The sequence below is a fragment of the Triticum urartu genome, chromosome 4A, assembly GCF_056163025.1.
Source record: "Triticum urartu cultivar PI428250 chromosome 4A, HENAU_Tu73, whole genome shotgun sequence".
Taxonomy (NCBI): domain Eukaryota; kingdom Viridiplantae; phylum Streptophyta; class Magnoliopsida; order Poales; family Poaceae; genus Triticum; species Triticum urartu.
This window is the reverse complement of record NC_141876.1, coordinates 538,860,032-538,928,983: the sequence shown is the minus strand read 5'-3', so window position 1 is coordinate 538,928,983 and position 68,952 is coordinate 538,860,032. Positions and strand designations below refer to the sequence as shown.

At 44.0% G+C, this 68,952-nt stretch overlaps 1 protein-coding gene, 1 long non-coding RNA gene, 24 other non-coding genes and 7 pseudogenes across 27 annotated transcripts; 1 reads left to right on the top strand and 32 right to left on the bottom strand.

The window, feature by feature from the left end:
- Nucleotides 1–25,783: 25,783 nt before the first annotated feature.
- LOC125555178 (small nucleolar RNA U36a) lies at nucleotides 25,784–25,868 on the bottom strand. The gene has a single exon (XR_007304610.1). It is a non-coding gene; the product is annotated as a small nucleolar RNA U36a (small nucleolar RNA).
- A 799-nt stretch (nucleotides 25,869–26,667) lies between these two features.
- LOC125555061 (small nucleolar RNA SNORD25) lies at nucleotides 26,668–26,763 on the bottom strand (annotated as a pseudogene).
- A 229-nt stretch (nucleotides 26,764–26,992) lies between these two features.
- On the bottom strand, nucleotides 26,993–27,113 carry LOC125555209 (small nucleolar RNA SNORD14). The gene has a single exon (XR_007304642.1). It is a non-coding gene; the product is annotated as a small nucleolar RNA SNORD14 (small nucleolar RNA).
- Nucleotides 27,114–28,122: 1,009 nt separating this feature from the next.
- On the bottom strand, nucleotides 28,123–28,226 carry LOC125555158 (small nucleolar RNA Z107/R87). The gene has a single exon (XR_007304587.1). It is a non-coding gene; the product is annotated as a small nucleolar RNA Z107/R87 (small nucleolar RNA).
- Nucleotides 28,227–28,314: 88 nt separating this feature from the next.
- Nucleotides 28,315–28,401, bottom strand: LOC125555170 (small nucleolar RNA U31b). Its single transcript, XR_007304601.1, has one exon. It is a non-coding gene; the product is annotated as a small nucleolar RNA U31b (small nucleolar RNA).
- A 323-nt stretch (nucleotides 28,402–28,724) lies between these two features.
- LOC125555143 (small nucleolar RNA Z43) lies at nucleotides 28,725–28,819 on the bottom strand. The gene has a single exon (XR_007304571.1). It is a non-coding gene; the product is annotated as a small nucleolar RNA Z43 (small nucleolar RNA).
- A 105-nt stretch (nucleotides 28,820–28,924) lies between these two features.
- On the bottom strand, nucleotides 28,925–29,019 carry LOC125555118 (small nucleolar RNA snR60/Z15/Z230/Z193/J17). The gene has a single exon (XR_007304559.1). It is a non-coding gene; the product is annotated as a small nucleolar RNA snR60/Z15/Z230/Z193/J17 (small nucleolar RNA).
- Nucleotides 29,020–29,435: 416 nt separating this feature from the next.
- On the bottom strand, nucleotides 29,436–29,521 carry LOC125555169 (small nucleolar RNA snoR8a). Its single transcript, XR_007304600.1, has one exon. It is a non-coding gene; the product is annotated as a small nucleolar RNA snoR8a (small nucleolar RNA).
- Nucleotides 29,522–29,689: 168 nt separating this feature from the next.
- Nucleotides 29,690–29,787, bottom strand: LOC125555153 (small nucleolar RNA Z101). The gene has a single exon (XR_007304582.1). It is a non-coding gene; the product is annotated as a small nucleolar RNA Z101 (small nucleolar RNA).
- A 371-nt stretch (nucleotides 29,788–30,158) lies between these two features.
- On the bottom strand, nucleotides 30,159–30,245 carry LOC125555156 (small nucleolar RNA Z102/R77). Its single transcript, XR_007304586.1, has one exon. It is a non-coding gene; the product is annotated as a small nucleolar RNA Z102/R77 (small nucleolar RNA).
- Nucleotides 30,246–30,290: 45 nt separating this feature from the next.
- On the bottom strand, nucleotides 30,291–30,384 carry LOC125555154 (small nucleolar RNA Z101). Its single transcript, XR_007304583.1, has one exon. It is a non-coding gene; the product is annotated as a small nucleolar RNA Z101 (small nucleolar RNA).
- Nucleotides 30,385–30,445: 61 nt separating this feature from the next.
- LOC125555157 (small nucleolar RNA Z102/R77) lies at nucleotides 30,446–30,526 on the bottom strand (annotated as a pseudogene).
- A 44-nt stretch (nucleotides 30,527–30,570) lies between these two features.
- Nucleotides 30,571–30,668, bottom strand: LOC125555155 (small nucleolar RNA Z101). Its single transcript, XR_007304584.1, has one exon. It is a non-coding gene; the product is annotated as a small nucleolar RNA Z101 (small nucleolar RNA).
- Nucleotides 30,669–31,009: 341 nt separating this feature from the next.
- On the bottom strand, nucleotides 31,010–31,124 carry LOC125555094 (small nucleolar RNA Z278). The gene has a single exon (XR_007304536.1). It is a non-coding gene; the product is annotated as a small nucleolar RNA Z278 (small nucleolar RNA).
- Nucleotides 31,125–31,261: 137 nt separating this feature from the next.
- On the bottom strand, nucleotides 31,262–31,356 carry LOC125555069 (small nucleolar RNA Z223). The gene has a single exon (XR_007304520.1). It is a non-coding gene; the product is annotated as a small nucleolar RNA Z223 (small nucleolar RNA).
- A 176-nt stretch (nucleotides 31,357–31,532) lies between these two features.
- On the bottom strand, nucleotides 31,533–31,628 carry LOC125555062 (small nucleolar RNA SNORD25; annotated as a pseudogene).
- On the bottom strand, nucleotides 31,535–37,139 carry LOC125552615 (uncharacterized). The gene is made up of 2 exons (XR_007303701.2): nucleotides 37,050–37,139; nucleotides 31,535–35,997 (listed from the first exon to the last, which is right to left on the bottom strand). It is a non-coding gene; the product is annotated as an uncharacterized LOC125552615 (long non-coding RNA).
- LOC125555091 (small nucleolar RNA Z103) lies at nucleotides 32,043–32,136 on the bottom strand (annotated as a pseudogene).
- On the bottom strand, nucleotides 32,332–32,424 carry LOC125555103 (small nucleolar RNA R64/Z200 family). Its single transcript, XR_007304545.1, has one exon. It is a non-coding gene; the product is annotated as a small nucleolar RNA R64/Z200 family (small nucleolar RNA).
- Nucleotides 32,851–32,942, bottom strand: LOC125555102 (small nucleolar RNA R64/Z200 family). Its single transcript, XR_007304544.1, has one exon. It is a non-coding gene; the product is annotated as a small nucleolar RNA R64/Z200 family (small nucleolar RNA).
- LOC125555093 (small nucleolar RNA Z199) lies at nucleotides 33,143–33,216 on the bottom strand (annotated as a pseudogene).
- On the bottom strand, nucleotides 33,415–33,509 carry LOC125555101 (small nucleolar RNA R64/Z200 family). Its single transcript, XR_007304543.1, has one exon. It is a non-coding gene; the product is annotated as a small nucleolar RNA R64/Z200 family (small nucleolar RNA).
- On the bottom strand, nucleotides 33,719–33,792 carry LOC125555092 (small nucleolar RNA Z199; annotated as a pseudogene).
- Nucleotides 34,112–34,207, bottom strand: LOC125555071 (small nucleolar RNA Z223). Its single transcript, XR_007304522.1, has one exon. It is a non-coding gene; the product is annotated as a small nucleolar RNA Z223 (small nucleolar RNA).
- LOC125555179 (small nucleolar RNA U36a) lies at nucleotides 34,260–34,343 on the bottom strand. Its single transcript, XR_007304611.1, has one exon. It is a non-coding gene; the product is annotated as a small nucleolar RNA U36a (small nucleolar RNA).
- LOC125555105 (small nucleolar RNA R16) lies at nucleotides 34,384–34,467 on the bottom strand. The gene has a single exon (XR_007304546.1). It is a non-coding gene; the product is annotated as a small nucleolar RNA R16 (small nucleolar RNA).
- On the bottom strand, nucleotides 35,024–35,119 carry LOC125555063 (small nucleolar RNA SNORD25; annotated as a pseudogene).
- LOC125555095 (small nucleolar RNA Z278) lies at nucleotides 35,845–35,959 on the bottom strand. The gene has a single exon (XR_007304537.1). It is a non-coding gene; the product is annotated as a small nucleolar RNA Z278 (small nucleolar RNA).
- Nucleotides 36,084–36,180, bottom strand: LOC125555070 (small nucleolar RNA Z223). Its single transcript, XR_007304521.1, has one exon. It is a non-coding gene; the product is annotated as a small nucleolar RNA Z223 (small nucleolar RNA).
- Nucleotides 36,225–36,309, bottom strand: LOC125555176 (small nucleolar RNA U36a). Its single transcript, XR_007304608.1, has one exon. It is a non-coding gene; the product is annotated as a small nucleolar RNA U36a (small nucleolar RNA).
- LOC125555106 (small nucleolar RNA R16) lies at nucleotides 36,381–36,464 on the bottom strand. Its single transcript, XR_007304547.1, has one exon. It is a non-coding gene; the product is annotated as a small nucleolar RNA R16 (small nucleolar RNA).
- On the bottom strand, nucleotides 36,536–36,623 carry LOC125555107 (small nucleolar RNA R16). Its single transcript, XR_007304548.1, has one exon. It is a non-coding gene; the product is annotated as a small nucleolar RNA R16 (small nucleolar RNA).
- Nucleotides 37,140–37,426: 287 nt separating the features above from the next.
- Nucleotides 37,427–42,906, top strand: LOC125552614 (uncharacterized). Of its 2 annotated transcripts, none has more exons than XR_007303700.2 (9): nucleotides 37,427–37,936; nucleotides 38,714–39,348; nucleotides 39,517–39,827; nucleotides 39,986–40,100; nucleotides 40,349–40,434; nucleotides 41,172–41,231; nucleotides 41,322–41,399; nucleotides 41,723–41,996; nucleotides 42,566–42,906. XR_007303700.2 is itself a non-coding variant. In XM_048716224.2 (9 exons), the coding sequence occupies exons 1-9, from the start codon at nucleotides 37,512–37,514 to the stop codon at nucleotides 42,602–42,604; spliced, it is 1,926 nt and encodes a 641-aa protein (XP_048572181.1). In that variant the 5' UTR covers nucleotides 37,427–37,511; the 3' UTR covers nucleotides 42,605–42,906. The 2 variants fall into 2 exon arrangements, 1 of the variants encoding a protein (XP_048572181.1); XM_048716224.2 differs by having other exon boundaries at nucleotides 41,723–41,899.
- Nucleotides 42,907–68,952: the final 26,046 nt, after the last annotated feature.

Here is a 68,952-nt window from a genome sequence, read left to right as displayed (position 1 = left end):
GGGGAGGGGGAGTACTGGAGGACGAGGCGTCGGGGGTGCCCTTGCCATTGCTGCTGCCGAAGAGGCCCATGGGCGCGCTAGGGTTTGCGGTCGCCGACGAGGAAGCAAAGGGAGTGGTGGGGGGGGGCAGATGTGGACGGGAGAAGTGGATGAGGCTGCCCCCCGCCGCACGCGTGGTTAAAAAAGGACGTTTCCACTAGCTGACGCGTGGGCCCGATGTCGATGTTCGTCATAAATAAGACGACCGGTGACGGTTGGGTGGCCTACAGGTGGGGACGCGACGGACGACGAGGAGACGCGCGGCGCGTCCGCTTCGCGTCCGTGTCAACGCATTCCAGGCGCAAATTTGGGCCGAAAATGGGTCGGCGCGGATGTCAGGCGGACACAATTTAAGTTTAGGTCGGTGTGCTGGGCCTTCATTTTTGTCCGCACCAGACGAGGATGGACGAAATGGGTCGCCCCATTGGAATTGCTTTAAGACTTCCTATTTCACGAGAAATGTCGAACAGTGAGGCGCACAAACACACACCATTGCAAACATATAACATACCAAAACTGATTTCATGGAGTTTAAGGGCTCCTTTGATTCAAAGGATTTTTATAGGAAATTGATCCTTAGTAATTTTTGGTTGTTTGATTCATAGGATGGGAATTTTTTAAAGACTTTTTGTACTTTTTCTTTTGAAAAGATGGAAGTCTTCGGCCTCTGCATCAATCGATGCATGCAACCATGTTATTAAAAAATAGCGTAACAAAGTCTTAGATCCATAAATAGCTCACAACCTGAACGCAAATAAGAGAACATATAAAAAAGATGCCACATCCGACGATAAAGAACATGCTATGATACCTATACACCTAGCCTATTATTAGTTCGACATCCAAATCGTTTGAAGATGGTCCGTGCTACCGTCTCCAACGTTGCACCCAATAACCAAAAAGTCCCTGGAGTCCGCACGAGTGAGTAACGACCACGTACGGAATCAACTTGTAGCTCTGTAGATAACCTACAGAAAATTAGTGAAGTTTGCCCCATTAAAAATCAAATCATTTCTAGTGTTCCATATAGCCCAAAATAGTGCACATATACCTATCCTAAAATGTTTCGCTATATGTGCGTCCACTCCATAAAGCCACATCCCAAATAACGTGTTTATGCTCATTGGGGGATGAACGTTAAAAGCTACTATGTATTGAGCGCCATAATAATTTTGCAATTGGACACTGGAGAAAGAAGTGTTTAATCGTTTCCTTTTGATCACAATAACAACATCTGGAATTACCAACCCAACTTCTTTTCACCAAGTTATTTTTTGTCAGTATGGCTCCTTTGTGTACAAACCACATGAAGATTTTAATTCGAAGCGGAACTTTAATCTTCCATATATGCAATGACCTTGACAATGGTCCGGAATCAATTAAGTCCAAATACATAGATTTCATTGAAAAGGATCCATTCGTAGCTACTTCCAGTGAATCGTATCAACATGGTCCGATAGTTAAACATCTATCAACCTGCAGACCAGGGGCAACCAAGCGTTCCAACGTTCCCCCACTAGAGATCTCCTAAATTGGATATTAAGCTATGCCAAATTTAATACTATGGCGACATAATCCTTCTTACGTTGCACAATAGTATTAGATTCGGCATAGCTTAAGCAAGCATCTATTCTTTACTTCTAAATTCTCGATCCCTAACCCACCTTGGTCCTTTGGTCTGCAAATAATATCCCATCTAGCCAATCTGCATTTCTTCTTAGCCTCATCACAGTGCCAAAATAAAACGGGATCGATAGAAGTCTAGTCTTTTTCGTACCCCCACCGGCACTTCAAAGAAAGATAAAAGAAACATCGGCAAGCTCGTCAAAACCGAATTTATCAAAACCAGCCGATCTGCGTAAGACATTAGCTTGCCCTTCCAGCAGCTTAGTCTTTTTTCAGATTTATCTTCTATACATTTCCACTCCTTGTTCGTTAATCGCCTATAATGAATTGGGATCCCTAGATAACTAAATGGCAAGGATCTCATTTCACATCCGAACAATTTTCTGTAATCATCTTGTTCCTCTTTCGCTCTCCCAAAGTAGAACAATTCACTTTTGTTAAAGTTGATTTGTAGTCCAGACAATTGCTCAAATAGGCATAACACAAACATCATATTCCGAGCTTTCGCGAGATCGTGTTCCATGAAAATAATAGTGTCATCCGCATATTGTAGAATGGAGACTCCCCCCTCTACAAGGTGGGGGGAAAAACCTCCTACTTGGCCAATCTCTTTAACCCGACCAATAAGGACTGCTAACATATCTGCTACTATGTTGAACAGCATGGGAGACATGGAGTCCCCCTGTCTTAACCCCTTATGTGTCTAGAAATAATGCACTATGTCATCATTTACTTTTATCCCAACACTGCCTTTCTGTATGAATGAGTCCACCTGAGACCTCCAAGACTCATTGAACCCCTTCATACGTAAGGCTTGCTGGAGGATGGTCCATTTGACCTTATCATACGCTTTCTCAAAATCCACTTTGAAGATAACACCATCTAGTTTCTTCGTATGGATTTCATGGAGAGCTTCATGTAGGACAACAGCCCCTTCTAGGATGTGTCGCCCTGGCATGAAAGCAGTTTGGGTTGGTTGAACTACCAAATGGGCTATCCGCGTCAACCTATTCATGCCAACCTTGGTGAAAATCTTAAAGTTTACGTTGAGAAGACAGATCGGCCAGAATCCACTCAAACCTTTTCCTACTTTTTTGTACTACTTTTCATAGGATTTCTAGCATCCACTCAACCCTTTTTAAGAGAATTCTTTATTTCTTCCATGATGCTCAAACAACCAAAACTCATGTCGCATTTGTGATGAGCATGCTATTCCAATCCTATATTTTCTATTCGTGCTTTCTTAGAATCCTGTGAATCAAAGAGGCCCTAGACTGAAAAAGGATCATGGACATCTATTCTTAACAAGTGATTCGTCTACTATCGACCGAGACGGACACACAAGACATCAAACCTCAAAATATAATTGATTGTATGGCTACTTCTGTTAACCGTGCAAGCCGTGCTTGGTTCTCTATTACTGTTAACTTTGAGAAGGAACCAACTCAATGTAACTATGTTCGAATCTTTTTGAATTGCGAGGATGAAAGAAAATTAATTTAAAAAACCCACTAAAACTTGGCAGAATGCAAGTATAATAAATTATAAGCAGTTGGTTGAATAGAGGGAAAACATGTAGCGTCTCAGCCTAAAAAATGTGTAAATAAAGTTACATTGCACATTGACATTTCTATGAAATTTAGGACACGTGAAGATAAACCATAGGAATTTTGCTAGGAGTGTATTTTTTCCCTCAGAAGACTAAATTCATAAGTAATAGTTAATGATTATAATCGAATAAAAATTTATGAGGCATGCCCTAAAGAAAGGTCTGCAAGGGTCTAATCAAATTTTACAACACGGAAAGGTCCATCCGCCGTAGTAGACTTGCTAACTTAATTAATGTTCGAATGGCATCCATGATGCAAATGTGGCTGTAAAACTTATGGCGTGGTGATTGATTTGATAGACTAGTTGCTACTCTCATGTGGAGATTATCTCTATGTTGTCTATTACTCCCTCCGTTACAAAAATAAGTGTCATGGTTTTGATACGGAGGGAGTTTTTTTTTAAGTTATCAGAGTTTTAAGCATTTCAATCAACATCCAATTATTATGATTTATCCCGTTCCATCGGTACCATTTATCAAAAAAGAATCACGGTGGAAAACTAAAAATAAAGAAAGAAACTAAAGATAAAAATCATAGATACTTGGATGGTAGTAACCTACCTAGAAAAAATATATTACAAGTTGCTAAACGGCTTTCCTAAATTACTACTCTTTCGTCCGGAAATACTTGTCGGAGAAATGGATATATCTAAACGTATTTTAGTTCTAGATACATCTATTTTTATACATTTCCCCGACAAGTATTTTCGGACGGAGGGTGTACATTTATCTGGAATGTAATTTTAGGCTCTACGATTTACAAGGATGCCACATAGCCGAGAAGTAACAAATCCCCCTTTAAGAAATAATTTATGGTTCTTTAGTTAATGAATACTATAGTTTGATAAAAAAATCACTTTATGTTGCAATTTGTAATGCGGTAAATCATGTTAAACTTGTCTAGTTAACCACTTTTTACATGTTTCATTGTATAGTTAACGATTTTTTGGTGCAATTGGAACAACAAATAGTATGGACACCCCATCCAGGTTAACATGGAAATAGAAAAGATATATCCATCCTTGTGGTCAACGTATTTTCTAAGAAATGCTAGATTATAAACCATTTTTCACAACAATAGCTATTTTTGTCAGCAATTTAAGAAGAAAACAATCACCGCAAACATAGCCCAACAACAATAAGGTAAATCATAATTGAAAACCATCCAACATAGATACTTGAAAATTTAGGATTAATGTTTCTTTCGTGCGAAAGGTTGCACTATAAGCTAAAGTAATGTTGGAAAAGAACATTGTGGATGTGACTGTGGGAATGTAAAACTTATGGCATCGTAACTAAAGTCAAAACTATTGTGTATCGGGTTTGTATCTGTTTGGCATCAACATATTGAATGTCGGATATCGGGTGAACATCAGGCGATATGTAGATATATGGGGGAAAATATATCTGTATTTTTAAAATATTTTTGTTCAAAAAAATATTTTAGTAAAAATGAAATGTATGATGCCAATGCTCTAGCATAACATATTTAGATTCCAAATTTATGAACTATTTGAGACAGATTCACAAAATCCTTACTCTAGGATTAGAAAAAATATATGTTATATATGTGTATCCACAAAATATTATGCATGACTTTAATAATACAATGAAGTTCTAAATATTTAATCTTTTTTCATTGCTTTCGCATAAAAAATTGTGTTCACCGAAGTACCGCCTATAATGGCGGGCTGACTGGGTCACATATCAGCCATATCAGTTGATATTTTGGGCCATAACCGATGATATGGGCGAAAATGATATTTACAATAATATATTATATTTATGTCGGCAGAGCCCCAGAACTCATATATTGGCCTATATATCCGTCGTATCATCCTAGATTTGAAAGCTTGGTCATGATAGATTTGATTGAATAGTTGCTAGTTTCATCTGGGCCCTAGTTCTAAGTTGTCTACTTTTCTTATTTGAAAATTAAGTGATCATAGTTGAAAGCATTTCAATCAACATCCAATCGTTATCATTTATCCCGTCCCTTCAACACTATTTTTCAAAACAAAATCCATGGTAGAAACTAAAAAGACGAGGTGAAATGAAAGTTATAGGATGATGGATACTTGGAGGGTATGAACCTACCTAGAAACACATATATGCCATAAATTCCTAACTGGTTTTGTTAAAGTTACTACTTCATTCTTCCCAAAATATAAGGTGTGGTTGACTTTTCATGGTATTTAATGCACAACTTTGACCATTAGTAGATACCAAAGTGCATTGATTGAACATGTATAAATGGCAAAGTCATATTTGCCTTGCAAAATAATTTTGGTTCATGGTCAAGTTGTGTGATGAATATCGGAAAAAATTGCCCCACGAACACCCACAAACAATATGAAGATGCATAAAGGGTTTGGATCAATGATCGTTACCGACTCTGGAGTGCAGCGGAAGTAGATGAGTCGGTGTAGATCGTGCTTGGAGTCCCGCGAACCGTCCTCAAATAATCCCTCGAATAAAAGAGCAAATGCATGGCCTCTCTACTTGGTTGCAAGCATACGGTCTTCACGATCTAACAACGCTTCGTCGTCCATGGCTAATTATCGTCGGAGAATTAGAGGGAGGAGATTAGAACTGCACTGGTGAAAGGATCGATATGGTTGACTAGAGGGGGGGTGAATAGGCAACTAACAATTTTTAGCTTTTCTTTAGCAATTTAAACTTTGCATCAAAGTAGGTTGTCTAGATATGCAACTAGATGAGCAACCTATATGATGCAACACGAATAGGAACACAAGCAAGCAAGATATATGAAACAGATAAGCTACACAAGTAAAGGCAAGAGATAACCAAGAGTGGAGACGGTGGAGACGAGGATGTGTTGCCGAAGTTCCTTCCCTTTGAGAGGAAGTACATCTCCGTTGGAGCGGTGTGGAGGCACAATGCTCCCCAAGAAGCCACTAGGGCCACCGTAATCTCCTCACGCCCTCACACAATGCGAGATGCCGTGATTCCACTATTGGTGCCCTTGGAGGCGACGACTGAACCTTTACAAACGAGGTTGGGGCAATCTCCACAACTCAATTGGAGGCTCCCAACGACACCATGAAGCTTCACCACAATGGACTATGGCTTCGCGGTGACCTCAACCGTCTAGGATGCTCAAACACCCAAGAGTAACAAGATCCGCAAGGGATTAGTAGGGGGAATCAAATATCTCTTGGTGAAAGTGTAGATCGGGGCCTTCTCAACCACTCCCGAGTAAATCAACAAGTTTGGTTGGCTAGGGAGTGAGATCGGGTGAAAATGGAGCTTGGAGCAATAATGGAGCTTTAATGGTGGAAGAGGTAAGTCAACGGGGAAGAAGGAGACCCCTTATATAGCGTGTGGAAAAGATCCAACCGTTACCCACCAACCAGCCCGCGGCCAGCGGTACTACCGCGCCTGGCCAGCGGTACTACCGCAAGGCCGCGTGGTACTACTGCTTGCAACCAAGCGGTACTACCGCACGGCTGTGCGGTACTACCGTACCGACCCACGGTACTGCCGTGACCCCGGCATAGAAACAGACGCACAGAAGCTGGGGGCGGTACTTCCGCACGCGCGGTACTACTGCGCCCCCCATGCGGTACTACCGCAAGGCAAAAGTCCCAGCCAGGGGGAAGGGAAACTTCCGTGCCTACTTCCATAAAAAAACGGAAGTAGCAAAAACCCGACACAGTAGTACTGCCGAGGGGCGGTACTACTGCCTGACCGCATAGCGCGGTACTACCGCACGGCGAAAACGGTACTACCGCGGCAGGTGCGGATGTAAAAAATTACATCCGCTCCTACTACCGCAAAGGGGCGGCACTAGCCTGGTGGGCAGCGGTAGTGCGGCTCCAGGGGAGCGGTACTACCGTGGGCACCAGCGGTACTACCACGCCACCGCGCGGTACTACCGTGGATGCCTACGGTACTACCGTTGATCCAGGAGCAGTACTACCGCAACCAGAACAGCAGCCAGTCACAGGAGGCAGGAAAACGGAGGAAGCTCCAAGGAAGAAGGAGGGGATAAAAGGAGACGTGTACGTGATGATTCCACCCAAACCTTTCCAACGCGGACCCCCTCTTAATAGTACGGCTTTCCTATGACTCAAATCCACCAAAAAGAAACATAGAAAAGACGCCGTCTTCGTTAGTCTTCGAGGGGCACCCAATCGTCTTGTGCCTAGCAAAGAAGTGTCTGGAATACTCATGGCACACGATTAGTCCGTAAATGTGTTGTCATCAATCACCAAAACACTTAGGGATAAATATGTCCTTCCAATCTCCCCCTTTTTGGTGGATTGATGACAAAACGGGATTTGCACAAAGAAAATACTATTAAGTAAATGCAAACCCCTCCTCTCTATAATATAGATGGGCTCCCCCTAAATGTGTGCCACCTAGATGAGCACGAATACTAGGAACAGAGCTCCCCCTATATTATAGAGACAAGGCATATCTATCACTAGACAAGATAGTATAAACATAAGATAACTAAGATAGATAGAGTGCATATGTCTTACACCATATGAAGGATAGGACTCGAAGGCACAAACCAAACAAAAGCAAACGAGGCAAACGAGGTCCAAACGACAAAGCAAACAAACACACCAAGCACGACACAACGCAAATCCCTACTCTCTCTCCCCCTTTGGCATCGAGACGCCAAAAAGGCAGAGAGGACACCTACACACACAGGGTGGCTCAGGCAGAGAAGTCGTCCCACTGCTCCTCATGCTCCTCGTCAGACTCAGCGGCGGGGATAGTCTCCTCGAGGTCATCCTCTGAACTGGTCCACTTGTAGCCCTGCTTTGACATCCAGGCAGCCTCAGGTGTGACGACATCCTCAGACCCGCCAGACACATCCTCTCAAAGAGCCTCATCACCTTCTTGTCACAGCGGCGACTCTCCTTGTCAGCCACGTGAGCCCTGTACTGTCCCTTCGTCTGCATGCAGAAGAGAGTCTTCATCTTGTCCTTCAGCTTCTTGGCCCATGACGGCTCAGAGGAAGAAGTGGTAGACCGAGCAGCACGGTCCTCAGCAACAGTCTCAGCAGCAGCAGCCTCCCCCTCACCAGCAGCCCTCCTAGCAGAAGATGCCTCAGCACGGGTAGTGGTGTTGGCCCAGTTGGGCTTGACGCGGAGGCTGATGGACTCATGGCGAATCCAGTCTGGAGCAAGGAACTCATCACCTAGATACGTCTTCTCCCAAGTGGTGGAGAGCAGTAGAAACAGGTACGGTCCATAGATAGGTACCTTGCGAGTGAACACCGTAAACCGAAGCTCACACCACATGATGTGTGAGACATCAAGTGGCTGAGTCTGAGAAGAACGTGCCTCTGCACACAAGAGCAACATGTCCACTAGATATGCATGTACCCTGTCCTTGTCGCCAATGCGTGGGAACAGAGTGTTGCGGAAGATGCGATGCATGATATCCAGAAAGGAGTTTAACACCCAAGATGACTTGCCATTGGGGAGTACCTTCTCAACAAGGAAGGGCTGAAGCTGGTTCTTGTTGGTAGACTCAGAGTTGGCATGGGGGCGAACGCCAACGGGGGTGTGAAGCCCGTCATCAGGAATGTGCAGCAGATCCATGAACTCTTTCCATGTCGCAGACAGCTGACGGCCATTGGTCATCCAAGTCATCCTCCGCTCCTCCCCGGGATGAAACTACACTGAGGCGAAGAACTGACAGATGAGCTCAGGGTCATAGTCAAGGTGAAAAGAGATCACCGGCTCAATAGCAAACTGCTCCACCAAGTCCAGAGCCTCTCCAAAATAGTCACGAAACTTGTCCTTCCGCAGGTGATGCATGTCTATCCACTTGACATCCACAAAGGTATTCTGCTTGTTCTTGATCACATCCAGATAGATGAGAGCCTGTTGCTTGGTCCAGAACAACTCGTTGCCTCTGAGGATAGCCCGAGGATTCACATAGGGATTGATCTTCCGGCGCTCGACATACTCAGTGATTGAAATCTCGTCCATGCCCTTAGCAGGTTCCTTTTGCTTGCTGGCAATGGTCTTGACATTGCGCTTGGGGGCATTGGATCCCTCTGGGGCTTCATCTTGGGGGTTGCGCAGATGCTTGGAGCCAGTGTCAGGACTGGGATTGGAACGGCGAGAGCCACCACCTGAGACACACAACGCAAAAACACCCACAACGGCCAAGAGAGATTAATGCAAAGACCACAACCAAGCAAGTGAAACAAGCAGAAAGCACACATGATAAATGCCTAGAGAGAGATTTGATCCCTACGGTAGTACTGCCAAGAGCTACGGAGCTAAGATAGTAGTACGGCTCTTAGACGCGGTAGTACCGTGCAAGAGCACGGTAGTACCGGGTGTAGGAGCGGTAGTACGACCTTAGCGCCGCGGCCGGCGCGGTAGTACCGCGTCTGCAGAGCGGTAGTACTGCACGGTACGGTAGTACCGCACCTGACGGGTGGTAGTACCGCAAGAGCGGTAGTACCGCACATCGGGCACGGTAGTACCGCACCGCGTCAGATCTGAACTGGTTCAAATCTGAAAAAGCCCGCGAAACCACGGCGGTACTACGGTTGGACAAAGCTACCACAAGACAGCATATCAAGTATGTTTCCTACGCATCACGACTCTCCTACATCCTACTCTTGCATAGATTTGGCCTAAAATCTCAAGAACGACAAGTTTCTCCCCAAAAACCTAGAAGCAAGAGAACAGCCAAGAAAAAGAGGGATTTGGGGAAAAACCTTGGTCCATGGTAAGAGGAAGTGGTGGGGAACGATCCCACCGGTCGGAATCCGAGGAGAGTGGCCGGAGACGGAGATCCGGCAAGGGCCTCCGGCACCGTTCTTGAGAGGGAGAGACATGGAGAGAGAGACAATGAATGGGTATGGGGAGTTGGAACTCCCCTGCCCGAGTCATAACCCCCACGCGCCCTTGACGGCGTGGTAGTACCGTGCCCAGACACGGTAGTACCGCCCGGTGCGGTACTTCCAAAGTACCGCACCAGAGCGGTAGTACCGTGCTGTGGCGCGGTAGTACCGTGCCTCCCAAAGCGGTAGTACCGCACCCAGACGCGGTAGTACCGTGGGCTCAAGAAGATGCACGTTTCGAGCGCGAAAAACTGGATCTTTGCACAAACCACTCCGAGCCAACACGACACCACAAGACCACGCAACACACAAAACCAGAAAGGCACACGACAAACGAACCAACCACGAGACACCACCTCTCCAAAAGAGAGGGCGGTGGCCGTAGCCACCTATATTTGAGTCAATTGGTATGGCACCGCGAAGAATTATCCTTGGGTCCATGACCAAAACTCGTCTTTGAAGCACAAGTACCATCAAACATGGCTAATGTGAAAGACTTGATTGATTTATGCATAATGGGGGGAGGGAGAGTTCATTGAGAGAACATCACTCCCCCTATGTCCATGCCTACATCTAAATAGGACAACACGTTGAGTATGGTGGGGTGTGCAAGGGTTCAAGCAACATTGCTCGAATCGATGATATTTAGCTCATGCCTTAACTCGCGAAATATTGCTTCATCCAAGGGCTTCATGAAGATATCTGCAAGGTTATCATGAGTGTTGACGTAGTTGAGCTCGATCTCTCCTCGCCTAATGTGATCCCGGATGAAGTGATACCGGATCTCAATATGCTTCATCTTGAAGTGTTGCACCGGGTTGAGAAAGATCTTGATGGCACTTTCATTGTCACACCAAAGAGGCACTTTGTCACAAGTGACACCGTAATCCTTTAAAGTTTGCCTCATCCATAAGAGTTGTGCACAACAACTACCGGCCGCCACATACTCTGCTTCGGTGGACGAGAGAGACACACAACTTTACTTTTTAGAAGACCAACTTACCAACGAGCAACCAAGGAATTGGCACCCTCCGGAAGTGGACTTCCTATCCACTTGATCAGAATCCGAGTACCCTACAAGCTTGAAGTTTGACCCTCTTGGGTACCATAAGCCAAAGTTCGGGGTATGAGCCAAATATCGAAAGATTTGTTTGACCGCCACATAGTGACTTTCCTTAGGTGCGGCTTGAAATCATGCACAAATTCCCACACTCAACATGATGTCCGGTCTAGATGCACAAAGGTAAAGCAAGGATCCAATCATGAAACGATATACCTTTTGATCCACCACTTTACCATTGGGATCTAAGTCAAGTTGGCACTTGGTGGGCATTGGAGTGGAAGCCGGCTTGACGTCACTTAGCTTGAATCTCTTGAGCATGTCTTGAGTGTATTTGGATTGATTGATGAAGGTTCCTTCTCTTCTTTGCTTCACTTCGAACCCTAGAAATAACTTCAACTCTCCCATGGAGGACATCTCGAACTTTGAGGTCATGAGAGCGGCAAATTCCTCATTGAAAGCTTTGTTAGGAGAACCAAAGATAATATCATCAACATATAATTGGCACACAAACAACTCCCCTTTAACCTTCTTAGTAAAAAGAGTGGGGTCGATTAGCCCAACTTCAAAACCACGGTCTTGTAACAACTCGGTAAGGTGGTCATACCACGCACGTGGGGCTTGTTTAAGGCCATAGAGTGCCTTATCGAGTTGATACACATGATCGGGAAAGTAGGGATCCTCGAACCCAAGGGGTTGCTTGACGTAAACCAATTCATTAATGGGACCATTAAGAAAAGCACTCTTCACATCCATTTGTTGTAACTTAAAGTTATGATGAGAAGCATATGCAATCAACATGCGAATGGATTCAAGACGAGCAACGGGAGCAAAGGTTTCACCGTAGTCGATACCCTCGACTTGGGAGTAGCCTTGTGCTACCAAACGAGCCTTGTTGCGAATGATGATCCCATGGGCATCTTGCTTGTTCTTAAATATCCACTTGGTTCCTATGACATTGTGATTTCCGGTCGGTCTTGGCACCAATCTCCACACTTTGTTGCGCTCGAAGTTGTTGAGTTCTTCATGCATGGCATTGAGCCAATCCGGATCTTCTAGCGCCTCATAGACCTTGTGGGGTTCCACACAAGAGACAAACGCGTGATGCTCACAATAATTTGCTAATTGTCTACGAGTGCTTACCCCCTTTCTTAAGCTTCCAAGCACATTCGTCATGAGATGATCCTTGGTGGAGAGCTTGGAAGCAACCTTGGTGGCACGACACTCTAATTCCTCCTCGGTGGTGAGTTGAGGAGCTGTTACTTGATCATCTTGAGCGCCGTCATGAACTTGTTCTTGATCTTGAACTTGCTCGGGGGAGAGAACTTGACCTTGGGAATCACTTGGTGTGTCCACACCGTCTTGAGTATGATCATGCCCTTGGTGTTGTTCATGAGGTTGAGGGCCTTCACTTTGTTCTTCGGAAGCGTGTGGGCCTTGGGTTGGTGATGGCTCCACTTGAGTGGAGCATTGTCCTTCTCCTTCGGCCACAAGGGGTTCCTCAATGGGTAGGATAAAACCAACACCCATTCTTCTTATGGCTTGAGGAGGAATTTCATCACCTACATCACAAGTGCCGCTTTGCTCCACTTGGGAGCCGTTATTCTCATCAAACTCCACGTTACACGTCTCCTCAATAAGTCCCTGGATTTATTGAGGACACGGTAAGCATGAGAGTTTGTAGCATAACCAACAAATATGCCCTCATAAGCTCTAGCCTCAAATTTAGACAACCGAACACCTTTCTTGAGAATGAAACACTTACACCCGAATACCCGGAAGTACTTGAGGTTGGGCTTGTTACCGGTGAGTATCTCATATGGAGTCTTGTTCAAGCCCTTGCGGAGGTAGAGCCGATTTGATGCATGACAAGCGGTGTTGATGGCTTCGGCCCAAAAGTTGTACGGAGACTTGAACTCCGCCATCATGGTCCTTGCCGCATCCATCAACGTCCGATTCTTCCTCTCCGCAACACCGTTTTGTTGAGGGGCGTAGGGTGCGGAATATTGATGCTTGATTCCCTCGTCACTAAGAAACTCATCCAAGGTGTAGTTCTTGAACTCGGTGCCGTTGTCACTTCTTATTGTCAAGATCTTTGCATTGTGTTGACGTTGTGCTTCATTTGCAAAGTCAATGACGGTTTGTTGGGTCTCGCTCTTCCTCTTGAAGAAATACACCCACGTGTACCTTGAGTAGTCATCCACAATCACCAAGAAATACTTCCTACCTCCAAGACTATTGAAGGATGGAGGCCCAAAGAGATCCATGTGAAGGAGCTCCAAAGGCCTCTTTGAATAAATGATAGTCATGGGAGGGTGAGCCTTCTCATGTAGCTTTCCTTCGATACAGGCACTGCAAGCACGATCTTTAGCAAAACTAACATTCGTTAGTCCACGGACATGGTCCCCCTTGAGGAGACTTTGCAAAGATCTCATATTGACATGGGCTAAACGGCGATGCCAAAGCCATCCCACATCAACTTTAGCCATTAGGCATGTCGCGGTCTTAGTGGGTCGCTCCGAAAAGTTAATCACATATAGACCGTTCTCGACATGCCCAACAAACGCTACTTTAAGAGTCTTGCTCCACAAGAGGGCCACGGTATCGATATCAAAGAAAGTGGCAAAGCTCATGATAGCAAGTTGACGAACGGAAAGTAAATTGTATGCAAGGGACTCAACAAGCATGACCTTCTCGATCGTGAGATCATGAGAGATGACCACCTTGCCAAGTCCCAATACCTTAGAAGATGAGGCGTCACCCCACTCGACATTGGTGGGCATAGATGGAACCTTGTGCACGTCCACCACCAAGTCCTTGCTTCCGGTCATATGATTTATAACTCCGCTATCGAGCAACCATGATCCCCCACCGGAAGCAAACACCTACAAGAGATCAATGCTTGGTTTTAGGTACCCATTTTGTAATGGGTCCTTTGATGTTAGTAACAAGGGTTTTTGGAACCCAAATAGACCATTCAATGTATTCATGAAGAGAACCAACAAATTTGGCATAAACATGCCCATCACTAGCATGGCATAACACATAAGAAGGGTTAAAATCGCCGGCTTTGTTGAGAGGGGTGGCATTGCCCTTCTTGACATTGTTCTTCTTCTTCTCCTCGGGGGTACTCTCTCCCTCCCTCACAAAGGTTTGCATGAGGGGAGGAGGTCGTTTGGTCTTGTCATTCTTCTTCTTGTTCTTGGAATCGGGCACGTACCCAACCCCTTCCTTGGCCACACCTCCCTTTTGGTTGATCAAGAGATCGTTGAGGTTCTTCTTGCCTTGTATGCAAGTCGCAAGACCTCTCTCAAGTTGCTCCTTCAACTTCGCATTTTCCACAACAAGATGTATATGCTCACAACACGGGTTAGTAGCATTTGCATTATCAATTAAAACCATATGAGGAAAAGTTGCTTTCTCCTTAGTTAGCTTCACTTGGAGTTGATCATGAGACTCCTTGAGACTAGCGTGAATACCCTTCAAGGACTTGTGGGCCTTGTCAAGTATATCAAACTCCTCTTTGAGTCTAGCAAGATCAACCCCGAGTTTGGCCTTCTCGGAATTTAGCACACGAGAAACAATGAGGACATGATCATAATCTTTCTTTAACTTAGCATGATCAACGTTGTGTGACTCCTCAAGAGCCAAACGAAGACCACGCTCTTCCTCAAGAGTATTGGAAAGATCCGAAATCTCATTGACATAGTCACGACTATACCCTTCCATCTTAGAGATGGTGTCTTCGTGAGCCTCGATCATGTCATTGGCTTCACCAAGTTGTTCCAAGAGAGCAACAAAGTGCTTCTTGGATTTTCCCTTGAGTTTGCCCATAAAGGCCTCAAACTCGTTAGCCTCCACATTAGCTCCCTCAAGTTCATTAATGCTATCCGTCGGGGAAGGATAATTAATGATGGTAGTTTTGATGTTGGAGGTTACCTTGTTGGTGGCTTTAGCCATGAGGCACTTGGTGGTGATGCTCTCATTGGGTGAGTCGAAGAGAGACACCCGTGACGTTGTTGCAATGGCAACGGAGGCCATGGCAACCGACTCACCATCTTCATCATCGTCATCATCCTCATTGTACTCTTCTTGCACAACCAAAGCCTTGGGAGGAGTCTTCTTGGTGAAGTTGTTCTTGTTGGGGAACGACTTGGCCTTGTCCTTTCGGATGAGCTTGCCACCATTGTCTTCCCTCTTCTCATACAGGCATTCCGCAACGAAATGATTCACGTTGCCGCAATTGTAGCAAGTCCTTACACGTTGCTTGCCCCTTGTGCCACTCGAGTTGCTTTTGCTAAAGTTTGGCCTCGAGTTTTTCTTGCTCCAAAATTGCCTTGAAGCAAGTGCCATGTGTTCATGATATGCATACTTCATATCTTCGGGGTTGCTCTCCTCTTCTTCCTCTTCTTCTTCTTCCACGGTGAGCTTGGCCTTCAATGCTAGGTTAGGCTTCTTTGCCCGTTGAGAACGGAGCACCGCATTGTCGGCGGTCTTGTCCAAAATGTTCATGGCCACAAACTCATCCAACACTTCGCTTGAGGTCAAAGTGTGGAAGTCCGGTCTTTGACGAATGACGGAGGACATGGCCTTGTGATAGGGCATCATTGCCTTGAGGAATTTGTGCTTGATCCAATTGTCATCCGTGTCCTTGCTCCCGTGATCTTGTAGTGAGACTGCGAGTTTGGTTACTCTCCGATAAAGCTCACGAGGTTCTTCATCTTCTTTCATTGCAAACTCATCGGCCTCATCTTGTACCACTTCATAATTGGAGCGTTGAATGCTTGGGCTTCCCCGATAGAGAGAGACAACACAACGCCATGCATCTTTGGCCAAGGCAAAGGGACGAAGATGAGGTAGGTCTTCGGGTGGAATTGCATCTTGAATGATGAAGAGAGCATTCTCATTGAATTGATTATCCGCGGCTTCTCGAGGAGTGAAGTTGCTTGGATCATGCGGATAAAAACCTTCTTCAATGATTCTCCAAAGGTTAGTGTTCACATGATTTAAATGACATTTAAAGCGGTAAACCCAAGAATCAAAGTCCTCATTTTTCACAATCTTGGGAGGAGGACCGGCATGATTCAAATGAGTGGAAGGAATCGGTCCACCATAAACAAGTGGTGGTTCCACATGGGCAAAGATGCCGGTGCCATTCTTACCACTAGAAGAAGGAGCCTTTTCACTACTAGCTTCCCCCTTGTCGGGGATAGCATCTGTCACCTTGTTGGCGGGATCACCCACTTTCAACGGTGCGGTGGATAGTTTAAGCCCCTCAAGAAATTCAGTAAACATGCTCTCAACTTTGGTCGTCATGGAGGTTTTCAATGTCTCCAAGGCCACATTGAACTCCTCACGAGAGACCGAGGTTCCCCCATCGCCGTAGACGAGATAGGATTCACACCGGAGTGTTCCTCCGCACCGTCTACGGTATCAACCATACTCTTTGGACGGTAAAGTCCTTAATAAAGAGACGAGGCTCTGATACCAATTGAAAGGATCGATATGGTTGACTAGAGGGGGGTGAATAGGCAACTAACAATTTTTAGCTTTTCTTTAGCAATTTAAACTTTGCATCAAAGTAGGTTGTCTAGATATGCAACTAGATGAGCAACCTATATGATGCAACACAAATAGGAACATAAGCAAGCAAGATATATGAAACAAATAAGCTACACAAGTAAAGGCAAGAGATAACCAAGAGTGGAGACGGTGGAGACGAGGATGTGTTGCCGAAGTTCCTTCCCTTTGAGAGGAAGTACGTCTCGGTTGGAGTGGTGTGGAGGCACAATGCTCCCCAAGAAGCCACTAGGGCCACCGTAATCTCCTCACGCCCTCACACAATGCGAGATGCCATGATTCCACTATTGGTGCCCTTGGAGGCAGCGACCGAACCTTTACAAACGAGGTTGGGGCAATCTCCACAACTCAATTGGAGGCTCCCAACGACACCACGAAGCTTCACCACAATGGACTATGGCTTCGCGGTGACCTCAACCGTCTAGGATGCTCAAACACCCAAGAGTAACAAGATCCGCAAGGGATTAGTAGGGGGGAATCAAATATCTCTTGGTGAAAGTGTAGATCGAGGCCTTCTCAACCACTCCCGAGTAAATCAACAAGTTTGGTTGGCTAGGGAGTGAGATCAGGCGAAAATGGAGCTTGGAGCAATAATGGAGCTTTAATGGTGGAAGAGGTAAGTCAACGGGGAAGAAGGAGACCCCTTATATAGCGTGTGGAAAAGATCCAACCGTTACCCACCAACCAGCCCGCGGCCAGCGGTACTACCGCAAGGCCGCGCGGTACTACTGCTTGCAACCAAGCGGTACTACCGCACGGCTGTGCGGTACTACCGTACCGACCCACGGTACTGCCGCGACCCCAGCACAGAAACAGACGCACAGAAGCTGGGGGCGGTACTTCCGCACGCACGGTACTACCGCAAGGCAAAAGTCCCAGCCAGGGGGAAGGGAAACTTCCGTGACTACTTCCGCAAAAAACGGAAGTAGCAAAAACCCGACACAGTAGTACTGCTGAGGGGCGGTACTACTGCCTGACCGCATAGCGCGGTACTACCGCACGGCGAAAACGGTACTACCGCGGCAGGTGCGGATGTAAAAAATTACATCCGCTCCTACTACCGCAAAGGGGCGGCACTAGCCTGGTGGGCAGCGGTAGTGCGGCTCTAGGGGAGCGGTACTACCGTGGATGCCTACGGTACTACCGTTGATCCAGGAGCAGTACTACCGCAACCAGAACAGCAGCCAGTCACAGGTGGCAGGAAAACGGAGGAAGCTCCAAGGAAGAAGGAGGGGATAAAAGGAGACGTGTACGTGATGATTCCACCCAAACCTTTCCAACGCGGACCCCCTCTTAATAGTACGGCTTTCCTACGACTCAAATCCACCAAAAAGAAACGTAGAAAAGACGCCGTCTTCGTCAGTCTTCGAGGGGCACCCAATCGTCTTGTGCCTAGCAAAGAAGTGTCTGGAATACTCATGGCACACGATTAGTCCGCAAATGCGTTGTCATCAATCACCAAAACACTTAGGGATAAATATGTCCTTACAACTGGGCTTCTAACTATGATGATTAGAGGAACTAGGTCTAGCTCTAATTAGTCAACTAGCACCGAATAGAGGAGGCTCCTAAACTTGTCTGTTCAATTGTGGTCAATGCCTCAAGTATATATAGGTTAGATGGGGAGGGAGAAGCAGCCACCAAGGAGGGAAATTCCCTCCTTTGGGCGCCGGACAAGAGGGGAAGAGTTGGACTCCTCCCCTAGTAGGATTTCCCTCCACACACACACACAAGGAAGGGGGGGGGGGGGCGCCACCTCCACTTGGGGCCCTTGTGACCCAAGTTGTCTTTCACCTCTTGGCCTTTTAAGACCCGTTGATATTTAATTAAATATAAAGCCTTCTAATAATTATTAGACCATTTTATATATAGTTTAACATCGCCGGAGACATTTTCCACCTATATATTAATTATCAGGAATACCTGGTATTGCCTGATAAACTCTGAAACCTTTCCGTTGACCCCGAACCGCTTCCGGTTCATCTCGGAACTATTCCAAATATTAACGAAACTATTTGACAAAAAAGTCCTCAATACTCTCATCCTACTAACACTCAGCAAATCGTGATTACCTGAAGTTTGTGACCCCGTAGGTTCGGTAAATCATAGACATGAACAAAAACCCTTCGTTCAATGACCTATAGTGGAATCGTGGATGTCCATATCGATCCTAGGATTACACGAATGACATACGAGTGAACCTTTGGTTATCATGTGATACTCCCTTTGCTTTGAGATACTTTACAAAACCCATGATGCATCAGTATCCTCCTGAGTCATGCACATGCTCACTATACCGTTGATCTCGTTGTCGGTTTTGTTCTTCTTTCTCGTTGAAGTGTTCTGGCATCCCCATGACGTAGTCACATGTGTCTGGCCAGACGATGATGGATGTCATCATACCAGGAGGGCCCTAAGAATATCTCTCCATCGTTGGAGGAGGAAATCCCACTCTTGAGCTATCTAGTCTCTTGTCAAACTTTCCGATAAATCCGTAAGTTGTCGTTATGATCACCGTGTTACTGGTGACGTTTGAGCAACCCCAAAGTCCACTGTATGGTAGGAAGTGACTATGATACTCTCATGGCCCGAGGAACTAAATCACATGCTAACACTCCGTGTTATAACAATTGATTTTAGACAATATTATCTCAAAGTATAACAAACAAGATTGGGTTGATTCAGTATGATCGTTCTTCTAACGTCATACTCTCAATGTTGTTTTAGGACTATCGTTACACTTAACGACATCCTAAGATCCATAAAATATGATCACCAATAAGACTTGAGCCAATCTCAGAGGCAAGACAAGGGATCTATTCTTTTACCATTTATCATTTCACACGTGCATATGAGTTTTTCATTGAAACGCATATTCCAGTATCACACCAGTTATAGCATGAAACATAAACTCTTAGTATGAATATGGAAATATAATAATACAATATTATTGCCTGTAGAGCATATTTCCAACAATGAACCTACCCAAAAAGTAGAAACATGTGCATATAACTTTTTTTTCTAAAGCTCTAGATTGTAGTGTGCCCTTGCAAGTTTGGACCAAACTAACCTCAAATCAAATTGCTGGAGGAGTTACTCCCGCGATAGCATGCACATGGGGCGTGGGTCACATGCGATGGAGGTTGGGCTTTCTCGTCCAAAGTACAACGACTAGCACATCCATTGGTATTAGAGCCATAGTCTATGCGCATTATAATAAGGAACGGAGGGAGTACACAACTTTCACCATTAACATATAGCAAAGTGCATCGATTGAACTTGTATAAATGACATTGTCATATTTGTCTTGCAAAATAATTCTAGTTCATATGACTTAATACTAATTTTGTAGGTATGCAATAAGTAGAAATAATAGTCAAAGTTGTGTGATGAAGACCGAAAAAAGTCAAGCACGCCTTATATTTTGAGAAGGAGGGAGTGTATTTATTTAGAATGCAATTTTAGGCTCGAAGCTACAATTTACAAGGACGCCACGCAATTGGAAATAACAAAGCCCCTTTAAGAAATAATTTCCAATTCTTTAGCTAATGAATACTAGCTTGATAAAAAGTAACTTTATGTTGCAGTTTGTAATGCAGTAAATGGTTTTAATCTCGTCTTGTTAAACCCACATAAGTTCACCACAAAAAATAATCCACCAACAACAAACTAAACCAAAATTAACAACCATCCAACAAAAATATTTAAGTTTCTAGGATTTATGTTACTTTGCGCGAAAGGTTGCACTATAATTCTCAATTGCGGTGTTGAAAACGACAAATTGGCAATGGCCTGAACCCTAATATTTGGAAGGAAATGTGACTTTGCATGTCACCACAATTTTATTATATTCGTGCCAAATAATCCACCCTTCAATTTCACCATGCCAATAACTCTCTCTCAGAAAAAAAACATGGTTAAGGCAAGTTTGACTTTTTAATCTGTTGGTACTGATGTAACCACAGTTTGATCCCACCATTCAACATTTAGCACATTGCGAATTGCAACATTAAGGAAAAAAAACAGAAGAGTGGCTGCCGAGGAGGCGGGAATGCAAGCTGCAGAACTGACGCAGACACGCCCTAATTAAAAACTTAGTTGGCGTGCCGAAGCGTTTCATTTGTCTTGTTATTACCTGTGGCGCAGAGAATCTGGCGCACGTGATGCCCTCCGCAGTTCCATGCTTCCTTTCAGCTGGATTCATGCAAAGGCAGCTTGCATTGCATTGCATTCCCTAGTGCCACCAGTCGCACCGGCTTATCCATAGCCGGTCGTGTGGTTTGGTCTTCGGCGATCGGCTGACTGAGTCATCAACTGACAGGGAGCACAATTTCGTGTGTTTCCAAGTCCAAACTGAAGCCTTCGCCGCACTAGAGGTGACGAGCTTCCCTGCGAGACATCGTTTGAGGCTGGTCCATCGACCATCTGCTCCATGCAGCTTACTCGCATTCAGTGAATTGTGATAATGGTACCTCCCATCTCTGCCTCGCCGTGGTTAATAGTGGTACCTACCACCACGATCCGGATTGCCTCGCCGGCAAATCGTCAACATCCCCGCAGGCGATTTTCGAAACCCAAAGGGCTCCCGCGCCAATGGCCATTCAACCCCTTGCATTCACCGCACGTACTGTACGTACTGGTTTGCTACTTCAATCGTGTCCTGGATCTTGCTCCGTAGCTGTACCGAAAGATGGGATCCGGCAAATGGGTGGACAAAATTCCGACCCGAACACACACATGGCTGCGCAGACGTCTCACGGTGAAAACAATGGGGCCGGTCGATCATTGATGCACGAGTGCGTCGTAGAGTGGTGCACGCAAGTCCGGGAGATGAGATTGCTTCCTGCAGCGCAACAGGCGCGGCGTCTGCATCTGCACGCATGTCCCGGGGCCCGGGCAGTAGAGCGAGTGGCCATGGCCCGGCGTGGCGCGAGCGTAGTACTCCTCTACGTGCGGGCAGCGCGGCTGCGGGTCTGCGACGGATGGATTTGATCGGAGCAGGTGGCAGCGGCGCCCGTGCGCGCGCGCGCGCTGACGCCCGCCCATGACCTGTCCCGGGGCGCTTGTCCGCGCTCGCTTGTCGCGCGCGGGCGGTGCTCCAAGTGGACGCGGCGGGGGAGAGGACAGCTTCCGGCCGGGCCAGTGGGTGGGTCACCCCCGGGCCCTGGGGTTGGTTCGTGACGATGGTACGCCGGGTGACCGGGTCACCGTCCGGAGCTCCGGATTCCGAGTCCAGGCTGCCGCGGGAGAACCGCCGTGCGTTTGCATGAACCGCACTGCACAAATGCTTTCTCTATTGTGGCGTAGTATGCCTGAGAAATTTAGAATTTCGCGCGCAGCTGTCGAGTACCGGTCGAGATCAGTCCTCGGGTCAACTTGCAAGCAGGGGAGCTGGGAAGTGGATCCTCTAACATTTTGGAGGAAAATCACCTAAGCTACAATATAATCTAGTGCAAAACAAAGAAGGAAAGTCAGAGGCATTGTAGCAAATAATGTAATTATCTACTGTAGCAGGTTATGTGCGTGGTTACTGTTCATGTAAATAAATTTAAAATTAATTTTATTGCATCATAATTTTGTTTATATGTATTTTTTGTAAATGTATACCATAGATTTGTAATTTGCAAATTAATTTAAGTCATTTTAGCTTTAATCATATGAATGTGAAGGAGGAAAGTTAGAGAATTGTAGCTTAGGTGACTTCTTTTCTTGATGTTAGAGGATCCACTTGGGTGACCAAACCAACTATAGTGACAAGCTATTATTCTGGGAAAGGGGGGGTGGTGGTTTTTTGGACATGATATGATTATTTTTGCCAAGTTTTATGTACCGGGTTCCATGTACCTAGGTATTGAGAGAGCAACTAGTTAACGAGCGCTCCTTCGGGAGCCTCGCAACGATCAGCACCATTTGACGCACTCTCATCCATTCAGCACGTGCCGTGCTCTGGACGCTCCCTTCAGATTTTATTTTTAAAATTTTTTCGCACGCGTTTTTGGCTTTTTAACGGGTTTTTTCGACGTTTTGGTTTTCCCTTGGTCTTCCTTAGCTTTTCGATAAAAAAAATTTTAAAAAAATTTTTACGCAAAGAAACGCGTTTTCTTTTTTTTCTTTCGTGAAAAGTCACGGTTTTTCTTCTGCGAGAGACATTGTTGTGCTTTAGCGAGAGTCACGGCCGTGCCTTTCGGAAACGAAAAAACGCGTTTTTTCTTTTTTTTTTCTTTCTTACGCGAGAGTCACGGTTGTGCTTTCGTGAGAGTCACGGCCGTGCCTCTCGGAAAGGGAAAAACAAAACGCGTTTTCTATATTTTTCGCGAGAGTCACGGTTTTGCTTCTGTGAGAGGCATGGTTTTGCTTTCGCGAGAGTCACGGCCGTGCCTCTCGGAAAGGAAAAAAAACGCGTTTTCTGTTTTTTTCTTCCGCGAGAGTCACGGCCGTGCCTCTTGGAAAGGGAAAAAAATACGCGTTTTCTGTTTTTTTCCTTCCGCGAGAGTCACGGTATTGCTTTCGCGAGAGGCACGTGCGTGCCTCTTTCGCAAAGGGAAAAAACACGTTTTCTGTTTATTTTTTTCTTTCACGAGAGTTACGGTTTTGTTTCCACGAGAGGCACGGTTGTGATTTCGCGAGAGGCACGGGCGTGCCTCTTTCGAAAAGGGAAAAAAAACGTGCTCCTGGATTCGTTTTTTTGCCTGGTTTTAAAAAAAACGTGCTCCTGGATTCCTTTTTTTTGCCTGGTTTTTTTGCCTGAAAAAATGTTCGTTAAAACCTATCAACACTGTATTTAGTTTTGAAGATCTCGATGCGAGGAATCCAATGGTAAAAACGGTTTGAGATTTGGACGCATGGTTTAAAAAATAAAACGTTTTGAATAAACAGATCTACGAAAAAAGAGAAAACTTCCAGGCTGCGATAAGTGGCACGCTGCATGTGCGCCACTTGTCGTGACCTAAGAAGGTGGAGTGTTCTTTGCGACGAATAATCCTTAATTAATGATTTTGAGGTATTGATCTTGACATGTTTTTTTTGGCCAAATAATAATATCATGTCTGTTGAACCTTCAAAAAAAATGTCTATGTGTTGAAAAACCAGAAAACAATCATGCGCATAGGTGTTGGTTAGAAATTTACTCATGCGAGTTTTCATAAAATAACATGACCATTTATGACCTGAGTAAAAGAGGAGAGAAGATAATAGCGTAGCTTTACATGTTAAAACTTAAATAGTAGCATTCTCAGTGTATTAGTTTCAAACAACTTGCAGGTCATCATATTAGAGCATGTCCACCTCGCTCGGATAGAGAAAAGCAATCCAATGAGACCGCGCATATTCAACCCAAACGTCTGGGCTAACCAGCAACCCCCCTCCCCCCACCCCCAATACTCAATCCACACGTAGAGCGGATATGAGGAGGCCTGAATGTGTCCACCACGTTGGACTGAGCACAGGAGACCGCGCCTAATATCTCGAAGACATCCCAACCTTACTCAACCTGCTCTCTTCCTTTTCCCTTTTCTGCCTCGTCGAACAACCACCATCGACCACCGCTAGCGTCCCCAACCAACAACGCCGCCACCGGAGGCTCGAACCCACAATGTCGTTGACCGTGCCGCCCTGGTACATGCAGCTCTCCAGTTGAGTGAACAAACACACCCATTTCAAAGAAAAATTAGCACATTTTATAATTCGAAACAAAGGGAGTACATTTTAACTTTATTTTGTGCACATCACATAATGTCTTCTAAAGAAACCTTTCCAATTGTCTTAGTGATTGTACCCATGTATATATTCGATAATGGAGAGTTTGGAAGAAGTATATAAAGAGAATCAAAGGGAGGAAAAAAATTCATGTAAGATTCATCACATGTTTATTTTTAGGAATAGATTCATCATAAGAGCATCTTCAACAATTACCCTATTTTGAGGACGAAAAAGTGTTTGAAGTAAAAAAATATAGGAAGTGTGTTTTTAGGGCATGGCAAAATGAGCGTCTCCAACATCTTCCCTAAAATAGGGCAACAAAAACATCAAAACTCCTTATTTCTAAAACAAATATGCATTGCATACTTTGATTCAAACTTAAAGATGCAAGGTTTAAACAAACAACGAGCTAAATATCCAAACATTACATAGATTAAACAGACATCCAAACTACTAGATCACCCTAAACATTACTACGATTGACTCCTACGAACACCCTAGTTGTGCCAGTCAATCTCATCGGACTCGTCACTCTCCTTACCATCACTCTCACACGCAAGGTCATCCCAGCCAATCTCAAAAACCTCGTCACCGGACTCCACCTTCACCACCTGTTAAGGCCTTGCTCGTCCTCCTTGATCTCTGCCTTATTATTCTCGAGGACAAAGCGACGGGACATAATGGTCACCTTCGGCCCGATGAACTTCACTAGTACTGCCGTCTGTCAACTTGAAATTCAATGCCACAGCCAAACGCCACGGTAGACAGACAGTACCTTCACGCGTTTTCGACGCTATCTGATGGTGCGGCACGACAATGCGGAGGAAATCAACTGCGGCACATCTACAGAATGTTTGGTTTGCAGGACTGGATTTTTTGTTTTTGAGAACAACCCTCAAGACATCTCCAACGCTAGCCCACAAACTGGCTTCGACATCCATGCGGACATGAGGGACCAATCCGCTAACACTGATGATACAATGCATATCCGACTAGTGATCAACAAAACTATGCATATCCAACTAGTAATCAACAAAACTATGCATACCCGACCAAATGAACTTACTTGCTCGGTGATTTATGCATCACTAGTCCACCATGCGATGAGATGAAGTGATCGCAAATACTTCAAGACAGCCTCTTGGATGGTGTACCATCGATTGTTGAGAGTAGGGCACGAAATGCTTGTGTTTATGAAACCATGTGTGAATGTTGGCCCAAAATGCTGTGCTCTTTTGCTCAGTGCAGATCGGATCGAGGCTAGTGGTGCATTAATAAAATCACCGTCATATCAAACCAGAAGATAAAATAAAATCTTCAGTTTGTATGGCCCATATTAAGAAATTCAATCATGTTTTCCCTTGTACGTAATGAATTAATCAGATGCACGGGTAAGATTCAAACCACCGCCATAAATCAAATAGAAACCACGGAAGAGTCAAACAAACACATGGCATTGTACAACGGTTGCGCAGATAAGCACTTAAAAAAACTGGATTTAAAGCTAGAACTGATGGGGAATCAGATTATAAGCAGAGTTTTGTAAACATACCAAACTTCAAAGGGAACCAGCTACTTCATATTTTACATCATTTGACACCTTTGCGCAGCAAGATTAATGAATTCACGAGGGAAAAAAAAGGAGACACGGAATTTTTCATTGAGCGTCCCCGTCAGACCTCAGTCGAGCAAAAAACTGGAGATACAAGGATCACTCCTCCCTCTACTATCACCACAGCATCAGCCTCTGGACCTTCCTTCTCTGCCACCACGGTCGATCCATGCTTAGACTACAAGGACTGGCTCTATTTTTCCGAACCTACCTTGTAAAGAGGCGTGGTTTCCTGGTTTCATAAATCAAACTTCCATATCCTTGTTGCGCTTCTCCAGAGTTGTGGTTTGAATTGTTGCGTTTGTCAATTATAACAACTTGGAATGAGAAATAGAAGCTAAGCAATACAGTTCCTTCATCGTATTGCATTTACATGCTTTTAACATCCCATCCCATCGTATTGCATTTTTGTTGTTATGAGTCAGTCAAATTCATCAAAAGAGAAAGCAATACAGTTCCTTCATCTATTCACGTCAGAAGTTCTGCGCTGGACTGCGGTTGCTTTCTGCTTACTATCTTCTCATTGCCCGGGAACCATAGATATTAGTTTACAGGCTTGAATACCATTAATACAAGACAGCAAAGATCCAAAATACAAAGACAACTCAGTCCCTTAGATGTTCTTTGACCATGCGATCATTTCCGCACGAGTCATTACAGGTCTGTAACTGTAAAATTGGCTCATCACAGTTATCAAAATCAGAGCACCAAGTATCAATGTTTTTAAGAAAATTTCAACATTGAAGGCTTCTCTTGTTGTTGGTTCTTAAGAGATTCAAAGGAAGGATCTAGCAATATTAGCTCTCAAATATGGTAGGGCAAAAACTTTTGGCAGCAACTGTCAACATTTGCGCAATGCAAAAAAACAAGGAATTTAGACAACAAACCAAAATAGAAACAATGATAACAATGGGGATGTTAACAAGGCTCAGACATCCAAGGAAGGAATTAGCAGCATTAGCTCTCAAGCCTGGCTGGGCGAAAGCTCTTAGGCGGCAACTGCAAATGTTTTGAGAAACAAGCCTTAAATTTATCATCAGTGCCATATCATTTCCCCAGTTGATGAAATCATATTGCATAATAAGCATGAAACAAAGACATCAACCGATCAATCAAAGGTCAAAAGGAATCCCCTCAGGGACCAACTTAAATAACACAATAACCTGAATCAAACCACATGCAAACAGAGATTCCAGTAAAGAGCAAACCCAGAGGAGGACACTATCAGTAATGATTAGTGGCTGCAGTTTACAACATAGAAAAGCAAAAGACCTGAGCTGTTTTAAACCTCAGAAAGCAGCAAAAATATCATCATCTGGATATAACGGTAATTGCATTCTGTATCCAATTTGGAAGACAAGATTGGCCAACGGTTGTTGTGGTTAAAAAATTCAAGGTCTATCATCAGAATGTAAATGCTTTCACAGGAGAAATAAGCACTGTGGCAGAAAGTGTCCAAAGATTGTATTCAAGGTTTCATCCACGGACACTTAACGAAATAAACAAAAAGCTGATGGGTTCAGATGCCAAGATTCAAGGTTTCATCCACGGACAACTACTACCTCCGCCCGGGTTTATTAGGCCCCCTTTCATTTTGGGTTCAACTTTGACCATGTATTTAACTAAAAATATATAAAGTTTATGCTACAAAAAGTATATTATTGAATTTGTATTTGAAAGAGGTTTCATATGGTATACTTTTTGTGACATGTATTTTATATTTTATTAGTTAAAATTCATGGTCAAACTTTGGCTCAAAATGAAAGGGGGCCTAATAAACCCGGCCGGAGGGAGTACCAAGATTAGAACTATGCATCAATAACTCCTAACAATGCAAACAGATACTGTAGACTGGAAGGTAAGAAGAAGCAAATGATCAATAACAGCCAAGAGAGATTGTTCGAAGATACAGAGTTGTCGTCAATGCTTTCAGAAGAGGGAGCTTATTATCCTCATCGCAACTACATCCCCCAAAAGAAAAAAAGAAAATCAAACACAAAAGATACATTGAGAGAAAAGAACAATGAACCACAGAAAAAGAAAATCAGGTATCAGATGGCTCGGTTCAGCGGGGTAATCAGCATACAAATCAACTCCAGAGAGAAAATCTGTGATTAGGTCTGTTGAGCTTGAATATTTGCAAATCGTCACTGCCATCACCAAAGAAAAAGAACCAACTCTGCAAAGAAAAATCAACCAACTAGAGAAGATGACTAACAGAGCGCATATATGATATCACCATCTACAAGTCAGATTCAGAAGTATGTCAATCAGCACAGATACAGCAATGCAGACCCTAAGACTGGGGCGACAAATATGAAATCATCATCCTCAAACTGGTTTGGAAAATCATTGCAAGCATCAAAGTATCTGTTGTGCATTCGCAATCAAAGTTTAAAGTGATATGAAGAAACTAATCCCAAAAAGATAATTTAGAAAATTAGTGAACAGATCACAACAACAAGAGAAGATATCTCAAAAGCAAACAAATAGGAACTCATTAAAAACGTGGCAACTGTTAATCACATCTGGAAGATCATATTTATTGTACAAAAATTCAACATATTTAATAAGCAGATAAAATTGCTTCTCTATTTAGTTTAGTTTAATCATCATAAGCTAAATACAAAAAAATTTAACATGAAAACCCAAGATAGTACTCAGAATATGGGTGGTGATATAGCAGGATGGTCGGCAAGGCAAATAAATGCCATTTACAAGAACGAGACCAAATATCAATCTTCACCGTCCTCTAAGGAATCTATACATCTACACCATAATAATGTAGGGTTCTACATGTAAATGCAAAAAAGACGAAAAAACTATTGTTTGATTCTCCTGAAAAGGGTGAGGATGAAAGGTCATCAGATAGGAGCGAAAGACTATTTTTTGTTCAAGTAATCATGATTTGATCATATGAACTATGCACTTGTGATCATCATTCGACCTGGGCAAACCACTGAATCAACAGGCAAACCAAAACGAATTAACAGAAAAAAACACAGAAGAATTCCACGATTCATGATGCCTAAGAAGGAAGTCAGTAGGTTATGTAATCATTAGTGATTTCATTGAGAAAAGTTCACGCTAATCATTAGCAGCATCACACAACATCAGAACACATCAAATAACACTGCAGATAAAAAAATGAATAAGATTGGCCTCATAGAGAAGATTAGATCGCTCCACATGACAAGAATTCAGACATATGCTTGTCTATAAATTAGTTTAATCCTCGGCACAGACAAACAAAAAGACTATGGAATCAGAGTATGGTGGTGATATATGACAGAATTCTTATAAACATTTGTTTGGAGTCCAAGCACAAAACAATCTCAGGACAAAGAATCTAATGAAACCATATTGTTGGTGCTCTGATTCTATGGGTGTATAGGAGTCGTTCACAGGGATCTCCCATCAGTATGAGGAATGTTTTATAATCACTGCACCAGCAAAGGTTCAACTTAAATCAGTACCACAAGAACTTGAATTAAACTAGATAAAAAGGCATCACAAATTACAGAAGCACATAGGATAAACTGGAATTTGGGGGCAAGCATAACCCAAGATCGATCTAGACAAATAAAGGAAACACAAAGGAAGAACACAGCGCAAGGGAGCTTGATGCATCAGATCTCCAAGGTGAAAAGGGTGTGACATCACAGAAATGCCTCAGACGCAAATTACCCATAAAACTTGTGTCTCATCATTTGCATCAATAATACTCCTCCCAGAAACAGCAAACAACTTGATAAAACAAGATTTCAAAAGAACATCAAGAAAAGAAAGAGATGATGATCATACTCGGTTCAGTATTTAGGCCATCATGCAGGCCAATCAAGAAATTAATCATTCATCATCTCACTTCCACAGATTGAATTAGAAAATTAATAGATGATATTACTCTACATAGAACAAACAACCGCAAATATGACAAGGCAAGGCAACAGAGCTCCAAAAATTGAGTATTAAGTGGGACAAACAACGGGCAAACTTTTTTTAAAGGGAAGGGAGAGGTAGACTGTCCCTTTCGTTTCATTTTGAAGGCAAGTGACTTCGCAAACTGCTCGATTTTTTCTAGGAAGCAAGAAGATGATCAGATTCGGTTCAGTACTTTAGGACATCATATCAGCCAATCAAACCAATAGGGAAATTAATCTCATTCATCATCTCATCTCATTAAAACAAAAAACAAATATTATTTTGAACGCAAAAGGGAGGCAGGATGCATCAGATCTCCAAGGTGAAAGAGTGACATCAAAGAAATGCCTCAGACACAAATTACCCATAAACTCGTGTTTCCACATTTGCATCAACAACAGGCGTTCAAACAACAAAGAAGAAATTCTTAAAATTGAAAGAACAAAACTCAGTAGAGAATGATCAGATAGAGCTAATACATGATTCAATGGACATCATACCGTTCATCAATAAAATTATTTAATCCTCATTTCACCCACGAGAATCAAATTAGGGAAAAACAAAGGGTGAGAATATTATACAGGATGCATCAGAGCTCCAAGGTGAAAAGAGTGTAACATCACAGAGATGCCTCAGACACAAATTACCCATAAAACTTCTGTCTGATCATTTGCATCAACAATGCTCACCGAAGAATGACAGATGGGCAAAGAATGACAGCTCTTGCAACACAGCTCAGGGTAGCTAAACTCAGCCTCAGAGATAGCTAAACGCAATCACATCTACATTTACATTTTACAAGAAGCTACATCACCGCAATGGCACAAAACAAGTCAATATGAGAAAACATCTAAGAAGACAATTACAAGAAACTACATCAGAGATACTAGGCATATAGACTCAGCAAATCAGACAAACTTGTGAGAGGATAGTTAAACTCAGCAATGATGTTAGTTTTATCAGTTAAAAAACAGAGGTCAACTTGAAAACCGCAAGAAAAGTTCGATGTGATCATCAAGAACCTCAGACTTGCCCGTGGATGTCATGTGGATACAGCGCCTCCAGGTAGGTTCATCCTGTAAACAGGATCCTGGAGCCATATGCACCTCTAAATGTTGGGCATAACATCATCGGGATTTCAGACAATTTTAAGAACAAATTACAAGCTCCTAATTTAGATCAAGAACACATGGAAGATACACAGGTTTAACAGAAACATTAATCATGATTTTCCAGGTATCACCACTGGGAAGACACAGCTTTTGTCAATTGCAATGGCTCAGATCAATATAACAGGTTTTTCAGTCATGAATTCTCAGAAGCAGAACTGGCATGTTTGCTGAAAGTGTTTATCACCACCACCATATCAAACCAGAAAATACGGAGATTAGTTTACAGGCACAAAAATTGTTAAGAGAAGCAATCAAAACAAACACAGCAATATCTAAACTACTGGCAGGAAAGATGCCTGGTGCATGTAGCTCCCGCTTGCAGGGTCGGGGGGGGGGGGGGGGGGGGGGGCAGCAAAGATTCAAAATAAAAAGACAACTCAGCCCCTTAGATGTTCTTTGACCATGCGATCATTTCCGCAGGAGTCATTACAGGTCTGTAACTGTAAAATGGGCTCATCACGGTTGTCACAATCAAAACGCCAAGAGAGTATCAACAGGGATTTTGTGTGTGTGACATGTACATGTATGTAAAAGCCGCCAGTGCCCGGGGAGAGAACTCGGAGGGCACACAAGAGGGGCGAACTCAGGATACAACAGGGTGATGTTGCTTCAAGGGAACGAGTCCATTGGGAACCGATCAGACTCAAGAGACTGATCATCCCAATGACCAGATGACGAAGCACAAACAAATCGCAAGTTGAGACCAGATGACGAAGCACCCAAAATTCAGAGTAAATGTAACCCTATAATTCAAATGCCTTGGAACCCTCTGGTGTATTACATGGGCGCCCAGTAGTCAAATTTGGGGGAAAGGATCCCCATTCAACTTCTAAGAAATGAAAATCCAAAAAGGAATATTAAATAGAATGAAACAAAGCAAGGTGGATCATACTTTTGGATTTGAATCCTCTTAACAAAAATTACAGTTGCACACAGTATATAGTCCATAATTTGGGAAAGGGACCTCACATCCAAAAAATTTCTGAGGAGCAGTGCTACATGTAGCTTCATATATGTGAAACAATAATATGTACATCAATTTTTTGTTATTTTCGTCAATTGTGCAAACTCTACTTTATTGCAGGGCGTATGAAAGTCCTTCCATCAATACAAATTGCAAAAGCAACCACAGTAGCAAGGACACAGTAACAAAACATTACAGATGGTATTTAATTGCTGAGTCATATGATATGACTTCTCATTGAAGCCAGAGGCATCTCTGAAGTCTGACATGCGAAAATTCATAATTAATCACAGCAATGCCACAAAACTAGGCAAATACAAGAAAACATCTAAAAAGACAATTACAAGAAAAATGGATGAACAAAGATGCACTTGCAGAGGGATAAGAAGGAAATTAAAGATGGTTATCAGTCACTGGACATCAGAAACACGGACCAACTTTTCTTCATCATATCCCACAAAGATATACTTTTGCACACAAAACACAACAGAGAGAAAAAAGAAATTTGGCAAAAGTAATCATCAGAGACTTAAATACTCCCTCCATTCGAAATACAAGTCTTTCTAGAGATTCCAATATGGACTAAATACGGCAAAATATGTCTATATACATCCGTATGTAGTCCATTTTGTAATCCCTTAAAAGACTTATATTTAGGAACAGAGGGAGTACTAAGAATCATGGTTGCAAGGGTGAGGCAGTCCCGAAACATTACAAATGGTATTTCATTGCTCAGTCATATGAAATTACTCTCATTGACACCAAAGGCATCTCTGAAGTCTGACATGCGAAAATTCATAATTCATCAATGCAATGCAACAAAACTAGGCAAATACAAGAAAACATCTAAAAAGACAATTACAAGAAAAATGGATGAACGAAGATGCACTTGCACGAGGAATCAGAAGTTAATTAAAGATGGTTATCGGTCACTGGACATCAGAAACACAGAACAACTTTTCTTCATCACACCCAATGAAGAAAAACAACAGAGAAAATAAGAAAATTTGGCGAAGTGATCATCAGAGACTTAAATACTAAGAATCAGATCATGGATCATATTGTTGCAGTATTCTCTCATCATTTGGTACACAAAGACTTAGTATTATCAGAAACACGGGCCAACTTTTCATCACATCCGACAAAAGATGCACTTTTGGAAAGAAAACACGAGACAAAAAAAAACACAACTTTGGCAAAGTGATCATCAGAGACTTAAATACTAAGAATCACGGTTGCAAGGAACAAGGACAAGGGTAAGGCAGTCCTGAAACATTACAGATGGTATTTCATTGCTCAGTAATATGAAATGACTTTTCTCATTGACGCCAGAGGCATCTCTGAAGTCTGACATGCGAAAATTCACAGTTCATCAACGCAATGCCACAAAACTAGGCAAATACAAGAAAACATCTAAAAAGACAATAAAAAAAATGGATGAACAAAGATGCACTTGCACGAGGGATCAGAAGGAAATTAAAGATGGTTATCAGTCACAGGACATCAGAAACACGGACCAACTTTTCTTCATCACACCCCATGAGGATCAACTTTTAGAAAAAAGAACAAGAGAGATTTTTTTTTTGGCAAAGTGATCATCAGAGACTTAAATACTAAGAATCAGATCATGGATCATATTGTTGCAGTATTCTCTCATCATTTGATACACAGAGGCTTAATTTTATCACTTAAAAAGAATAAGTCGTCACTGGGATAGTACACAGGATCCTGGAGCCATCTGCACCTCCAGATGTTGGGCATAGCATCACTGGCATTTCAGAAAAAAATTAGGATCAACAAGAACACATGCAAGATACAAAGGTTTAACAGCTATATTAATCATGAATTTCTAGATAACAAACTGGGATAGTGCACATCAAAATTGTTTTTGTAAACCATCTCTCTGATTAGGTTCAAATAACTTCCCAAAACAACTGCACCATTAGAATGTTCCAGTTATTTCCGTACACAGCTTTTATCAATTGCAATGGGTCAAGATCAATATAACAGGTTTGTCAGTCATGAATTCTCAGAAGCAGAACTGGCATGTTTGCTGAAAGTGTTTTTCATCACCACCATATCAAACCAGAAAACACAAATCTAAAGAGCACAAAAATAAGAATTAACATTCTTATGGCTCATATTAAGAAATTCAACCATATTTCCCCTTGTACTTCATGAATTAATCAGAAACACAGGTATGATGGCATCAACGCAGCTAACCTCTTCAAAAACTGGGTTGAAAGTTGAAACTGATGGGTGGCATCAGATAATAAGCGGAGTTTTGTAAACATATCAAAGATTCAGTGTTTAGCATACCATATTTCACATCATTTGCCACCCTTGATTTGCACAGGAAGATAAATAAATTCACAAGGGGAAAAAAGAAGAGAAGAGGCCAGCAGTATGGCTCAATTTTTTTGAGAAAACATCTGAAACAGGAAATTTTGGTTAGACCATTTGACTACAGAGCAACGGGAAACAGTGCAGAGGGTTGGTAAGTAAACCACCCCACCCTCCATTATCACCACACCTCTTTCCTCTGGACCTTCCTCCACCACCACCATGTAGTCCATTCTCTGGATAGGCTGCTTTTGTCAAACGCTTTGTTTGTCGTTCCAATTTATATCTGTTGAGGTTGTTCGAATTGGAAGACAATACAAAGTTCAATCAAATTCATCAAAAGAGATATCAATATAATTCCTCAACGTTCAATCACATCACAAGAAATTCCACACTGGATAGCGAGAGGATCGTTTGCTTTCTGCTCAACATTTTCTCATTGTCCAAGAACCATATGGATTAGTTTACATACAAGCACAAATACGGTGAAGAAAAGCAGATAAAAAATAAGGCAGCAACATCTAAACTGCTGACAGCAAAGATCCAAAATTCAAAGACAACTCAGTCCCTTAGATGTTCTTTGACCATGCGATCATTTCCACAGGAGTCATTACAGGTCTGTAACTGTAAAATTGGCTCATCACGGTTGTCAAAATCAAAATACCAAGAAAGTATGTTGACGGGCATATGTGCATGTATGTAAGAGCCGCTGTTGCCCTGGGAGAAAAAACTCAGAGGGCACACAAGAGGGGCGAACCAAGGATACAACAGGATACTTTTGCTTCAAGGGAACGAGTCCAGTGGGAACCGATCAGACTCAAGAGACTGATCATCCCAAAGACCAGATGATGAAGCACAAACAGATCGCAAGTTCATGATCTATTGGTGATTTCCTGGGTGTTGGGAGAAATCAATGCCTGAAGGCACCCCAATAGAGGTTCTTGTATTCAGCATGTTAGGAGATATGCTAACCATAGGTGGATCATTTATCATTGTTGTGATCCAACTTAGCTTTACCACAAATGATGATAGAGCTGCTAAATCTAAATATTACGAAGTAAAATTAAAATAAATCGTTGAGTGTTTAAAATTTTGTTGAAGGCAAACAAGACTGATATTCTGAACAGACAAACGTCAGAGTTTGTTTCTTCAGATATCTTGCAGCAGGTTCTGCTGCCAAGATGATTAAGGCAGGGAATGTATGAGCAGATCCCGTGCCATTATTTAACTCCCGTCTAATAGAATCAAGAGACAAAGCTGATTTCAGCCTCTTCCGCAAACCAGAGATATTTGTGAGAGGATAGTTAAACTCAACTTGTTTTCAGTTCAAAAATAGCAGAACTCAAATTGAGAACAGCAACAAAAGTCTCATCTGAAACTCAGACTTTCCCATCAATGTCACGTGGATACAGCGCCTCCAGGTAGGTTCATCCTGTAAACAGGATCCTAGAGCCATCTGCACCTCCAAATGTTGGGCACAGCATCATCGGCAATTCAGATGTTTCACAACAAATCACATGCCACTAATCCTGATTCAGAATGCAAGGAACAGGCCAAGGTAATCAATCATTAATTTTCAGTTATCAACAATAGGAAAACAAAAACAATTGAACTGCAACGGCTCAGATATTGTATTAACAGGTTTTTCAGTCATGAATTGTCAGAAGCAGAACTGGCATGTTTGCTGAAAGTGTTTATCATCACAGCCATGTTCAAACCAGAAAACACAAATCTAAAGAAGGACTTTATATTTTTATGGCTCATATTAAGAAATTCAACCATGTTTTCCCTTGTACTTCATGAATTAATCAGAAGCGCGGGTAAGATTCAAATCACTGCCATCAATCAAACAAAATTCACAACAGAGTTAAACAAAAACACAGCAGTTTTGTAAAGTGGGTTCAAACTGATGGGTGGCATCAGATAATAAGCGGAGTTTTGTAAACATATCAAAGATTCAGTGTTTAGCATATCATGTTTTACATCACTTGCCACCCTTGATTTGCACACAAAGATTGGTAAATTTGCAAGGAAAAAAACTAAGGTGACAAATACAGCGTTTTAATGCAAGGCATCAGATAATAAGCGGAGATTATTAGTCCACACGTGGAATTTTCCATTGAGAGTGTAGGATATCTGTTCATCACTTGCCAGCACGGAGAAACAAAAGAACTCGAAAACTATGCTTAAACAAAAAATCTCGGTTAGTCTATTTGACCCAAGAGCAATGGCAAACGCTGCTAAGGGTTGGTAAGTAAACCATCTCACTATCCGCGCCGGCTCCGCCCCCATTAGATCCGAGCCCAGTAAAAAACTGAACTCCGTCTAAGAGGATGAATATGAGCCGAGCGCAAGCATGAACAGAAGAAAAAAAAAAGATCAGAACCCTAGTGTTTTCTCTCGGATGCCAACCACAAGGGCTGGCACGGATGACGCAGACACATCAACATGGCATCAGTTCAGACCGCCCGTCTGCTTGTACTCTCGTCATCGAGAAAGATTTCGGAACAGAGACCATCTGATCTGATGATTCTAATCCATCAAATCCCACGACAAAAACTCAGAAGCAACACGAACGTACCACATCTATCTACAGAGAAGAAACGAGGAGGAAGCGCAGAGAGGAGCGGCTCCGCCCTTCGATGGGAGGCGGCGGGGGCGGGGGCGGGGGCTGTCCGGCTGGGAGGAAAGCGGCTATATAGAGGAGGAGGGAGGTTAGGTTTCGGTGGCAACGGAAATAAACCTTAATATGGGCCTTCGGCCGAAACTTCATTAACTGGGCTGGGAGGTAAGAGAAGCCCATCGCCAGAACTGGGCCGATCGCGACCCGCCAGCCCGCGAAAACGACGCGAGTGAAATCTCAGGCGGCCGTCGCAACGGACAACCCAGTCCGGCCCACCGACGCCGACGTGGAGGGTCCGACGTCCGAGCGAGCGAAAACCGCAGCCATGCGAAGCTCCCAGTCCCAGCGACGCTCCCCGCCACAAACCCCCGCCACCTGCTCGGCCGCTCCCCGCTGCCACACCCGCACGCGTCCGTCGCCATGGCCGGCGCCCCGCGCAGGTCCGACGTCGACTTCGCCGACGTCTTCGGCGGCCCGCCCCGCCGCTCGTCGGGGAGCGACCGCGGGCGCCGCTCCTCGCTCGACTCGCCCTCCGGCTCCGGCGCCGCGTCCAGGGCGCGGAGCGGGGCCGAGGAGAGGCCCGCCTTCGGGGACCGCACCAGCTCCGGCTTCGCGTCGAGGGAGCGGCGGAGCGGCGGCGAGAGCGGGCCCGGGGAGAGGCCCGTCTTCGGGGACCGCACCAGCTCCGAGCGGAGGCAGCTCGGCCAGGAGTTCTACAAGGATATCTTCCCGGGGGCCGAGCCGCCGGCGTCGCCCAGGCCGGGCGGCGCCTCCGGCGATCGGGACGTGTTCGGCGCGCCCACGTCGCCCGGCGGGTCCACCAGCCGCCTGCTGTCGCGGTCCAGGTATTTGGTTCAGTTAGTGCTCTGCGAGATTTTCATACTGAACTACTGAACTGATATATCGGTGCCGATTGTTCTTGCCGATTATAGATACTGTCACGCTGAGAAATGCGACATTGTATACCGTTTATTTCTCTAGTGTGGAATTTAAACAAAGAAATGATAGAGCATTTGGACATGACCCTATTATCTAGCTACTCCAAATTGACTGCACTGTTTTGGGGTGACACTGAAGATATTGGCCATCTCCTGGTTGGCTGCGCCGATCAGGGAGTTATATGATCGTTTCTGATGGACTGGTTGGGTTATACTCATCGGGCGCCCTCCCTTCACTCAGTGTTCAAGGATTGGTGGATGCAGCCAGAGAGTGGTTTGATAAGGTGTGCAGGCATGGTATCGACAGTTTCGTCATTCTGATGTCATGACGTAAGGAAGGAAACAATACCTTCAACGATGTGGCTGCGCCGCTGTCCCGCGTCATCCAAATGATCAAAGATCATTTCATCCTATGGAGCACGGCTGGGGCGAGTGGATTGGGCTATCTGCTTTGATTCGTGGCCATAGTGCAGTTTTTCTTTTCTTTTTGCTCAGAGCCGTTATTCTCTATTTTAATTGATTTGTTCGAATATGCTATATTTAATGATTGATGTCCATTTCCCCTGCATTATCTTGTAAATAACCACTATCTGATTACACCTTGTGAAATTTCACTCCACATAGGAATGCACAGAACTACATATCATGCTTTATTTTTATTTTACTTATATCTGCTTCTTGCAGCTTCTCCATGAAGTTCACCAGAGGTGTGGACAGTTCAGTGCCTACTTCTCCATCCCGGCATATATCCAGCAGAAATGATGATGACACATCTTATGGTTACAGTGTTCCAGCTTCACCGAATTCATCCACGAATAGTTCTCTTGCCCAGGGGGTATCCCAGCAAGATTCGAAGAAGAATCCCTTTTCGTGGCATCGATATCCCTTCCTATCCCGGTTCCGTTCAAGTGGAGATAAGAAGGACACCTCTCAACATGTTAACTCTATGGACAGTGAATGTGAAGGGACTCCTATTAGCTCAGCAAGCTTCATCAGCAGTGACAAGTTCCATTTTTCATTCTATAAGTGGGCAGGGAAAGGAGCTTTGTTGATGTTGCCAGCTAGTGTGCAAGAAAAAGATGGAAATATTATTGGGGTTAGAAGCTTCCCTCAAGTAGTTGTGCAAGGCATTGACCTAATTGATGAGGAAGAAAGCATGTCAACCGCCACGCCTGCATCAAAAAGTCAGACCGACTATGAAGATTACAAACCTGGGAAGGATGGCTTCTTTGAAAGAAAACACAGTATAAACTCAACAACCAAGGAGGAATCTTCAGTGTTTGATGAGTACCTGCAGGGTGATAAATCCAAAGAAGCAGGTATCCTTTTATTTAGAACGCTGCTCGCATGTCATTAAGTATGTAGTCTGTCAGCTTATGTAACTTCTGTACCAGTAAACGGCATGCCTCTTTTCTAGGACAGTAATATAAACTGTTTTCGTGTCGTTTTGATGTAACTTTACTGAAGCTGGTGCTCTCTCTCTTCAGGAACAAAGAAGAGTATCAATAATGCAAAGAGCAATGTATCAGCAGGGAGCCCCAGAACTCAAAGTTCACGTCCACCTTCAGGAGAGAAAAGTCGTGGTAGCAGAGTGCTAAAAGATTTCATCAAAATCTTCAGTCCTGAGGTTTCACCAAAGCGAAAAGTGGCAGTTGAGGCTCAAGATCAGTCCAGTGGAAAAAGTGGAAGCAAAGGTGGAGTTGAAGATAAATTTAGCATCTCGGATTTGGAGACTGGTGAGGATATTAAGACGGATAAAACAAACAATCAGAATGCATTTTCCCCTGCGGCTGCTCAAGTAAGTCAAATCTGGGTATATTTCCTGGATACTTTGTTGAATGCTGATCAAGCTCTGAATTATCAATGTGTGATATTTTCCTTTGTACTATCTTTAAACAATAAGCAGTTTGACATTACATAGATACACCAGTTAGATTAACCTTTACTTTCATTCAGATGAGAGACGTACAAGGTGGGATGGAGAAACCCGTCCTTACAGTCGATGATGAAATGCTCACAAGAACAGGCAAACTCTCTGGAAAGGAAGATGTTAAACCTCCATCTTCTGATAGTAAGTATACCTGAATGAATTAATGAATCAAACCTGTGAATTGTTTTTGCTTTCTAGAAATAACTTTAATTGGTTAAACCATTGGTTGTTTTTTCAATAATCCTGCAGCCCATAAATCCCACATAGTTCTTTCTAGTCTCTGGATGTCCTCTGTAACATTTTTGGGGCTTGCAATACTCAGTATGGTGTCGCTAGCGTAATCTCCAAGAACTCATCTGTGATGTATTTCTTCTTGTTGTGTTTCCTAGAGTCGTTCCATGTTGAAACAGAGGAAAAGGTGCGTGACACAACAAGTCGTGAGGAAAGTCACATGGAAAATCTTGAAGAATGTGTGGTACGTGCAAAGTCTTTCTGTTATTCAAAATATGAATTATTCTAGCCTTGTAGGTATAAGAAAATACAATTGTTATTGTTGGTTTGTATACTGAGCAGCCATGCTAACCCTGCTTGCTATAATCGGTATATAAACTCCAAGGACCCTGAGAGTTGAAATTCCATCATTGGACTGGTATATAGTATTACTGCTGTTCTGCTAAGCAAGCTGACCATGTCAGTTTAGAGCCAGTTAATTTGCTAACCTACACGTCTTATAACAAGACACTGTCAAAGGTTGAGACACAAGCCCATGACAACTTGGAATTGGCCAGTTCTTGCTCTTCTTCAGAGCCATGTTGACTGTTTCAACGTTTTAAACTTTCTCACTTTTAACAGGTCCTGTTATGAACCATTATGCCTATCCGCAAACAACACGTACACTGACCATAACCATTTACATCCTCATCTCAGAATGACATGGCATGGATAGCCCTTTCTTTTTGCGAATAATGGCATGGATAGGCCTAACTGTAACACCCAAATATTTCTGATTTAACTTATGGTAATGCTGTTCAGTTAAAGCTGGCTACCTAAGTGTTACATTTAGACATGAGTAGTTTGTCATAAATTTTGGAGACCAGACTAATAAAAGTGTGTGCCTCTAACAAAAGATAAGTATGAAAGCTGTTCAGCCCATTAGATGTTTTCTCTAACCTTTCTTTTTTATGTTTTGCCGTCTCTTATTTTACAAACCAGGTTGAGCATTTGGATGAAGATCAGATTCTTCAGGATGACAATGAAAAGGAACAAATAAAGGTACCACGCGGAATAGAGTTCACAACTTGTTGCTTCTTTCCCATGTACTTCATGTTCTATTTCTTAGCTCTATTGCTTGTTGCAATGTAGATATCTCAATCCAAAATCCGGGAGTGGTCAAAGGGAAAAGAAGGAAATATTCGGTCATTGCTTTCTACACTGCAATATGTAAGTGCAAGAGCATCGTTTGCATGTAATCTCATAGTGTATGCTATCTCTGAATTCCCCAGGGCAATGTTTCACATCCACATTTGCAATTTTTTGTTGACTCGTCTTCTGCACTAACCTATTATTAAAATAAATTACTATCTTCTTCCTACTTTATTGGCACATTAGAAGGTCAATGCCAAGTTATATACATAAAGAAAGATATCTCTTGAACAGGTGTTGTTTTTGTTAAACGAAGCTTTCCTCCCTTTTTTCTCTTTAGAGTATGACATGATGATACCAGGGTTATGCTTCTTTTTTTTTAACTTCATGTGCTTCTGTAGGTTCTCTGGCCTGAGAGTGGATGGAAACCAGTTCCATTGGTTAACATAATTGAAGGAGCAGCGGTTAAGAAAGCTTATCAGAAGGCGTTGTTATGTCTTCATCCAGATAAGTTGCAACAGCGAGGAGCTGCCATGCATCAAAAGTATATAGCAGAAAAGGTTTTTGAGATTCTACAGGTAGCATGGATTATCCCAAATGCCTTCATGTAAAAGTAAAATAAATAACGTTATGGATTGACTAGAAGTTCACAACAAATGGCTAAGTTACTTCAGGGTAATTGCTCTATACCATTTTTAATATCATTTTTTAGGGTGAAACTCTATGCTTGCCTGATTAGAAATGGTGATATCTAGTTTGGTATGAGCAGGTGGAGTTCACAGCAGGTGGTTAACTTTTGTCAGGGCACTAGTTGTATATCAATTTTTTTCCTTTTTTTGTGAAACGCTATACGAGCTCGATTAGAGGTTGGGATAGCTAGTTTGGTATGTTGTTTACAAGCAAAACTGACAGTGGAGGGCAAAAGTGATATTGTGCAATTCTGCTCCACTGTCGTCGCCTTTTACGTACTACTCCAATCTGATTTCACTCAAATCTGTTGGTGGTTTTCAAAATCATCTCTAAACCATCTCAAAATCATTTGAAGTTAAGTATCAAACCTGTGTGAACGTTTTGCAGGTATTATTCACTCTTATGTGCTGTAGTATTCATTTCTAGTTGATTTTGTACAAAATAATACCTTCTGTGATGGCTGCGACCATTTCTCATGCTGATTCATTGTTGTGAAGAAAAACAGTTTCAATTAACCAAAATAATTTATGTGATCCCCCCTTTTGTTTCTGCAGGAGGCATGGAAGGAATTCAATTCAGTCACTTTTGGATAGTCTTTCGTAGCTTCTTTTGTTCAGCATGTCTACACTATTTGCGATGGTGCCAAAATGGACGTAAATAATCTTATCTACGATAATGTGTAGACATGGCACAAGGACATCTTTTAAGCTGGCAAACTGCGCCTTTTGAACTTGTTTTGGTGTAAATGCAAGTGTGAATCTGGAGAACCGACCAATGCTGCCCTTTGCCAAAAAAAAGACTTTAGAGGTTAAACTGTGTTTGGTTCTGGTGTATTTTGATGATTGAAATTCTCCATATGCTATGCCTATGTACCTGAAGCCTGGTCCTTGCTTGATTACTGAGTCTTGAAATGTTGAAATTTCGAGCGTGAATGCAGATTCTATTTGTTCACGGATTTCACCGGAATCTTATGCATTGCCAGATCCAACACAAGAACAAAATAACCTGACAAATTAAGCATGTAATGTAATACACATCTTTAAAACAATAAATGTTGATTAGAGGCTGCTGAGATGAGCAAACAGACCACCATAAAGGATGGCATGTGGTGTGATGACATTCAGGCCCCACATCCGGTAATCTAGCGAAAATCGATGGCCGGGCATGATTTGTGGAGGCATCACCACCCTAGTGCCTCAGCTCTCCAATTATGCAAAAAGTAATCAGGCCACCGCATCTGAATTCTCCTGGGCAACGGGGGTTGCACCCTAGCGGACCCCATCTCAACGTTGTCTTTCTTCAAATCTCACTTCTCTTTCTTCTACCTTTCCCCTCCACTCGACTTCTCCCTCTCATTTTTCAACCTGTCTCTTGCAGAAGAGACTTTGACACCTGCGAGGCGTCCACTTTAACACCACGCTGGCATCCGAACCTGGCTGGACGATGGAGCACTAGGTCTGGGGCGACGCGTATTACATGCCCTCAAGTAAGGGCATCTTCAACAGTCTGTATGTTAGCTTGTTGGTAAAATATGTCATGTCATCAACCAGCACCTTAACATAAAACAACTCCAATGGGTTGTATCTAGTTTGCTCAATAGCATGTGAGATAATAAATAAGGTGCTCTCTCATTCTACATTGGAGCTTGTATAAGGGGTGTTGGTTCATATACATACAACCTTCCTCTCTTTCCTCATTTATTGTATGACACATCATCAAAAATCATATGTGGCAAAGTCTATCAACAACTATCTTACAACCATTGGAGATGCCCTAACGCCGAGACTAGATCCGTATTTGGCCGTCGTGATGAGTTGCACTTATGCCTAGGCAAATGTATAGCCCTGATGTAATTGTTTAAGTATCACCAGGGAATTAAACAAATTCACCCAATGCAACCTCTTCCTCATTCTCATCATCAACACACTGCACCCTATACAATATCAGACTTGATGTCATTTGAATTTTGAATCGCCAGATCTAGACAGTAGGATCATCATATTATCTTTTACAAGAGTATCAGTAATCTCTACGGGGGGATCTTCTATCCACCCCACACACACCTTACTTCTAGCTGACTTAGCTAAATCATGGACAACACAATTAGTCTCTTTAGGAGCATGCTCAAAAATAATATGCAGGAGATCACACGCATGGTGAAATATATCCTCAAAAACTGCCGTCGATTTTCGCAAAAATAAAAACTGCCGCCGATAAACCGAAAAAGCAACCTACATTCTTCATTGTCTCTATAACACAATGTTGTCGGAGTTCATCTCTATGCGATTATACCTAACTGTAGTTACCAAATTGAGACGAAACAGGGTGAAGCTAGCACTATAGCATTGGGTCAGCTGACCCCAATGAAATTAGGTAAAACAAGTACTTTTTTTTTGCTTATTGAAGAGATATTAGTCTTGAACCCTTATAATCTATGAAGACGACCCCAATGATTATTTTGGCTGGCTTGGCCCGTGAGACCAAACCAGAAGGGGCATTAAAGTTTGTAATAACTAAAAGAAACATTTCTAAGGCTGGTCGTAATGCATGATATTAGTATATGATACTATATCCATAGTGCATAGTATCTAAGTTAGTATCATAGCCAACTTCATTTATTGTCATGCATGACACATAGTAGCACACAATTTAATATATACGGTATCATGATATGATACTCAACCCTTTCTTTCTTCATTTAATTCTATGCCACCTCATCAAATTTGCCTAGTTGGCATGCATGATACTACCTATGATATTACCATTACGACCAGCCTAAAATCACCAAACCAGAAGAGGCATTAAAGTTTGTAATAACTTGAACCCTTATTGAAGAGATAACTCTTTGGCGTTCGGCCACTCGAATCGAACCAGCATGAGCGCTAATTAATTCCTCGGTTGATTGATTTTCCATTAATCTCTCCGTCTCTATATGGCTGCCGTTTCTTCTTCTCCACCGAATAAATGGGGTAGTAATAGATGGGGTTGTTCTTCCCACAAGTATTATAGGATCAGTCGGCTGTCTGTGGGAGACACTGCCTCCGCCGCGCAGCCATTGCATGCGGCATCACCCTCATGTCCTACCCGGCCGTGTTTGACAACTCCCCGCTCCAGATTACTCCGGTGGAGGTGCGTAGCGGTGGTGCGTGGCAGCGTTGGGGTAGGGCATGTTCAGGGGCCAGAGGAGGTCGTCGACTATACTGGTGACCACGCCGTCGCACATGTGACGTCCAGATCGTGCAAAAGGCGGTGAGGAAGATGCGCAAAGGGGTTCTTTCTCTCCCCCCTCCTACATATCTCTTCCACGGGGGGCACCAGCTACGCATTCCTCTCTAATGGAGATCGAGTGGATCAACGCTGTCTCATCACAAGGTAATTGTCATGGTTTGCCGCAACTGAAAATCTTTCCAACTATATCTTTGTCTGATCGATATTCTTGGTCTGCAGTTCATCTCTCCCTCTCCTCTATGAATCGGCGGATGCCTTCAGATCTTCACTACCCGACGGCTATGACTCCGCACCTGACCTCGCTAGCCCTCGCGATCGCTAGAATCAATGGCAAGGAGCTGCGATGATCCCCTGCCAATCTTCTTGCAATTTTGTGTAGTGTTGTAAAATCGTGACCATATACAGTTTGAGAAGGTGACAGATCCTGTAATTGTTTTTTCTGAAGGACATGTGTTCAGAATTTTCGCTGTAGGATTTTGGACATGGAAAAAAGTGCATGGTTTAAACCATGTTTATCTTGATAACATGTTATCCAAAGTATTGCAGTCCATCTTGATCTTTTCTAGATTCAACAAGAAAAGAAAAAATACATTGGCATTCAACAGTCTAGGTCATCAATATATCTGATGTAAGATTGTTTATTCTAAGAGTTTTACATTATTGATTCTCAAGTCACCGGGCCAGGTAATCCCAGGTTATGATGTTATTTTTTCATTAGCATTACTGTTTCAGTTGATGTGAATAAAATTATTCACTTTGGAGATATTTGGGAGAAGTATGCATACAATATGTTTTTTATCATGATTGCACATTCTGCATCCAAAAACTATTGCAGCATATACCTTAAAAATTTACACTGAAGCAACTAATAACTTCTGACTGGCCCTATTGCCATCTTCTCATATGTAAAGGTAAACATATTTCTCTCATCGGAATTTATCCAATTGAATAACAAAGAATTTATGCAATTGAATAATAGTGTGTCAACTACTTTGTTAGAGATTGTCGTCAAAACATGCTACTTCGGGGTTTAATCAAGATGGCATATTTATGGTTTCCTCAAGGTGTTTGAGCGTGACTTTGCTCCAGAACTAAGTTCATATATTTTTAGTCATTTCACATTTGTTGTTGTTCCGGGGAGTTGACAAGTCGAATGCCTTCTTGACTGTATCGCCATTCATAGAAAATAGATGGGACCCTAAATTGAATGATGGATTTGAAATACAATATGTTTTTTTTTGAGGGATGAAATACAATATGTTATTTGTTTGTACGCTCAACAAAAAAGTCAATTGTATGGACAAGGTCAAAAGCTTTCGCAATGTACCCTCTGTATTATGCTTTCTTCTCTTTGCCTCCTCAAACTCTAATATAGTGTATCTTTACATAGTTTGGCATGCTAATGTAACATGACATTGTTCAAACTTTTTTCTATATACCAATAAGAAAATCACAACAAATTCACACAGCAACGCGCGGGGTATCACCTAGTTAGTACATCAACATTTATGTCATCAAATTAGTAGCATTAGATTCATAATAAAATATATTTTCATCATACTTTTAATTGGTTTCACAAACATTAATAAATTTTTGCACAAACTCAGCCTTCAATAAAGTTGAAAATACATTCTTTGAAGAACGAAGGGAGTAGATTTAAGATGGCACCGGTGGATGGGAATAGGCCAACGCTAGGCGCCAGCGCACCGGCCCAAATTTGGGCCGGTCGGGCCCTAGCCGTTTAATTAATCCCGCACAGCTGTCGATAGACGTCGTTCTCCATCATCTTTTTCCCTACTTCGTTCCCATCGTTCCCCACGAGTAGGGAAAAAATTCCCCTCGCCCCACCAAATCGACCCTCCATGCGCACCCCCCTGCACCCTGGGTTGCCGTCAATCCCCGACCACCTGCCCCGCCCACCATGCAGGTCGCTGCCCCCGCCGCGGGCCAGAGTTCGCCGTCGCCGCCTCTCCACTTCAGCTCCCCCATCGTCTCCCCCGTGGCCATGTCCTGCACCCTGGACCTCCTCCTTCCCCATATCCTCGCATGCTTCTACTGCAGCACCAGCCAACTCGCCAACGGCAGCCCGGCGACTCCCCCACAGTCGCAGCCCAGAACGTGGTGGAAGCAAAAAACAATGACCACATCCAGCAAAAACAGTACATGATGGAAGCAAAAACCTGGAGCTGTTTCTAGTAAAAAAAGATGATGGTAGCAATTTTTTTGCTGGATCCAGCTTCCGGTGATGCCCGTTGTAGCACTCCGGTGGCAGGTTGCAGCATCTCTTTGTGCCTCCTCCCACATCGAAAAAGTTGCAACTGCGTGGGTCGTAGCATCCCCGGTGGCTGGTTCCAGCTCTCAGTCGTGCCCGTTGTAGCCTCCTTGGCACCGGTTGCAGCATCCCTGCATCGCCTCTTGTGGTTCGCCTGGCTGCTCGAGTGCAGCTTTTGTTTTTGCCGGCCGTAGCTTTTTAGCTCACCGGTAGAAGCTCTCAGCTCTGCTAGTTGCAATATTGGTGGTCGCCGGCGAGGTCGACATGGCCGCCCGATTGCAGCTTTCGCCATTGCCGGTCGTAGCTTTTTAGCATGCCGGTAGAAGCTTTCTGCTCCGCCAGTTGCAACATCGAGGAGTCGCCGGCGTCGTTGCGCGCCTGCTAGTTGAGCTTCTAGCTCCACCGATTGCAGAACATTGCAACTCCTTTCCCCAGCCTCGCTTCGCATCTTGGAGTGGTCTCCACAGCACTGCTCTCCTGCTCCAAATCTGTAGCGCCGCCACCCCTTCTAGTTCGCCGGACGCAGCTCAGGACGGCCTTAGCCTACAGCGAGAAAAAGCGGCAACAACCCCGACTTGTGCTCCGGCGTGGAAAGTGGAAGGGAAAAGAAGATAGAGGAAGGAAGGGGAACGAGTAGAGGAGAGCAAACATGCAGCGTGAAAAGCTGGAAGAGATAAAGGGATTGGGAGAAGAAAAAGCGGTGCTCGGCCCCATCATGTGTTACGCCCGCGTGTGTCCGGCGTAATGTTTCGGCCGGCGCACCGGGTGGAAACGGACACTAATTATTTGTAGTGATTTTGCACACTTTAATCGACTCGATGGTTGCCGAATACACTTTCGAGCGAGTAGCACATGTCTCAAGCAAAGATTGATCATGGAGTAGATCGATTCTTCGGACGCACCAGGATAGCTAGCTAGCCGATTGATTATAAGAGCATTTTCAGTTGTTGGCCCTCCAGGAGGCGCTAAAAATCACCTCCGGAAGCGCACCGGCGCAAACCGTGTGCTGGGGGCGTGATGCCCCCTAGTCGCGGCGCCCATATTTTTTTGAAAATTTTAATTTCGGCACAAACACGGCGCAAATTCAACCAAACTTCGGCGAGTTCGTACATATTTAAAATATTTTACAAAAAAGAAAAAAAAACGCTACTAGGCTGCTCCTCGCCGCCCGCCGCCCTTGCAGTTCTACATGCCGAGGAGGCGGTAGAACCGCGTGTAGTCGCCGCCGCTGTCGTCGTCGTCGTTATCGTCGTCGTCGTCGTCGCCGCCTCTATGCAGCCGTGTAACACTACTTCTCCCTGCTGTAATCTCTACTTAAACATGGTGCTCAACTCCATATATTATATCCTAATAATATTTGGCTATCCTATGATGTTTGAGTAGATAAGTTTTGTCCTATGGGTTAATCGTGATCTTGGTTGGTATGATTGTATATTTTATTTATGGTACTATCCTACGGTGCCCTCTGTCTCGCGCAAATGTGAGGGCCCTGTCGGTGTCAAAACCGGCGGATCTCGGGTAGGGGGTCCCGAACTGTGCGTCTAAGGTCGATGGTAACAAGAGATAGAGACGCAATGTTTTACCCAGGTTCGGGCCCTCTCTATGGAGGTAATACCCTACGTCCTGCTTGATTGATCTTGATGAATATGAGTATTACAAGAGTTGATCTACCACGAGATCGTAATGGCTAAACCCTAGAGATCTAGCTTGTATGGCTATGATAATGTATATCTTCCGGACTAAGCCCTTCGGTTTATATAGACATTGGGAGGATCTAGGGTTACACAAAGTTGGTTACAAAGAAAGGAATCTACATATTTAGTCGCCCAGCTTGCCTTCTACGCCAAGGAGAGTCCCATCCGGACACGGGTATAGTCTTCGGTCTTCGTATCTTCACAGCCCATCAGTCCTGCCCATGGCTAACAGGCCGGACGCCCGAGGACCCCTTAGTCTAGGACTCCCTCAGTAGCCCCTGAACCTGGCTTGAATGACAAGGTATCCGACGCGTAGGCCTATCTTCGGCATTGCAAGGCGGGTTCCTCCTTCCGAACTCCACAATAGTCTTCGGACGTATCGACGTGTCCGGACCTGTAACACACACCACACACAAGCGCAGAGAGAATATAATTTTACACGAGTCCAACATGACATCACATCTGTCCGGTCATAATTTCGAATCGTTTTCATCTGCCGCTCCACGTTTCGAGACGTGGTTGCCATTGGCACGTCTTGTCAAAGCAGAGATCGTGTCCCCTTATTACGAGATTCTCATCAAACATGCGTGGGTAACTCAACCGTGTCGTTTACACAACCCTTGGGAATATGCGAGTTTTAAGGCGAGCAGGAAGGCGTTTGACATTCGCGGCCTTTATAAGGTGATAAGGATTCGTCCTCACTCACCCCTGCCTTCTTCTTCCTCCGCCCATCCATTCTTGAGCTCCAGTGCCCAAGCTCTAGCTTCCCCCGCCGGAGAAAGCACTCCAACCATGTCCGGATCCGGAGCTGGTGGCAAGTGGATGGCCTCCTCTGTTAAGAAGAAAGACATCAAGGAGCTCCGAGAGGCCGGATACCTGGCCAAGGAGATCGTTCACCGTCTCCCGGTCGAGGGACAGATCGTCCCTACCCCAGAGCCCCATGAGAGGGTTGTGTTTCTCACATATTTCATCCGTGGGCTGGGATTCCCTCTCCACCCGTTTGTGCGCGGACTGATGTTTTACTACGGGCTGAACTTTCATGATCTAGCCCCCAACTTTATCCTCAACATCTCGGCATTTATAGTCGTTTGCGAGGCATTTCTCCGTATCCCACCTCACTTCAGCCTATGGCTGAAGACCTTCAATGTAAAGACGAAGGTGGTGAGAGGCCAACAAGCAGAGTGCGGAGGCACCATGGTGGGCAAGATGCCCAACGTCACATGGCCTGAAGGCTCCTTTGTGGAGACGGTGAAGGGGTGGCAGTCGGGGTGGTTCTACATCACCGAGCCGCGCGACACCAACTGGGCGGCGACCCCCGAATTTCGATCCGGAGCTCCGCTGCGGCTCATCTCCTGGCAAGAGAAGGGGCTAACATGGGGTTCTTCGAACGAGCTAACTGGGCTCCAGACATGCGTCCAGAACATGATAACCAAGATAATCAAACTTGTGAACGTGATCTAGGTTATGCTCATTCGCCGGATCCTTCTGTGCCAATGCCGGACTTGCTATTTGTGGGAATTCGATCCAGCCAAGCATTAGACGCTGCTAGAGCTCTTCGGCACGACACACGAAGACATCTGGAATGTGCTCTTCAAGGCCGGCAAGACACCACCGCCTACGACCGAGGATCGCGGGCTCAGCTTAAAACGCCAGGCTAATTCGGTTAGTTCTTTCGTGTTTTCAAGGTATAGCCTTTACTGACATATGTCTGCGTTTCTCGCCGTCTTGGTGTGTTTATCCAGCCGCAAATTGGGGTCCTAAAACAGAAAAGGTACAAAGGTAAAAAGCTGGGGTCCTAAAGCTCCAGCCGCAAACTGTTCTCATTGTAATTTAATTAGTACATCAAGGCGCATTGATATAGGTAGTGCGATAAGCAACAGGCTATTTGACATGCCGAAACCAAGGGAGAGCTGCATGTGGGTCCTGAAAAACAGGGAGAGTTATCATTAATAGAATCACCTAAAAAGTCTCCATATGTCTGCGTTTCTCGCCGTCTTGGTGTGTTTATCCTTCAGAAGGACCGATGACCAGTCCACCAGATGGGGCCTGTGGGATTGAGACCTGCAAAGGAAATAAGTAAAAGTGAAAGTATGTGTGTATCCGATGTCGGTTGAGCCGTACTATGGACCACAAGCTAGCTATGCCTCCGTTGATGCCCATGGGATATTGAGTGTGTAGTTATGTACGTGCGGCACGAATGCCGCCACTTTATCGGGACTGAGAAGGAGGCCGGATTGCTAGTCGAGCTCCTGACGAGCCGAGCTCTCCTGCTGCAGAGTAGTTCGGACCCTCTTAACAGTGTCCGTGGGCTCGGCAGCCGAATTAAGGTTCTGCTTAAGAAGGCCACTCTGTACTTCTGCTGCTAAGGCAGCTGTGTGCTCTTCTGTACGGAGGGAGAGTTCCATATTTCCACTGACTGTTATGACGCCGCGTGGACCGGGCATCTTGAGCTTGAGGTAAGCATAGTGTGGTACTGCGTTGAATCGAGCAAATGCAGTTCGTTCGAGCAGTGCGTGATAGCCGTTGCAGAAGGGGACGATATCGAAGATTACCTCCTCGCTTCGGAAGTTGTCCGGAGATCCGAAGACAATGTGACGCCCCGAGACCGATGCGCCAGGTGTCTCCCAGTTATTCGCTATTGTTGCCTTGTCATTTGTTTGCGTGTCATGCATTTCATACCATGTCATCATGTGCATCGCATTTGCATACGTGTTTGTCTCATGCATCCGAGCATTTTCCCCGTTGTCTGTTTTGCAATTCGACACTCCTATGTCTTCCGGCGCCCCCTTTTGGCTCTTATCGTGTGCGGGTTTTAAACTTTCTCGGAATGGACCGAGATTTGCCAAGCGGCCTTGATACACCACCGGTAGACCGCCTGTCAAGTTTCGTGCCATTTGGAGTCCGTTTGATACTCCAACGGTTAATCGGGGAACCGTAAAGGCCTCGTGTGTGTTGCAGCCCAACACCCCTTCAAAGTGGCCCAATAACCCATCCAAACCCCCTCCATCCTCTCGGCCGTTCGATCACGATCGCGTGGCCAAAAACCGCACTCCATTTAGACTCTCCTAACTCCCTCTACCTATAAATAGACCTCCCCCTCCGAATTTCGCGGTCAAAACCTACCCTAACCTCCTCCCGCCGCCACCGGACACGTCCGGCCGTTGCCGGACGCGTCTGCCACCGCCGCCCATCCAACCCCGCGCCGCCACGTGTCAGCGCCGCCGCCCCTCCGCCTCCGGCCCGCCGCGGCCCGCAGCAGGCCCTCCCGGCCCGGATCGGGCACCGCCGCCCCACGCGAGGACCCCGCCGGCCGCCGCCCTCACCGTGTCGCCTCGTCCACCGACCGCCGCACGTCGTCGCCCACCGCCATCTCCGCCGCGCCACCGCGCCCGGCAACCGCGCCCTCGCCGCTCTCCGCCGTCACCGGATCCGGAGCTCCTCGCCGGTGAGCTCCTTCTGTCCACTCCGGCCGCCGCCCCCTGCCAACTCCGGCGCCATCTCCAGTGATCCTCGATCCACGCGCCCCGATCCAGATCTGGAAACCCTAGGTTGACCTCGTATTTTTACCAAGTCTGCAATATTTTGATGCCCCCTTCATCATGCCATAACTCCGCATCCGTAGCTCCGTTTTGTGCGTGCAATATATCGAATTGTTCATATGGTTGTCCTCTTCATTTTGTTCCATTTCACCATGCTTGTTTGAGTCCATCTTGATGCCCAAATAACTGTTGCAAGAGTGCTATAAAATGTTAGTTCCTGATTCTTATCAGATTATGAGTATTTGTCATTTTGCCATGATTAATGTGTGCTGCATATGAACTTGAGCCCTACATGTGTTTTGGGCTATGCCAAGCCATCTTTAAAGGGGTGTATGACATGTATTTTTGTGATCAATGTGGTGACTATCACAAGCATGCAAAGTAGCTCTCGTGATGTTGCTGATTTCAGGGACTTAGAATTTCACTAAGTCATTTCCCTGCTGTTATTTTAATGCCATGTATTCATGTTGCTACAGAGAGATCCATGCTTCTTTTGAGTATGTTCAGTAAGGGTGATTTTGACATATGGTTGTGCTCTATCCATCCATGCCCCTTTTTTCATTTATGGAGTGCCTTAGAATGACTCAATCTTGCTCTACTTTTGCTACAAAATGTTCCTGGCAGATTGGTTACGTGTTAATCAATTTTTCCAAGGTTGTTGTAGTTGATCCATGCATGATATGAACTTGTTATTGCTTTGCTTGGCTTCATGATCATGTATTCTTGCTGTTAGTATGCTTAGTTTGTCATGCAATGCCTTGTGTTGAGTGCATCGAGCTCGCAAACGGGCCTACATAATTCTGTTTTTGCCATGTCCAGTTTTCTGCTTAAGTCTGAATCTGTTAACGAAACTTGCTATGTTTACATGGGTGCCATCATATCTTCTGTGCCCTTTTGGCTTATGGTCAGTAAGGACTTTTGTTATATGCTTTGATTATATTCATTCCATGCCCTGTATTGCTATGATCTGATCCTATAGCATGTTGTTATCTTGCTCTAAACATCATTTCCTGATGTTAATTTCTGGCATGTTAGTATTTTTACTAAGTCTGTGAAGCTGATATCTTTTGCACTTTTGTCATGCTTGTTTGAACCTGCTATTGTTGTGATTTAGCCGTAGCTCAGTGTTCACCTTTTGTCAAGCATCTTGAGTAGATCACTGCCATGTGCTTTGTTGCTATGTTAGAGTGCAATAGCTTAGTTTCTTGTTGCATTCTAGATGGCATCGTGCTGTTAATCGCAGAATTGTGCCATTATTGTTTTGCTTGCCATTTGCAAACCGTGCATCCGATTCCGGTGATCTTTATATCGATTTCGACCGAAATCAACTCATCTTTCCAGCGGCGCACTTGGTTTGCCAAGTTGATTCCTGGTTCAATCTTTTCCTTCCGGAGCTCGCATATGCATTGCATATCACATCCCGCATATCATGTCATGTTTTGCATCATGTTGCTTGCGCATTGCACCGTGGTTGATTGTGTTTCCTTTGCTTGTGTTCTTGCCTTGGGTAGAGCCGGGAGACGAGTACGTGATCGAGGAACCCATTGAGTACGCTTACGAGGATCAAGCTTACGTCAACTCGGAGAACTTTGCAGGCAAGATGACCATACCCTCGAAATCACTTCTATCTTTGCTTGCTAGTTGCTCGCTCTATTGCTATGCCGCGATACCTACCACATGTTTTACCATGCCTCCCATATTGCCATGTCAAGCCTCTAACCCACCTTGTCCTAGCAAACCGTTGTTTGGCTATGTTACCGCTTTGCTCAGCCCCTCTTATAGCGTTGCTAGTTGCAGGTGAAGATTGGAGTTTGTTCCTTGTTGGAACATGTTTATTGTTGGGATATCATTATTATATCTTGTTTACTTTAATGCACCTATATACTTGGTAAAGGGCGGAAGGCTCGGCCTTATGCCTGGTGTTTTGTTCCACTCTTGCCGCCCTAGTTTCCGTCATACCGGTGTTATGTTCCTTGATTTTGTGTTCCTTACGCGGTTGGGTTATAATGGGAACCCCTTGACAGTTCGCCTTGAATAAAACTCCTCCAACAAGGCCCAACCTTGGTTTTACCATTTGCCACCTAAGCCTTTTTCCCTTGGGTTCCGCGGACTCAAGGGTCATCTTTATTTTAAACCCCCGGGCCAGTGCTCCTCTGAGTGCTGGTCCAACCTGTCAGCAGCCGGTGGCCACCAACTCTGGGTTGGCCTACCGGAATCTTGGACAATCCAGTGTGCCCTGAGAACGAGATATGTGCAGCTCCTATCGGGATTTGTCGGCACATTTGGGTGGCTTTGTTGGTCTTGTTTTACCATTGTCGAGATGTCTTGTAACCGGGATTCCGAGTCTGATCGGGTCTTCCTGGGAGAAGGAATATCCTTCGTTGACCGTGAGAGCTTGTGATGGGCTAAGTTGGGACACCCCTGCAAGGTTTTGAACTTTCGAAAGCCGTGACCGCGGTTATGGGCAGATGGGAATTTGTTAATATCCGGTTGTAGAAAACTTGAAACTTAACTTAATTAAAATGCATCAACCGCGTGTGTAGCCGTGATGGTCTCTTTTCGGCGGAGTCCGGGAAGAGAACACGGTCTCGTGTTATGCTTGAACATAAGTAGTTGTAGGATCACTTCCTGATCTTTATAGCTTCTCGACCATGCTTTGCTTCTCTTCTCACTCTCATTTGCGTCAGTTAGCCACCATATTTGCTAGTGCTTGCTGCAGCTCCACCCCACTACCTTTTCCTACCCATAAGCTTAAATAGTCTTGATCACGAGGGTGTGAGATTGCTGAGTCCCCGTGACTCACAGATTACTTCCAAAACCAGATGCAGGTGCCGATGATGCCAGTACAGGGGATGCGACCGAACTCAAGTGGGAGTTCGACGAGGATTCAGGACGTTACTATGTTTCCTTTCCAGACGATCAGTTGTGGAGCCCAGTTGGGACGATCGGGGATCTATCGCATTTGGGGTTGTATTTCTTTATTTGGTTCCGTAGTCGGGCCTTGATTGTATCTGGATGATGTAAAGCTATATTTATGTATTGTGTGAAGTGGCGATTGTAAGCCAACTCTTTATCCCTTTCTTATTCAGTACATGGGATGCGTAAAGATTACCCCTCTTGCGACATGCCTACTATGCGGCTATGCCTCTAAGTCGTGCTCCGACACGTCGGAGATATAGTCGCATCGTGGGTGTTACAGACAACCTCTAGTGTGACTGAGCCCGTACAACGGGCTTCTACACCTGGTATGACTCCTTTGAAGGTAGTCCTGGTGGGCTTGATCCGTGATGGGTTAATGCCCATTTTTCGCATTGTATCCTGATAGAGCAGATTGAGGCTGCTGCCTCCGTCCATAAGGACGCGAGTCAGGTGGAACCCATCAATTATTGGGTCTAGGACCAGTGCGGCTGAACCACCGTGACGGATACTGGTCAGATGATCCCAGCGATCAAAAGTGATCGGGCATGACGACCATGGATTAAATTTTGGGGCGACTGGCTCTATCGCGTAGACGTCCCTGAGCGCGCGCTTGCGCTCCCTCTTGGGGATGTGGGTAGCGTATATCATGTTCACCGTTTTGACCTGAGGGGGAAACTTCTTTTGTCCCCCTGTGTTTGGTTGCCGGGGCTCTTCGTCGTCCTCCTCACTTTGCGGTCCCTTTTCCTGTTCCTGGCGTTTAATTTGCCAGCCTGTTTAAAAACCCAGCAAACTCTATTTGTATGATTGGGTGGTTTGTCCGGGGTGCCATGAATTTGGCACGGACGATCAAGTATGTGGTCCAAGCTGAATGGGCCTGAATTGTTCTTTTGGAACGGCTTCTTCCGCTGACCGGACTTAGAGCCACTGAATCCGGCATTGACCGCCATATCCTTGGTGTTATCACTATTGTTTCAACGCTTGTATCTGTTGTGTCGAGACTTGTCTTTGTTATTTTTAACTTCAGGGGTGCCGGCGTCGCTTGCATTGTTTTTGCTATGGGCCAACCAACTGTTCTCACCCACACAAAAGCGGGTCATGAGTGCCGTGAGGGCCACCATGGATTTTGGCTTTTCTTGGCTGAGGTGGCGAGCGAGCCATTTGTCGCGGATGCCGTGTTTGAAGGATGCTAGGGCTTCGACATTCGGACAATCGATGATTTGGTTCTTTTTAGTTAAGAACCTAGTCCAGAATTTACTGGCGGACTCTCCAGGTTGTTGAACTATGTGGCTTAAGTCATCGGCGTCTGGTGGCCGGACATATGTACCTTGGAAGTTGTCGAGGAAGGCTTCTTCCAAGTCCTCCCAGCTACCGATAGAATTTTCAGGCAGACTATTTAACCAGTGCCGAGATGGCCCCTTGAGTTTTAAAGGGAGGTATCTGATGGCGTGGAGGTCATCGCCGCGGGCCATATGAGTGTGGAGAATGAAGTCTTCGATCCACACCGCGGGGTCCGTGGTTCCATCGTATGATTCTATATTCACGGGTTTGAACCCTTTTGGGAATTCATGATCCATGACCTCATCCATGAAGCAATGAGGGTGTGCGGCGCCTCTATATCGGGCCGTATCGCGACGTAGCTCTGATGGAGTCCGTCTGCGGTTTTCAGCCCACGCATGACTAAGTTTGTCACGTCTGAATAGGTGGCCGTCGTCACGTGTCGAGGCACGTCCTCGAGATCCGTAGATTGATCTAGTATGTCCTATTTTATTGTTCAGGTTTTGCCGGAGGTCATATGTATGGCCGTGGGCTAATTTACCCCTACCTGTGTGATGAGGCGGGGCGGGCTGGTGTTCGGCGTGAGTTACCGTTTTGTCCCGACCACGTGGTGGTCAGTCAGCTGCGTTGTACGATGGTGGTATGTATTCCGGCGCCTCCTCGTCAAACTGAGGTAGCAATTTGCGCTTCGGATAACTTTTGGTTGGGCGCTTGAGGCCATATTCTTTGGCTGCTAGGACATCGGTCCATTCATCATTGAGCAGATCTTGATCAGCTTGAAGCTGCTGCTTCTTCTTTTTCAGGCTCCTTGCAGTGGCTATTAGCTGGCGCTTGAAGCGCTCCTGCTCAAGAAGTTCCTCAGGCACAATGAAATCGTCGGTGCCGAGGCTCACCTCATCCTCGGAGAGTGGAAGATAACTTCCGTCCTCTGAGTCTTCGTGCGTGGCCTATTTACCAAGGCTAACCTGCCCATCTTCCTGTTCATCTTTTTCATTAGCTATTTCAACAGGGTCTTCGTTGTCTTCGGCACCTCCTGGAGTGTTATCTTCTCCTGTCCCGGTGTTGCTGTCTTTGCTACAGCGTGACTTAGAGCGGAGCCGCTGACGCCGGCGCTTGGATTGTATTTCGGAAGGTTTATCCTCAGCTGGATCTTCCTTGTCATCGCCGTTGTTCTCCTTTGGTGCATCCACCATGTATACATCATACGAGGAAGTGGCCGTCCAGCGTCCGGTGAACGGTGGGTTCTGGGCCTCTTCTTCTCCGGCATCGTCGTCCATACCGTCGATGTCCTCGGAGTCGTAATCAAGTGTGTCGGTTAAATCCTCGACCGTGGCTATGAAGTGGGTGGCGGGTGGGGAGCAAAATTCTCCATCGTCATCCCCTAGTTCGAACCGGATATAGTTCGGCTATGAGTCCTCCGCCAAGGACAGGTTCTTTAACGAGTTTAGCATGTCGCCCAAAGGAGAGTGCTGGAAGATGTCTGTGGCGTTGAATTCGAAGATCGATAAACGATCAAGTTCGGCATCCGCGGGCTCACCTGATTCGGAACTTACGGCCGGAAACGAGTCCGGAGTTCCGGTGGCACAGGTATCATGTGAGATCAAGTCTCTGTGCGGCTCCAACGCCGTGGAATCTCTGGACTCCGTGGTGGGGTCGATCCTCCCGTCCTTGGATGGCGCAGTCTGCTCTGGATCTAGGGTCAGAGCGGTTATGGGAGCTATTTCCTGGATGCGGTCCGATGACAAATTTATGTCATGTCCCTCGGGGTGACCAGGAGTGGTAACCGCAGTCTCGAATCCGGCGAAGATCAAGTCTCCACGGATGTCCGCAACATAGTTCAAGCTCCCAAATCTGACTTGATGTCTAGGGGCGTAGCTTTTGATTTGCTCCAGATGGCCAAGCGAGTTGGCCCGCAGAGCGAAGCCACCGAACATGAAGATCTATCCGGGGAGGAAGACTCCCCCTTGGGCAGCATTGTTTTAGATGGTTGAAGGAGCCATCGAACCTCTTGATGATGGCACAGTGGAACTCTGAATGAAAGCACCAATGTCGGTGTCAAAACCGGCGGATCTCAGGTAGAGGGTCCTGAACTGTGCGTCTAAGGTCGATGGTAAAAGGAGACATGGGACACAATGTTTTACCCAGGTTCGGGCCCTTTCTATGGAGGTAATACCCTATGTCTTGCTTGATTGATCTTGATGAATATGAGTATTACAAGAGTTGATCTACCATGAGATCGTAATGGCTAAACCTCTTCTGGACTAAGCCCTCCGGTTTATATAGACACCGGGAGGATCTAGGGTTACACAAATTCGGTTACAAAGAAAGGAATCTACATATTTAGTCGCCCACTTGCCTTCCACGCCAAGGAGAGTCCCATCTGGACATGGGTGTAGTCTTCGGTCTTCGTATCTTCACAGCCCATCAGTCCGACCCATGGATAACAGGCCGGACGCCCGAGGACCCCTTAGTCCAGGACTCCCTCAGCCCCCACGCTGCAGGGTGTTGCAATACGTTCATGATTCACTTATGGTGGGTTGCGAGAGTGACAGAAACTTAAACCCGAGTAGGTGGGTTGTTGTGTATGGGATAAAGAGGACTTGATACTTAATACTATGGTTGGGTTTCATGACCTTAATGATCTTTAGTAGTTGCGGATGCTTGCTAGGGGTCCAATCATAAGTGCATATGATCCAAGTAGAGAAAGTATGTTAGCTCATGCCCCTCCCTCATGTAAAATTGCAAGAATGATTACCAGTACTTGTTATCGATTGCCTAGGGACAAATGACTTTCTCATTGACAAAAGCTATCCACTTTTATTACCTTGCAATTTATTCATAGTTTTATTCTCGCAAAGTACTCATAGTTTTATTCTTGCAAAATAGTTTCATACTTGTTCTAGGTAAAGCAAACATCAAGTGTGCGTAGAGTTGTATCGGTGGTCGATAGAACTTGAGGGAATATTTGTTCTACCTTTAGCTCCTCGTTGGGTTCGACACTCTTATTTATTGAAGAAGGCTACAAAAGATCCCCTATACTTGTGGGTTATCAAGTTGGTGTTGACGGTAGCAAGATTGTTGATATTGATCGTCGTCACGATCCTTGCCCTGGCGGCGTTCTGGCGCCACCGAGAGAGAGGGGGAGAGAGCCCCCTCCTCCTTCTTCTTCCTTGGCCTGCCCCCTAGATGGGAGGAGAGTTCACCCTCTTGTCCATGGCCTCCATGGCGGTGGAGGGGCGGGAGCCCCTCCGAGATTGGATATGTCTCTCTGTTCCCTTCTGTTTCATGTTCCCCAGATCTGGCCCTTCACCGTTCCTTAAATTCCCGAAGATCCGTAACTCCGATTACGCTGAGATTTTTACATGATTTTTTCCATAAATTATCTTTCTGGCGCCCAAAGAAGGGACCCAACCGACTTACGAGGAGGGCATAAGACACCTGGGCGCGCCAGGGGGTGCCCTACGTGCCCTGGTGGGTTGTGGTTGCTGTGGGCCCCCGTTTGCGTTGATTACAAGTCCAAAAAATCACACATATTCCAAAATAATTCTCCGTAAATTTTTATCACGTTTGGACTTCATTTGATATGGATTTCTATGAAACAAAAAACATGCAACAAACATGAACTGGCACTGGGCACTGGATCAATAGGTTAGTCCAATAAATCATATAAAATGTTGCCAAAAGTATGTAAAAGTTGTATAATATTGGCATGAAACAATAAAATATTATAGATACGGTGGAGACGTATCAACATCCCCAAGCTTAATTCCTTCTCGTCCTCGAGTAGGTAAATAATAAAAAGATAATTTTTGATGTAGAATGCTACCTAGCATAAACTTGATCATATATCTAGTAATCACATGAATATTAAAACACGAGTGATTCAAAGAAATAGTCTATAATTTGACATAAAGACATCAATACTCGGGCATCCCAACAAACAATTGTGTCTTTCAAAATATCAATGCTAAAGAAAGCTATCCCTACAAAATCATATAGTCTTGTCATGCTCTGTCTTCTTAACACCAAGTATTTATCATGCACAACCCTGATGACAAGCCGAGCAATTGGTTCATACTTTTTAACGCGCTTCGGCTTTTTCAACCCTCACGCAATACATGAGCGCGAGCCATGGGTATAGCACTACTAGTGGAATAGAGTATGATGATAGGGGTAAATATAGAGAAGATAAAAGGTAAGAAAGTCTCACATCAATGCGGCTAACCAACGGGATATGGAGATGCCCATCAATTGATATCAATGCGAGGAGTAGGGATTGCCATGCAATGGATGCACTGAGAGCTATAAGTGTATGAAAGCTCAGTACGAAAAATAAGTGGGTGTGCATCCAACTTGCTTGTTCATGAAGACCTCGGGCATTTGAGGAAGCCCATCATCGGAATATACAAGCCAAGTTCTATAATGAAAAATTCTCGCTAATATATGAAAGTGACTAAATAGGAGACTCTCTATATGAAAAACATGGTGCTACTTTGAAGCACAAGTGTGGTAAAGGATAGTAACAATGCCCCTTCTCTCTTTGTTTGTTTTTTTTGTTTTCTTTTTTCTTTCTTTCTTTTTTCCTTCTTTTTTTTCTTTTCTCTCTCTCATTGTAATGAGTCTCATCCCGACTTGTGGGGGAATCATAGTCTCCATCATGCTTTCCTCACTGGGACAATGCTCTAATAATGAATAATGATGGTCATCACACTTCTATTTACTTACAACTCAAAATAAATAAAAATTACAACTCGATACCTAGAACAAAGTATGACTCTATATGAATGCCTCTGGAAGTGTACCAGGATGTGCAATGATCTAGCGTAACAACGATATCAAAAAATGGACAAGCCATGGAAATATCATGCTAGCTATCTTACGATCATGCAAAGCAATATGACAATGAATGCTCAAGTGATCAAAACGGAAGCGGTGGAGGTTGCATGGCAATATATCTCGGAATGGCTATGGAAAGTCCATAATAGGTAGGTATGGTGGCTGTTTTGAGGAAGATATAATAAGGCTTATGTGTGATAGAGCGTATCATATCACGGGGTTTGGATGCACATGTGAAGTTTGCACCGACTCTCGAGTTGAGAAAGGGCAGTGCACAGTACCATAGAGGCTAGCAAATTGCGGAAAGGTAAGAGTGCGTATAATCCATGTACTCACATTAGTCATAAAGAACTCATATACTTATTGCAAAAGTTTATTAGCCCACGAAGCAAAGTATTACTACGTATGCCCCTAGGGGGAAGGTTGGTAGGAGTTAACCATCGTGCGCCCCCGACCTCTAAACTTCATAGCATAACGGGAGACTATACGTGCATGCTTCGAGAATCACAAGCCTTAGCACCAATATTCCCACTAAACACAACCATTTACTAGTACCTCCCACATATTCCGTCTCTATATCGCAAAACTATTGCAAGGAATCAAACATGTCATATTCAGTGATCCATAAGTTTTATGTAGGATTTTATGACTAACCATGCAAATGACCAATTCATGTTGACTCTCTAAATAGATATAAGTGAAGCATGAGAGTTTAATTCTTTCTACAAAAGACCATGCTCTAATAAATATAAGTGAAGAAAGAGAGCAGTCTACAAACAACTATGTGAAGAGAAACATGCAATCCAAGCTTCAAATGATATAAGTGAAGCACATGAAGCATTCTATAAAGCCATACTCAAAAGATATAAGTGAAGTGCAATGAGCATTCTATAAATCAACCATGGACTATCTCATACCAGCATGGGGCAAAAAAGAAAAATGAAAACTAAACACAAAAGACGCTCCAAGATTTGCACATATCACGTGAACGAAACAAAGACGAAAACATACCGATACTTGTTGAAGAAAGATGGGATGCCTTCCGAGGAATACCCAAGCTTATACGCTTGAGTTTCCTTGAATACTTAGTTGGGGTGCCTTGGGCATCCCCAAGCTTGAGCTCTTATATAAAGGAAAGCACTCCCGAGGACACATGGGAATTACCGTCAAGCTAGTTTTCATCACATTCATATGATTCACGTTCGGTACTTTGATAATTTGATATGTGGGTGGACCAGTGCTTGGGTACTACCCTTACTTGGACAAGTATCCCACTTATTATTAACCCCCATTGCAAGCATCTGCAACTAAAACAGAAGTATTAAGGTAAACCTAACCATAGCATGAAACATATGGATCCAAATCAGCCCCTTACGAAGCAACGCATAAACTAGGGTTTAAGCTTCTGTCACTCTAGCAACCCATCATCTACTTATTACTTCCCAATGCCTCCCTCTAGGCCCAAACAATGGTGAAGTGCCATGTAGTCGACGTTCACATGACACCACTAGAGGGATGACAACATACATCTCATCAAAATATCGAACGAATACCAAATTCACATGAGTACTTATAGCAAGACTTCTCCCATGTCCTCAGGAACAAACGTAACTACTCACAAAGCATATTCATGTTCATAATCATAGGGATATTAATATGCATAATGGATCTGAACATATGATCTTCCACCAAGTAAACCAACTAGCATCAACTACAAGGAGTAATCAACACTACTAGCAACCCACAGGTACCAATCTGAGGTTTGGATACAAAGATTGGATACAAGAGATGAACTAGGGTTTGAGATGAGATGGTGCTGGTGAAGATGTTGATGGATATTGACCCCCTCCTGATGAGAGGATCGTTGGTGATGACGATGGTGATGATTTCCCCCTCCCGGAGGAAAGTTTCCTCGGCAGACAGCTCCGCCGGAGCCCTAGATTGGTTCCGCCAAGGTTCCGCCTCGTGGTGGTGGAGTTTCGTCCCGTGAGGTTGCTTCTGATTTTTATCTTGATGAAAGACTCCATATATCCAAAGATGGGCATCGGAGGGCCACCAGGGGGCCCACGAGGCAGGGGGCGCGCCTAGGGGGTAGGGCGCGCCCCCACCCTCGTGGACGGTGGGTGGCCCCCTCTGGTACTTCTTTCACCCAATATTTTTTATATATTCTGAAAATAATTCCCGTGGAGTTTCAGGACTTTTGGAGATGTGCAGAATAGGTCTATAATACTTGCTCCTTTTCCAGCCCAGAATTCCAGCTGCCGGCATTCCCCCTCTTCATGTAAACCTTGTAAAATAAGAGAGAAAAGGCACAAGTATTATGACATAATGTGTAATAATATCCCATAATGAAATAAATATCGATATAAAAGCATGATGCAAAATGGACGTATCAACTCCCCCAAGCTTAGACCTCGCTTGTCCTCAAGCGAAAGCCGAAATTGAAAAATATGTCCACATGTTTAAAGATAGAGGTGTCGATAAAATAAAATACGGACATGAGGGCATCATGATCATTCTTAGAACAACAACAACAACAACAACAATATATATATAGTCATATGATATCTTATGCTAAAGTAACAATTCATTCACATACTCAAGTATGAATCAGAAACTTCATTGAAAATTAACAAACTGTAATCTCAGTCATTGAAGCGATTGCAATTTATCATAACATAGGAAAGAGTCAATATATGAGGTTCTCAGCAAGTCCACATACTCAACCATCATTTAGTCTCTCGCAATTGCTAACACTCACGCGATATTTATGGTTATAAAGTTTTAATCGGACACAGAAAGATAGGGGCTTATAGTTTTGCCTCCCAACTTTTTACCTCAAGGGTAATGTCAACAATAATAGTTCATGAAAACCCACATCCAATTAGCCATATATATCAGGATCTTTCCAACACATTGTGCTTGCCAAAGGATAAAATGTAAAAAGGAAAGGTGAAGATCACCGCAACTCTTATATGAACTAATAGAGAAGAATAAAAGATAGGCCCTTCGCAGAGGGAAGCAGAGGCTGCCATGTGCTTTTATGGTTGGATGCACAAAATCTTAATGCAAAAGAACATCACTTTATATTGCCACTTGTGATATGGACCTTTATTATGCAGTCCGTCACTTTTATTTCTTCCACATCACAAGATCGTATAAAGCTTACTTTCTCCGCACTAGTAAATCATACATATTTAGAGAGCAATTTTTATTGCTTGCAACGATGACAACTTACTTGAAGGATCTTGCTCAATCCATAGGTAGATATGGTGGACTCTCATGGCAAAACTGGGTTTAAGGATATTTGGAAGCACAAGTAGTATCTCTACTTGGTGCAAAGAAATTGGCTAGCATGAGAGGGAAAGGCAAGCTCAACATGTTGGATGATCCATGCATAACCCATTACGTTGTCTTCCTTGTCCAACATCAACTCTTTAGCAAGTCATATTTTAATGAGTGCTCACAACCATAAAAGATGTCCAAGATAGTATATTTATATGTGAAAACTTCTCTTTCTTTATTACTTCCTATTAATTGCAACGATGACCAAAACTATGTTTGTCAACTCTCAACATTTTTTATTCATCATACTCTTTATATGTGAGCTCATTACTCTCCATAAGATCCACATGATCCCTTTATTTCTTTTTATTTCTTCTCTTTTATTTTATTATATTCCCTCAAGATCATAGCAAAATAATCAAGCCCTTGACTCAACACTAATCTTTATTATATATAGCTCACTGACTCGATTACATAGAAGGATCATAAAGCTAAACTCACAACTAGATCATACTAAAACTTTATTCTACTAGATCAAGATATTATCAAAAGGATCGAACTAAGAAAAACGGTAAAGATAAAAGTGTGATGGTGATACGATACTGGGGCACTCCCCCAAGCTTGGCAGTTGCCAAGGGGAGTGCCGATACCCATGTGTTTATGTCTCCTTCTTCGGAGGTGGTGATGATGGAGTTGTTGAGGATGTGGGCTTCTTCCTTAATTTGCGCTTGAGGATAGAATTTTGCTTCCTTAGGTCCTCGATCTCCCGCTCAAGGCTCAATATCTTTTTTGCATAGTTCTTGTTTGTTCTCCTGCAAGAGACGAAAAGCGATAAACTTGATCTTAGGTTTCTTTGCTCTATTGGGGAGGCTTGACTTTTTGAATTCCGCATGCATGTCCCCAGGTTGAGGTAATGGGACTTCATCTTCATCCGAGCTCGTCTCCTCCTTTCCCCTAGGCTCATAGTCTTCTTCTTCCTCCGTGGTCCAACCACAATGCTGCAAGTCCCCGTAGACCTTATGATCTGCAAGGTAATCAGCCACATAGCTTTCTCCCTCCGAATCTTGGGATGACATATTGCTCTAATCTACAGCAGAAACATCTCAAAACAAAGACAGAGGATGTTTGCGTGATACGGTGGTCAAAACCTTCGGGAGATTATATAGTGAATTTTTACCGACCAAAAGAAGTATCGTGCAAGAAAACGGAGTCCGGAGAGCACACGACGTGCTCATGAGGCAGGGGGCGCGCCCAAGGGGGTAGGGAGCGCCCTCCACCCTCGTGGAAGGCTCGTGTCCTTTCCGGTCTGCTTCTTATTTTCCTATTTTCTTAAATATTCCAAAACGGAGGAAAATTGCCATTAGAACTATTTTGGAATCAGTTTACTTACCGTACCACGTACCTATTCCATTTCGGGGTCTGAAACGTTCTGGAAAGTGTCCCTTATGTATTCCTCCGGGGTTACGGTTTCAATAACATCAGTTTCAACATTTATGGGATTACCTGAGATATAATGTTTGATTCTTTGACCGTTTACCACCCTCGGATTTATGCTTTCGAAGTTGTTGATTTTTATGGCACCGGAACAATAGACCTCCTCGATGACGTAAGGACCTTCCCATTTAGATAGGAGTTTGCCTGCAAAAAACCTTAAACGAGAGTTGTATAACAATACATAATCACCTACATTAAACTCACGTTTTTGTATCCTTTTATCATGTCATCTTTTAACTTTTTCTTTAAACAGTTTGGCATTCTCATAGGCCTGGGTTCTCCATTCATCGAGCGAACTAATGTCAAAAAGCCTCTTCTCACCGGCAAGTTTGAAGTCATACTTGAGCTCTTTAATAGCCCAATATGCCTTATGTTCTAGTTCAAGAGGTAAGTGACATGCTTTACCATAAACCATTTTATATGGAGACATACCCATAGGATTTTTATATGCAGTTCTATAGGCCCATAATGCATCATCAAGTTTCTTGGACCAATTCTTTCTAGATCTATTAACAGTCTTTTGCAAAATTAATTTAAGCTCTCTATTGCTAAGTTCTACTTGACCACTAGACTATGGATGATATGGGATGCAATTCTATGATTAACATCATACTTAGCAAGCATTTTACATAAAGCACCATGTATTAAATGTGAACCACCATTAGTCATTAAATATCTAGGGACTCCAAACCTCAGAAAAATAACTTGTTTAAGCATCTTAATAGAGGTGTTATGATCAGCACTACTAGTTGGAATAGCTTCTACCCACTTAGTAACATAATCAACAACAACTAACATATGAGTACACCCATTAGAGGAAGGAAAATGTCCCATATAATCAAAGCCCCAAACATCAAATGGTTCAATAACAAGTGAATAGTTCATAGGCATTTCTTGACGTCTACTAATATTACCAATTTTTTGACATTCATCACAAGACAAGACAAACTTACGGGCATCCTTGAAGAGAGTAGGCCAATAAAAACCGAATTGCAATACCTTATGTGCAGTTCTTTCACCAGCATGGTGTCCTCCATAAGCCTCGGAGTGACACTTGCGTAGGATCTGTTCCTGTTCATGCTCAGGTACACAATGTCTAATAACACCATCTACTCCTTCTTTATAAAGATGTGGGTCATCCCAGAAGTAATGTCTTAAATCATAGAAGAACTTTTTCTTTTGCTGGTATGTGAAACTAGGTGGTATAAATTTAGCAACAATGTAATTAGCATAATCAGCATACCATGGAGCAGTACAAGAAGCATTTTGATAGCTAATTGTTCATCAGGAAAGCTATCATCAATAGGTAGTGGGTCATCAAGAACATTTTCTAACCTAGACAAGTTGTCTGCAATGGGGTTCTCAGCTCCCTGTCTATCAATAATATGCAAATCAAATTCTTGAAGCAAGAGAACCCATCTAATAAGTCTAGGTTTAGCATATTTCTTTTCCATAAGATATTTAATAGCAGCATGATCAGTGTGAATAGTTACTTTAGAATCAACAATGTAAGGTCTGAACTTATCACAAGCAAATACAACTGCTAAAAATTCCTTTTCAGTAGTAGCATAATTTCTTTGAGCACTGTCTAGAGTTTTACTAGCATATTGGATAACATTTAATTTCTTATCAACTCTTTGTCCTAGAACAACCCCTACAACATAATCACTAGCATCACACATAATTTCAAAGGGTAAATTCCAATCAGGAGGTTGAACAATAGGTGTAGAAACTAAAGCTTTCTTAAGTATTTCAAATGCTCCTACACAATCATCATCAAAGACAAAAGGAACATCTTTTTGTAAGAGATTAGTCAGAGGCCGAGAAATTTTAGAGAAGTCCTTAATGAACCTCCTATAAAAACCAACATGACCAAGGAAACTTCTTATACCTTTAATATCCTTAGGACATGGCATCTTTTCAATAGCATCAACTTTAGCTTTATCAACTTCAATACCTCTTTCAGAAATTTTATGCCCAAAGACAATACCTTCATTGACCATAAAGTGGCATTTCTCCCAATTCAAGACAAGATTAGTTTCTTCACATCTCTGCAAAACTCGATCAAGGTTACTTAAGCAATCATCAAAAGAAGTTCCATAAACAGATAAATCATCCATGAAAACCTCAACAATCTTTTCACAAAAGTCAGAGAATATAGCAGTCATACATCTTTGAAAGGTAGCAGGTGCATTACATGAACCAAAAGGCATACGTCTATAAGCAAAGGTATCGAAAGGGCAAGTAAAAGTTGTCTTTTCTTGATCCTCTTTTGACACATGTATTTGAGAGAAACCAGAATAACCATCTAGAAAGCAAAAATGTGTATGCTTGGATAATCTTTCTAGCATTTGATCAATAAAAGGTAAATGGTAATGATCCTTTTTAGTAGCTTTATT

Bases quoted from the DNA above. Each gene is read 5' to 3' on its own strand.
- LOC125552614 (XM_048716224.2), top strand. From the start codon at position 37,512: ATGGCCGGCGCCCCGCGCAGGTCCGACGTCGACTTCGCCGACGTCTTC. The intron at 41,400-41,722 runs GTAAGTGCAAGA...GTGCTTCTGTAG, and splicing joins TGCTTTCTACACTGCAATAT to GTTCTCTGGCCTGAGAGTGG. The intron at 41,900-42,565 runs GTAGCATGGATT...TTGTTTCTGCAG, and splicing joins AGGTTTTTGAGATTCTACAG to GAGGCATGGAAGGAATTCAA.